The following is a 72,089-nucleotide window of genomic DNA, read 5'->3' on the forward strand; positions in this document are numbered from 1 at the left end:
CACACCACTAGCCCAGACCCCTAAACTAGCCCTAATACCCAAACCACTAGCCCAGACCCCTAAACTAGTCCTAATACCCACACCACTAGCCCAGACCTCTAAACTAGTCCTAATACCCACACCACTAGCCCAGACCCCTAAACTAGCCCTAATACCCACACCACTAGCCCAGACACCTAAACTAGGCCTAATACCCAAACCACTAGCCCAGACCCCTAAACTCGTCCTAATATCCTAACCCAAACCACTAAACTAACTAATATAAGTAATTTGGACCCATCCTACAACATTATACTGGTTCCCCCAAGACCCACTGTGCATAATGGAGATGCACAGACTATACAGCATGGTATTCCAAGCAGTGTTGGGATCCCGAACGTTGGGATCCTGACCACATTTCCTAAAGATGATGCATGCTGTATAGTCTGTGTGTATCCGTTATGCACAGTGGGGCCTGGGGGAACCAGTATAACATTGTAGGATGGGTCCAAATTATTTATTTGTAGAGAGAGAGAGACAGAGACAGAGAGAGAGAGAGAGAGAGAGAGAGAGAGAGAGAGATAATTATATATATATATATATATAAAACACATGGATCCCGATGACACGCAATAAAGCTTTAAACATCGATAATCTATCCTGTGTTGTTGTAATCGTGTCCTGTGTATATATGTATATTTTATAATCTATATGAAATGTGGTCAGGACCCCATCATTGGGAACCCTGGGATACCAAAGTGCAGGGACTCTTGAGAAGTAAGCTGTGGGGGGTGTTTGGGGAGAGGTTAGGTCTAGGCTGCGGCGCAGGGTTAGGCTGCAGGGTGGGAGGGGTTAGGGTTAGGCACCCCTGGAGAGGGTTAGGGTTAGGCTGCGGGAAGGGGGGTTTAGGGATTAGGGATAGATTACTTAATTAGTAAGTGTCAGAATTTTAATCTCCGGGATGCCGCTGTCGATTGTGGCTGTGGAAATTCTAAAATGGCGTGTCTGACTTTTTTACCTGAGGGCTCAGTATTTTGGCAGGGGGGGGACACTGACTATTTGCCTAGGGTGCTGAGAAACCTTGCACTGGCCCTGGCTATCCCCCTCACATAGATCTCCCTTCACACAGATCTCTCCCTCTCACTAATCTCACCTCACACATCTTTCACCCTCACATAAATCTCCCCTAACAAAGATCTCCCCCTATCACAGATGTCACCTCACACAGCTTTCCCCATCACATATATCTTCCCTCCTCATACAGATATTGCCTTACACAGTTATCTCCCCATACCCCAATCTCCCCCTCATACAGATCTCCACCCTCGCACAGCATGCCACCCTCAGACATATCTTATCCTCACATAAATCTCCTCTCACAAAGCTCTCCATCAGAGCTGTGCAGGCATCCCACAGTGGTAGTTCTTCTCTGTGTTCTTACAATATAACGTGCTACAAAATATGTTGACACTATATAAAGGATAAAAATAATAGTAATATTAAAACACTGGTACTTTGCAAATAGGAAAAATTGTGGTTGCATCCTGTAGTCCATTCACACTCTATACGGAATCTTGGACTTCAGTAATACTTGACGTCTTGCCAGATGAACATCCCACCCTAGGAGTTTAGGAAGACAGTTATTTTTTGCCATTACCAGTAAAATGAATTATTCTTCCAACAGTTTACAGGGAATATTTGCTTTTGTTGAAAGCTACAAGAATATTTTGTACTTAGAATTGCAACGCTTACAGCTGGTGCAAAACACAGCTGCCAGGCTGTTAACCAACCAGCCCCGTTCCAGCCACATAACACCCATCCTCTACTCCCTTCACTGGCTGCCTGTAAGATGGCGAATCCTCTTCAAGATTGGCTTACTGAGTTTCAAAGCATTACATGACCAAGGCCCAAGGTACCTGAAACAGCTTCTGATCCCATACTGCCCCACTCGATTACTGCGATCTGTAGATGAAGGACTTTTAGCAGTACCTAGAATCTACCGTAATTCATCTGGGGGTCGAGCTTTTAGTCATGCGGCTCCGACTCTATGGAACTCACTTCCCAGCACAGTGCGAGAGGCCCCAACTATAGAATCCTTCAAAAGTAGACTCAAGACTTTCCTGTTTACTCAAGCATTTCCATAGTGTCTCTTTTAGTATCTTCATGCTTCTGTATTTTATGAAAAATGTACTTCATTATTTTTCTGTACTATATTATGCTGTGTATCTGTTAAGCGCCTTGAGTCCTATTGGAGAAAGAGCGCTATATAAATAAAATTATTATTATTATTATTATTATTAAAAACAGCTACAGCATAAAGCCAAACCCTGAGTAAACTATTTCTAGTCTCTCTACTTCTTCATTTACTGTCAAATGCAAATAGTGCACAGGAAGAGGAAAAATAACCTTGTGTTTAATGAACTGGCTTATGAAGTGTGAATCCCGTGTAGAAAATATAATGTATCTGACACCTCTGCTAGTGGAATATAACCTGCACTAAAGTGTATTTGCCATATTTTATGCACATTAAGTAATTACAAATCTTGACATTCATCATACTGTACATCATCCACTTTCTTTTCAGTTTTTAACTCTTGGCATCATTTAAATGCATTAGCTTAAAGACCTCTGATGCTTTTAATAGTGAATGCTCCGTTGTAGATAATCATAGTCCACTTTTACTTTTTACTTCCTATTAAAATAATCATACCTTTGAAAGCAAGCAAAAGTGTTGCTGCCAAAACTGACTGTGCTTTATAAAACAGGTTCTGCTTCTTGATTTTCCAAAGAAACATCCGCCTAGATGAACCGTTGTCAGTGAATATGTCTTTGTGTGCAGGTTACCAATTACGGCCCATTTCATGACCTACAGTATGATCAAGGCTGTTATTATTTATCTGTAAAACTGCCATGCCTTTATGTATGAATAGAACAAGCTACAGTAAATTAAATTAAACCAATATATATATTTTTTATCAGTAATTTACATATCTGGTTTCAGTTACATAAATTATAGACTATATTTAGCCTTTGCAGATTTCTAAATATTTGTTGGAGCATGTCAAATATTTGACAACCCTCAGTGGCATCCATCTCATTCAGAGTTTTAGTGGAAGATCTCAAAAGATTCCCATTTGATTGGTAAGACTAAATTTGCCTTTCTTGAAGTGATTTGGTTGTGATTTCTCAATGGGGGTAATTCCAAGTTGATCGCAGCAGGATTTTTGTTAGCAATTGGGCAAAACCATGTGCACTGCAGGGGAGGCAGATATAACATGTGCAGAGAGAGTTAGATTTGGGTGTGGTGAGTTCAATCTGCAATCTAAATTGCAGTGTAAAAATAAAGCAGCCAGTATTTACCCTGCACAGAAATAAAATAACCCACCCAAATCTAACTCTCTCTGCACATGTTATATCTGCCTCCCCTGCAGTGCACATGGTTTTGCCCAATTGCTATCAAAAATCCTGCTGCGATCAACTTGGAATTACCCCCAATGTACTTAATTCAGTGCCGGCCATGCAGCTATTATGCTTGGCATAATGCTGCATGTGATATTCGTGGGTCTACTACTACTACTACTACTACTACTACTACTACTACTACTACTACTATAGTATTAACAGTTTTCCTTTATAAAGATAATTGGTATTCATGCTGTATTTTATATATATATATATATATATATATATATATATATATATGTGTGTATATATATATATATATATATATATATATGTTAAAACACGAAAAGCGGCACTCGGAGACTTAAATGGTAAAAAATTGTATTCACTACAACTCCAACGTTTCGGGGATCCTATGTTCCCTTGACAAAGGGGACATAGGATCCCCGAAACGTTTGAGTTGTAGTGAATACAATGTTTGACCATTTAAGTCTCCGAGTGCCGCTTTTCATGTTTTAACCTGCATTTGTCTACCAGTGAGGGCACCGGAGCCACAGAGACCTTGTAAGGGAGTGCCGGTCCGCATATATATTTATATATATATATATATATATATATATATATATACAGATGGAGGGTTCCTGCAGGCAAAACAGCGTGTCCCCTAGCTGCAAAAAGAGGCACTCCAAGGATTTAGTTCAACAAGTGACACTCTGTATTCAATAAATGTGCAAAAATTTATAAACAGGCATAGTGCACTATGCCTGTTTAAAAAGCTTTGCACATTTATTGAATACAGAGTGTCACTTGTTGAACTAAATCCTTGGAGTGCCACCTGGTTCCTTTTTGCAGCTAGGGGACACGCTGTTTTGCCTGCAGGAACCTTCCATCTGTATATCAGTTTTTGAGGATGGCACCCAGGTGGATGGCTTCGGGACTGTGAGTGCCATAAGAATATATGGATATATATATATATATTACTGTGCAACAGTTTTAGGCACGTGTGGCAAGAATGCTTTCTAATATAGAAGTGTTTATACTTTATTTTTAACAAGTAACAAACGGCAAAGCGAATGAACAGAAGAGAAATCTAAATCAAATCTATATTTGGTGTGATCACCCTATGCCTTCAAAACAGCTTCAAATCTTCTAGGTACACTTGCACACAGTTTTTGAAGGAACTCGACAGGGAAGTTGTTCCAAATATCTTGGAGAACTAACCACAGATCTTCTGTGGATGTAGGCTTTCTCAAATCCTTCTGTGTCTTCATGTAATCCTAGTCAGACTCAATGATGTTGAGATGTGCACTGCTGAGGAAGAAAAGGGATCTAGAAGTCACTCTTTCAGGTGACTTAAAGGCAGGTAAGCAATATAACAAAGCAATGAGGAAGGCAAGTCAGACGCTTGGTTGCATAGAGAGAGGAATCAGCAGCAGGAAGAAAGAAGTAATAATGCCACTGTATAGTTCATTGTTACAGCCTCATCTAAAATACTGTGTTCAATTATGGAGGCCATATCTTCATTAGTATATAAATACATTAGAGAGTGTACAATGAAGGGCAACTAAAATGGTGCATGGCCTACATCACATAACTTACCCCTAAAGTCTAAAAATCTTAAAAAGTATAGTTTGGAGCAGAGAAGGGAATGGGGGGACATGATAGACATTTTCAAAGGAAGAGAAGTATTAGAAGAACACGAGGACATGCACTGAAAATGGAGGGAGGTAGATTCAAGGGAAACTTGAGAAAAAATTACTTCACAGAAAAGGGTAGTGGACAAGTCGAATAGCCTCACATTAGAGGCGGTAAAGGCTAAGACAGAGCAATTTAAACATGCATGGGAGTAATGCCAGTATGAACTGTTTTGTTTTTCCTTGCTATATGTTTCCCTACCACTAGGGTCACCAGACCTTGTTTTGTGTTCTGTCTTATGGTTCAGGTGTCTGTTAATGGCTTCTAATTCTAGCATGGACTACAACTGCATCCTGCCCTATTTAATCTGTCAAGATCCAGCATCCTTTGCTGGATCATTAATGTTTCTTGCCAGTCACTAGGATTCCTGTATCTTGTTCTCCTATTTCCAGTTTATGTTCGGTGTTCCCTGGTTCATGTTGTTCCACAGTCCAGCCTGCAAACCTTGCTTTCCTGATCGGCAAGCAAACCGCAAGAGATTTTTTTCATTTGCTCAGTTTATTATTCCGGATATTCTTTTTGTCTACATTCATTTAAAGCATTGGACTCTGGCATTTCTACTTTGCGTTCTATCCTGTCAAATACCTGTACAATAATTTATCTGCATATCAAGTCTCCTGAACCTTTGCCTTGTTTAGTGTTATTCTGTACCCAAGTTGTCTTCAACACCCTGCCACCCGTATTTTTCAATAAAGCACTTTTTTGCATTCACTTCAAACTACAGTCACCTGTGATTTTTGCTACACTCCAGTGAAGTTCCTAACAGAATGATACAGCCAAACAAACAAGAGGATGCAAAAGAGTTTTTGGATTCTTTTATTAAACTCCTGTCTGCAGAACTACCTGGACTAATTACTCATGCTGCTTTTCCCTGTGAACATATTTATCTGCACTCCCTGCAACAGCCATTACTCTCCTGCATGCTCAGATTACACAGGTTCTCATGATTTTGCCTGAACTCCTTATGAAAGTCTCTGCTCTCATCCAGGTGGATATTTCTTCCCATTCTTCGGCAGCTTCTGAACAGTCAACAGAGAACTACATTCCTGCAATTGAAAGGAATTTTGCTGGTCATTATTAGTCACTGAGAGCTTCGGTTTCACAAATTTCTGCGAGTTCTAATACTGTTACACCAACTGCTGTAAAGGTTCAAGTGGTCCACCTGCTACTCTTTCTGAAACAGAACGAGCCTTTCGGTTTTCTAATCAATAATGTTTATATTGTGCCAGTTCTGAACATTTTTTAGGTTCCTGTCCTCATCGTAGTCCTAGAACTGGAGGGCATAGAATTTGTCTTGGAGAAAAATATTTCTGCCAGTACCACAGGGGAATTGGATATCCAGACCCCAGCAGGGGTATCCAATGTTTCAGGCCCCGCCAAGTCCGATGTTTCAGGCCATGCCAAGTCTGAGGTTCAGACCATGCCTAGTACGATGTTCCAGACCAGGATCCACTATTTCAGCTGATGTCCAGATCCCAGCAAGGGCATCCGATGTTCAATCCAAGTCTTGTCTAGTGTCCAGAACTGCAGGGGAATCTGTTATTTCAGCCAATTTACAAACCCCAGGAGGGATCTCAAGTCCAGTAACCCCAGGAGGGTTATCCAGTCCAGTAACCCCAGGAGGGGTGTCCAGTCTAGTAACCCCAGGAGAGGTGTCCAGTAACCCCAGGAGGGGTGTCCAGTCTAGTAACCCCAGGAGAGGTGTCCAGTAACCCCAGGAGGGGTGTCCAGTAACCCCAAGAGGTGTATCCAGTCCAGTAACCCCAAGAGGGGTATCCAGTCCAGTAACCCCAGGAGAGGTGTCCAGTAACCCCAGGAGGGGTGTCCAGTCCAGTAACCCCAGAAGAGGTGTCCAGCCTTGCCAGTCCCATGGAGGGACCATCTGCTTTCACAGAGCTGCCCAGCCAGAGTCTCTTCACAGAGCTGCCCAGCCAGTGTCTCTTCACAGAGCTGCCCAGCCAGAATCTCTTCACAGATCTGCCCAGCCAGAGTCTCTTTACAGAGCTGCCCAGCCAGAGTCTCTTCACAGAGCTGCCCAGCCAGAGTCTCTTCACAGAGCTGCCCAGCCAGTCTCTTCACAGAGCTGCCCAGCCAGAGTCTCTTCACAGAGTTGCCCAGTCAGTCTCTCTTCACAGAGCTGCCCAGCCAGTGACTCGTCACAGAGCTGCCCAGCCAGAATCTCTTCACAGATCTGCCCAGCCAGAGTCTCTTTACAGATCTGCCCAGCCAGAGTCTCTTCACAGAGCTGCCCAGCCAGAGTCTCTTCACAGAGCTGCCCAGCCAGAGTCTCTTCACAGAGTTGCCCAGCCAGTTTCTCTTCACAGAGTTGCCCAGCCAGTCTCTCTTCACAGAGCTGCCCAGCCAGAGTCTCTTCACAGAGCTGCCCAGCTAGAGTCTCTTCACAGAGCTGCCCAGCCAGAGTTTCTTCATAGGGCTGCCCAGCCAGAGATGTCACCAGACGGAGCAATCACAAACCCAGGAGAGGTCACTATGGGCACAGACCCAGGAGAAGTTGCTGGTGCCTCAGCTCTGCAGAAGTCTCCATGTAGCATGCCTCAGGAGGGGTCTTGGAGTGAACTGGGAAGCATCTTGTTCCAGGGGGGCTTTTCTAGTGCTCCCTTAATTCCTGTGAGTGTTGCAACCGGTCTGCCATCTTGTGCTACTGCCCTGGCCTCTGGGCCTGAGGATATTTATGCCCTTGCCTTTGGGCATGAGGTTACGTCTGCCCTTGCCTTCGGGCATGAGGTTCCATCTACCCTTGCCTTTGGACATGAGGTTCCATCTGCCCTTGCCTTTGAGCATGAGGTCCGAGAGGTGCCCGCCTTGCCAGAGGTCTGAGAGGTGCCCGCCCTGCAGGAGGTCTGAGAGGGGCCCGCCTTGCAGGAGGTCCGAGAGGGGCCCGCCTTGCCGGAGGTCTGAGAAGGGCCCGCTTTGCCAGAGGTCTGAGAAGGGTCCGCTTTGCCAGAGGTCCGAGAAGGGCCCGCTTGCTGGAAGTCCGAGTGTTGCCAGATTTGCCAGAGATCCAGGAGGGGTCCACTTTGCCCGAGAAGTCACAGATGTTTGCCCTGCCTGAGGTGCCATCCATTTGGGAGGAACAGCCTATTTATTTTGATGGAGATCTCTCCCAGCTTGAGCGTTTTCTCAAACAAAATCTTGAATCAACTGTCTGTACCCATTCCGATATTATTGCCAACATTTTGGTTAGGTTCAGAGGGGAGGCTCTGATGTGAGCATGTTCCTTAGCAGACTCAGAAGATCCAGTTTTGACGAATTTGTCCATTTTCTTCAAGGTGGTAGTTGAAAGATTCAGCCGAACATCCGTTCTTGCTCTCCTGGATGACTCCTTCAAGGTGCAATTTTATGTAGATGCAGAGTTTGCCACTTTCTCATATAATGTCATAAATGTAATAGCAACAGTAATTAATTTTGTTGATGTTGATCTAATTGAATACTGTGATCATAAAAGGGGTTTTCTGTAACAGCCTTTTTTTAAAGAGAAATGCTACTTGATAAGCCTCTATCCATATCCTATACTACACTATTATTTAACACTAGGTGCTTCATCGCGCCCTACAGGCGCTCTTCACACCGTCGCAAGGGGCTACGCCCCCTTAACCCTTGCATGCCTTTCTGGGGTTTAATATTTGTATTATATGGAGTATTACCTGCATTCCTTTGTTAGTGGTTAAATATTGCACAATGAAAGGGTGTGCGATGGTGAAGGAGGCGCAGCCCCTTGCGACGGCGTGAACAGCACCTGCAGGGCACGATGTACAGAATGTAGCGGGTGCGGGGGGGACTGCGGATGGTGTCTGTAGATGCTGCGGGTGGAGGGGAGGCAGAAGTGGGGGTGGGGCCCGGATGGGGAAGGTTCGGGAGGTGCTGCGCGTGGGGGAGGGGCAGAGGAGTGGGGGATGCAGATGGGGGAGGGGTCCGGAGGCACTGCAGGTGGGGGAGGGGCAGGGGTGCCACGGGCGGGAGAGGGGCAGGTGTGGGGATGTTGTGGATGGGTGAAGGGTTCCGGAGGTGCTGTGGGATGGGAAGGGACGGGAGTGCCGGGGGTTGGGTAGGGGACCGCAGGCACCATGGGTAGGGTAGGGGCAGGTACGGGTGTTGCGGCGGATGGGAAAGGAGGTGCTGCAGGTGGTGGAGGGGCAGGTGCGGGGGTGCCATTGGTGGGGGAGGGGTGGGTGAGGGGGGGACCGCTGATGGAGGAGGGTGTCTGCAGATGCTGTGGGTGGAGGGGGGCAAGTGTGGGGGGAGACATATAAGGGGGGTGAATGGTGGAAGGGGCCTGGAGGTGCTGTGGGTGGTAAAGGGGTGGAGGAGTGGGAGCCACGGGTGGTGTAGGGGGTCTGGAGGCACAGCATGTGGGGGAGGGGTGGAGTGCCGCAAGTGGTGGAGGGGAAGGTGCGGAGGTGTGGTGCATTGGGGAGAGGTCTGGAGGCACTGCGGGTACTGTACATGCCATAAAAGGTAGTTGGAGGGTATGCAGTAACAGGGCCAGGACAGGGGTGACAGGGTCAGTACAGGGTTGACGGGGCCAGGACAGGGGTGACAGGGTCAGAACAGGGGTGACGGGGCCAGGACAGGGGTGACGGGGCCAGGACAGGGGTGACGGGGCCAGGACAGAAATGATAGGGACAGGATAGGGGTGACAGGGCCAGGGTAGGGGCGGCAGGACCAGGACAGGGGTGATGGGGCCAGTATAGGGTTGACAGGGCAAGCACAGGGGTGATAGGGCCAGGATAGGGGTAACAGGGCCAGCATAAGGGTGACAGGGCAAGGATAAGGGTGAAAGGGCCAGGATAAGGGTGAAGGGTGAAAGGGCCAGGATAAGGGTGGCAGGGCAAGGCCAGGGGTGACAGGGACATGACAGAACACAGGGCACGGGAGAGATTGGTATTAGGGACAAAACAGTGGTGACAGACAGATGTGTCTTACCGGAGTCACTGCTGCTGGCTGCTGCTGTTCCACTCCAACCTGTTGGGATCTGCTGCTGCTGGAAACTTGGCATGGCCGAGTCTCTCAGGCTGGAGTCCTGCTTTCTCTGCCCTTCCGCATCCCTCCCCCCCTCCTCAGTAACACACCGCAGACCTCGCGCAGCTGCCGGGCACTGTGGTAAGGTGAGACTGGAAATGACTGGTTAGCCCCCAGGAGATGCTGCGGCTGGAGGGAGGAGGGGGTCATAGCATGCACGTGGCGCGGACCTCACGGCTTCCGGGCACTGTGGTAAGGGGAGACTGGGAGTGACTGGTTAGCTCCCAGGAGACGCTGCGGCTGGAGGGAGGAGTGGGTCATAGCATGCACGTGGCGCGGACCTCGCGGCTGCCGGGCACTGTGGTAAGGGGAGACTGGGAGTGACTGGTTAGCTCCCAGGAGACGCTGCGGCTGGAGGGAGGAGTGGGTCAGAGCCTGCAAGCAGCTCGGATTTCTGCAGCGCTACCCACCAGCTAAAGTGTGTGAATGAGCTGGGTGCACTCCACTGCGGGTGGCAGCGCTGCAGCTAGCGGTGGGGTTGCCGGGGCTGGAGATAACAGCGGCAGGTGCCCCACTAAACTGCAGCTAAGAAGCGTGGAGTGTGCCAGAAAGTGACGCTCCTCCGCACCAGAGAGACCCTGCTGAGTATGCCGATGTGGGGGGTCAAGCACACAGTGAGCCGGTACCCGTCTATCTGTACGGCATACCCCCTCACACACCCCCATACCTCCCAACTGTCCCGATTTTGCGGGACAGTCCCATTTTTTGTGGTCTGTCCCGCTGTCCCACCCGCGGGTCGCAGTGTCCGGCGGTGGGGGGGGCAGTTGGAAAGCTCCTGTACTCGCTGTTCTGCTTAGCAGAGCAGCGGTGAATAGTGGAGACAGAGGGAGAGGAGGCATCAGGGGGTACGGATTAATGGGGGGGTTCCAGCAGCAGAGCCGGATTAGGGGAGGGGGGGGGGCAGGGGATACGTACCGTTGGCCCCACAGTTTTAGTGGGCCCCCCGGCTGGAGTAGATCTGTCCCAGCTCAGAAGCTCCCCCCCCCCGTCCTGCCAGCAACAGCGGCAGCATTGTGCTACAGTCAGCACATGCTGCTGCGTGTTGGCAGGTCTGTGGTGTTGCAGGGAGGCAGCAGTCTCCCAGCTTTCTTCAGCCTGTGCGGGTGTGTAGGGGGGAGCGACCACCTCCTCTGGATTTAGCCCTAGCTGAGGGGCCAAAATTCCATTTAAAAAATAAAATAAAAAAATCGGAATTTGCATAAGGGGGCGTGGCCGCGCGGGCCGCGATTAGGCCACGCCCCCAACCCACAGCAGGCACAGCAATGAGATAGGGCTCCCCTGTCTCAAGTGCCCTGGGCCCCCCGGACTCATAATCAGCCCCTGGGAGCATGCCAGCAGCTCACAGAGCGCTGGGCATGCTCCCTCACTGACGAAAACGGGGACCCTCCCGTGAAGCCACGCCCCCTTTTCGCTGAGTGTGTTTCCCTCCTTCTGCCTGGAGAAAGCTCCTGCAGAAAGCTGGGAGTTCTGCACCCCTGCCTGTGCCATGCCCAATGCCCATGCTATCTGCTTCTGCTCCTAGTCTCCTGTAGATTTAGCCAGATCTCTGTGACTCATTTGACTAACTCCGCCCAGTGTTGTGACTCCGCCCAGCGTTAGCAAATGAATCACAAGGTCACAGAATAGGGCTATTATATAGGAGATTATTATTTCAAATTGTATTTTTTTGTTTTTCTTCCTATTTTCATCTGTATAAATGCCTGTAAAGCAACATATTATTTGATATTAAAAATATGTATGTAATTATGCTAACAAAATAAAATCTACAGTATAAACACTGAAAACAACTATATTGAATAGGATATTACGTAGATATACTATATGCCATAGTATACTAAATATCATAGATATATAGTATACTATGGTAGAAGTTCTCAAACGTGGTCCTCAAGCCACCCCAATGGTTCAGGTTTTAGGAATATCCATGGCTCAGCACAGATGGTTAAATCAAATTGACTGATGTACTAATTACGTCACCTGTGGCCAAGCATGGTAATACTTAAAACCTGGACGGTTGGGATGCCTTGAGTCCTGCGTTTGAGAACCTCTATGAGAACCTACTATGGTAAAAAAAATATGGATATTAATAAAATCATTGTGGAGTTAAAATATATATGTTTTACTGTTGAGACACTTTTCAGTACCATTAAGTCAAGTTAACTAATTAAGAAATGTATCAAGCAACAATATTACCCCTAGCTTGTGGTTACCAGGGAAAGAAAGTGCCACCTTATTTCTATAACAAATATTCCTTCTTATTTATTGATATAATAGTGCCCCATTATTATGTATAGATAATATTGCCCCCATATTTATTATAATTCTTAAAATTCCCCTATATTTATTGTAATAATATTTTACCATACTGATTGTAATAATTAATAGTGTCCCCTTCTAATATTGTTAGAACTATTAAAGGCACATCATTATTCTAATACAGGTTGAGTATCCCATATCCAAATATCCGAAATACGGAATATTCCGAAATACGGACTTTTTTGAGTTAGATTGAGATAGTGAAATCTTTGTTTTTTGATGGCTCAATGTACACAAACTGTTTAATACACAAAGTTATTAAAAATATTGTATTAAATGACCCTCAGGCTGTGTGTATAAGGTGTATATGAAACATAAAATTAATTGTGTGAATGTAGACACACTTTGTTTAATGCACAAAGTTATAAAAAATATTGGCAAAAATGACCTTCAGGCTGTGTGTATAAGGTGTATATGTAACATAAATGCATTCTGTGCTTAGATTTAGGTCCCATCACCATGATATCTCATTATGGTATGCAATTATTCCAAAATACGGAAAAATCCCATATCCAAAATACCTCCGGTCCCAAGCATTTTGGATAAGGGAGACTCAACCTGTAATTCATCTTTATTAATATTTATTGTAATAATTTATATACTCTCATATTTATTAAAGTTATTAATAGTGACCATGTATTTGTTGTAATAATGATACTGCACGCATATTCAATCAGAATTAAGAGACCACCAGATGTTAAAGACTGTTCCTGATTGATAGGCTATCTATTAAACATTACTAGAGGTTAATTAATTTTTTATCAGGTGCTCCTTGTGGTCCATCATTTACACAGATTGCGTTGCGTTCCCACCCCCTCCTGCACTCGCTCTCCAGTCTCATTCTTGTGACTTCATATACAGAGTTTGTATGTGTACTTGTGTCTCTGTGTCACCAAGTCTGGCTCTCTGTCCTGTCCCACCTCTCTTTGTGAATATTGTATGTCTTCCATTGGTCCCACATTCTTTCTGTCTCTTTTCTTTTTCTCCCATCTGCTCCTACTGTATAACCCACTTTTTTTTGCATCAGTATCACATCATCTCTGCCCTTATTTTCACATCACACTTTTTTTTTTTTTACATCCTCTTCTTCTTCATATAAAGTACTGGGCAGAACAAGTGCTAATGGCTGCTGATCAGAAGCACAGACTATCCAACGTCCACACAGTAATTAAATTTTGATTCAACTGCATCTGTGTGGCTGTGCTGCCCCTATACATCTGCAGGCAATAGCAGCTTTCATCATTAGCAAGTAGCAACATAAATGTACAGCACCTCAGTCCTGAGCATGATTACTGGCCCTTTTTGGAGTCTTACATCTAATAGGTCGCATTTCAGTCTACTCGCCCATGAGACTTATGGGTAAGTACACTTTGATCAGCCTATTTTTGTGGTTTTCCACTGGTTACTCAGTATCCTGAGACGACAATAATAGAACAGCATATGTGTTGTGTGTTATCATTAGGAGGAGGGGAGAATTGTTAATCCTGAAGATTGCTGTATAAAAAACGGTCATAGATTTTCAGTATGTAAATATTTCAATCATCTGCGCCCTCTTCAATGACAGTGATACAACTGAACTGTGGACACAATCATAATAGGCTCAGTGGCAGAAATACTAATAGGACTACTGTTAGGGAAACTATACAAAACAATAACATCATTTAATTCGGGGTTTTTTCGCTGGAATTAGATTTAATTTAACCTGCAAATATTAGTCTCCTTATGCCTGCTGTTTGAGGATTATAAGGCATGTCTGTTAGAGTCCGTGAAGTTCTTTGTGGTGCGCTAAATCTAGAAGTAAGATTTCACTAAATTATAGACATGGGTATTGGTATTCCATAATGCAATAAGTGGTTTTCTTCAAAACGACAAATGATCTGTGTACTGTACAGTACATTATTTAGTACTTAAATTTGTAAATATGTGAAAGCATATTAAACATTGAATATATTAGATACAACCAGCTGTGCGGAAAACCTATTCTGATCCCCTCCTTTTCTCATTGTGTCCTCAGCAGCATTGTCCACAATCTACAGTACACAATCTACAGTTCACTGCCTGCCTAATATACAGTGCCTAATATACAGTGCATAGCCTACATTGCACAGCCTACAGAACAGTTTACAGTATATAATCTTCATTACAATGCTTACAGTTTACAATCATCAGTACGTAATCTTGTTGGAATATAGTGCACTCAGTACCTTGTCTCCAGTGTATACATTAAACTGGGTGCGCATCCTCTAGTGTTTACCCTCTAGTGCTGGAGCATCAGGGAAGCGGAGACTGATGACACAGTTCCTCCTGCAGTGGAGAGAGAGAGACAGTTCCTCATGTAGCGTGTGTCGCACTGCCTGAGCGGGACGGAGAGCAGTGGGCGGTGTGTATTCCTTCCAACGGGAGTCAGTCTGCATGGATGTGCAGCCTTCCATCCCATACTGTCAGAGTCACTACCTTACCACAGCCGCATGACGTATAGCGATAAGTACAGTGCTTTCACTGTACCAGACTGTTATATACAAGAGTTACTGCTGCTGCAGAACATCTTCCGCATTAACAAGTGTTGTCTTTGTATGTTAATAAACCAGCGTTCTGGTTAACTATCAATTGTGTGGATTAACATCACTATCAAACACCACAACACTCTGCCAACAAATCTATGGTACACATCCTATAGTACACAACCTACAGTGCACAGTCTATAGGACACACTCACAGCCTACAGTACACAACCTATAGTATATTATTTACAGTACAAAGACTACAATACACAATTTACTCTACACAAAATATAGTCTATAGTTCAGAATCTACAGTTTACATCCCAGTGTACACAATGTACAACCTTGAGAAATAAGTGACTTGTGTGGCTTTTTTTGGAAACTTTCTATACTGATCCTTGAATACCAAATGCAATAATTGATGCACACAATAGAATGCCTTAACAATCTTATGTTTTTCAAAAATAAAAATGTGAATCTAAGTAAAAACATACAAAGGGAAGAGGGGGGTGAGGGGGTAGGAGAAGATGCCCTTTAAAGTGTAATAAGAAGACCTGATGGTTAAAATACAACTACGGAATACGTAAAAGCTCATCTGTGACATTCCGTACCCAGCATACACTTCATAAGTATCAGATTATTTCAAATTTAACCGGCTAAACCTAGTATCCGTGTCTCCAGTTTTTCTACCTTATGTGGTCCAAGGGATAGACTCCATGGAGACGGAGAAACAAGTCTGTTAAAGTATCAAACACTAACTGCTGCTAGACTACTGTACTGTACATTCAAATATATTTTTAATGTCTCAAAATTGAGGATTATTTATATTGTATGAGTGTGCATTTGATATTTAGCATCCCTACATCATGCTTTGCTGAAACTAAATACTACTACTGGTAATCCCGCTTATGGGTACAGGTTGAGTATCCCTTATCCAAAATGCTTGGGACCAGAGGTATTTTGGCTATCTGATTTTTCCGTATTTTGGAATAATTGCACACCATATCATGGCGATGGGACCTAAATCTAAGCACAGAATGCATTTATGTTTCATATACACCTTATACACACAGCCTGAAGGTAATTTTAGCCAATATTTTTTATAACTTTGTGCATTAAACAAAGTGTGTGTACATTCACACAATTCATTTATGATTTATATACACCTCATACACACAGCCTGAAGGTCATTTAATACAATATTTTTTATAATTTTGTGTATTAAACAAAGTTTGTGTACATTGATCCATCACAAAACAAAGGTTTCACTATCTTATTCTCACTCAAAAAATTCTGTAATTCAGACTATTTGGATATGGGATACTCAACCTGTAATATATAAAATTACCTGACATGCAGAGATGATAATAACAGTCCTATGGCTACTAATAACAGATGCACAGACAAAATTCTTAAAGCTATGTGTGCAAATGCTAGTAGCTTAGGAGACAAAATTCCAGAGCAAATTGCGATAATGACAAGGGATAACCTGGATATTGTCGCAATTACTGAGTCATGGTGCAATGAGAATCATGACTGGGACATAGCTATACCAGGATACAATTTATTTAGGAAGGATAGAATGGGAAGAATAGGAGGAGGGGTAGCAATGTATGTGAAAAAAAGCATAAATGCTACTTTAATACAAAATGTTGAGGACAAAACTGAGGCCCTTTGGGTCACCACGGAAACTGGGGAGAAGGACATTATTCGCATTGGGGTGATCTATAGACCACCAGGCCAGGGGCAGGATTTGGACAGGAACCTACTGTTGGACATCTCTAAAATGGCTTTAAAGGGAGAAGTTATAATCATGGGAGACTTTAATTTACCTGATGTAAATTGGGAGGGGTCCTTTGCAAGTTCAGCTACAAGTGACAAATTTCTAAATTCCTTACAGGGAGCATCTCTCAAGCAATTGGTGAGGGAGCCCACTCACAAAGACTCAATATTAGTTTTGATTCTTACAAATGGTGACAGGATATCAGACATATATGTGGGTGAGCACCTGGGATCCAGTGATCATCAAGCAGTATGGTTTAGTATAAAGACAGGATCCAACTCCTGTCACACAAAAACAAAGGTGTTGGATTTTAGAAATGCTGACTTTGCAAAAATGGGGAGATGTTTAAGTGATTCATTGGCGGACTGGAGGAACTTGGAAGGAGTGCAGGAGAGATGGGAAACACTGAAAAGTGCAATACTAAGGGCAACAGACCTTTGTATCAAAAGGGTTAGGAAAAGCACCAGGAAAAGGAAGCCAATGTGGTTCACAAAAGAAGTATCAACTAGTGTGAAAGCAAAAAAGATGGCTTTTAGGAAATACAAACAGACTCAAAATAATAATGACAAAGAGGTGTATCTTGACAGACGGAAGGATGCTAAGAAAGTGATGAGACGTGCAAAGGCAGAAGCTGAGGAGACAATGGCCCAGTCGGTAGATAAAGGGGGCAAAACTTTTTTTTTAAGTATATGAATGAAAGGAGAAAATCAAATGGAGGAATAATAAGACTTAAGACAGAGAGTGAGAATTTGGTGGAGGGAGACAAGGCAATAGCAGATCACCTAAATAATTATTTTTGCTCAGTATTTACTACAGAAGAAGGGAAGGGGCCCCAGTTATGTTGCAAGGACATTCATAAAAATAAGGTAGATGAAAAGTACATTTACAGAGGAGAAGGTCCTAACTGAACTTTCAAAATTAAAAGTGGATAAATCAATGGGGCCAGATGGGATACACCCAAGGATACTAAAAGAGCTAAAAGATGTGCTGGTGGCACCATTAACAGAATTATTTAACCAGTCACTAAATACAGGTGCCATTCCAGAGGACTGGAAAAGAGCAAATGTAGTTCCATTGTACAAAAGTGGAAGCAAGGAAGAAGCAAGTAACTACAGTCCAGTAAGCCTTACATCACTAGTAGGAAAAGTAATGGAAAAACTATTAAAAGAAAGAGTTGTGGAATATCTTAAATCAAACAACTTACAGGATCCAAAACAGCATGGATTTACTGGTGGGAGATCATGCCAAACAAATCTTATTGGCTTTTTTGACTCTGTGATGAAAATAATAGATCAAGGGGGAGCTGTAGATGTAGCATATCTAGACTTTAGTAAGGCATTTGACAATGTCCCACATTGCAGACTGCTAAATAAACTTGAAAGTGTGGGGGTGGATTATAGAATAGTTAAATGGATAAGAACCTGGTTGCAGGATAGGAAACAGACAGTTGTAGTAAATGGAGTGCAATCTATGGAGGGAAATGTTACCAGTGGAGTACCCCAGGGATCTGTACTCGGACCAGTTCTCTTTAATATCTTTGTTGGTGACATTGCAAATGGTATTGAAGGGAAAGTATGCATTTTTGCAGATGATACAAAGATATGCAACAGGGTAGACATACCAGGAGGGGTAAAACAAATGATTGATGACCTAGCTAGGCTAGAAAAATGGTCAAGAACATGTCAACTACAGTTTAATGCTAAAAAATGCAAAATCATGCACTTGGGTCTCAAAAACCCAAAGGCTAAATATAGTATCAAGGGTACTATAATGGAAACTACTGAGGAGGAAAGGGATTTAGGAGTCACTATTTCAAGTGACTTAAGGGCAGAAAAGCAATGCAACAAAGCAATGAGAAAGGCAAGTCAGATGCTTGGTTGCATAGGGAGAGGAATCAGTAGCAGGAAAAGAGAAATAATAATGCCACTGTATAGGTCATTGATGCGGCCTCATCTGGAATACTGTGTCCAGTTCTGGAGACCATATCTCCAGAAGGATATAAATACATAAGAGAGTGTACAAAGAAGGGCAACTGAAATGGTGCATGGCCTACATCACAAAACTTACCCGGAAAGGCTAAAAGATCTTAACATGTATAGTATGGAGGAGAGAAGGGAAAGGGGAGACATGATAGAAACTTTCAAATATACCAAAGGTTTTAACAAAGTTCAGGAGGGAAACATTTTTCAAAGGAAGAGAAGTATTAGAACTCGAGGACATACACTGAAACTGGAGGGAGACAGGTTCAGGGGAAACTTAAGGAAAAATTATTTCACAGAAAGGGTAGTGGATAAGTGGAATAGCCTCCCATCAGAGGTGGTAGAGGCTAAGACTGTAGAGCAATTTAAACATGCTTGGGATAGGCATATGAATATCCTTACAAAGAATTAAGGTTCAAAAAGGGTTGCGATTACCTAAAGGATAAAAAAAATGGGCAGACTAGATGGGCCAAGTGGTTCTTATCTGCCGTCAAATTCTATGTTTCTAAGTTCATATATACTGAAACATCAGCCAAGAGAACTCCCTAATGTACGTCAATAAGGAAATGGGGAAAAGGTTGCTTTTCAAAGTATATACAGGCCACAGACTAGCTGGTTATTTTTCCTATTTATAGAAACTTGTTTACTTTTTTTATTGTGTTTATATTGTTTTTAGCCCAGCACTGCAGCAGGATTACTCCACACCAGAAGATCTCAATGTAGTCTTTGAAAGTAATCCAGTTTCTGCTCTGTTGGAAATTTTCACAAAACTATATTTTAGAAGGAAAATGAAACACCATAAACATACTGCAATGTCTTTTACATACACATTTTTTGTAAAATAAAAACCTGTCAGTATCATTGTTTATTAAGCAAATAATGGTACTTTCTGTGATTTGATATAGTACACTTTACTAGGAGGACACTTATATTTACATTTGACTTTAAGGAATTCTAATTAACTCAGATTTTTTTCAGTATTAGAAAACATCAATATATCTCATGAATCATCATAATAAAATTGTAATTGCAATTGATCAACTCTCAAATCTAGTAAATAATGATTTTATTACAAATTCAGTTGAATTGTTGAGATTTTTAGTTGAGCTTCATAACAAACTTAATGGTTATAGAATGTTAATTTGATATTAGGGATTTGAACATCTCTGTGTAAATCAGCAGAGATCATAATTTTAAAGGAAATTTTAGCAAATGCTCTATTAAATCATAATTACTGCAAGATTTATTTTTATTTCATAGCAAAATGTGCATAAACCTCTACTTGAATATAAGATTTATAAACATTACATCATTATATTTCACCAATTCTGTTATTGTTTTCCCATAATATTAAAGGTTTTTTACATTGTAAGAAAACTATAAATGTTTTTCAGTAAAAAGATTATGTATTTTTACAAAAGTATGTATAAAAGTTCCCAAATATAGAATTTGAGACAGTATACTTTGGTTTCTGGTATTAGTTTCAGAAAGATTCCGTGCAATGTCTGAAACAGATTATTGGAAAGAAATCTAAAATGAATAGGAAAAAAATTCTATATGTTCGTACACTCACTTAAAACTTTATGGGTTCTGATAATAGAATTTTACTTTATATAAAATACAATTTGGTTTAGATATAGTGGGATTTTTTACGATCGTATTATTACTGCTCTCCTGACTTATGGCCAGCAGTGTATGTTCTAACATAAGAAATATTTGCTAAATTCTTATGTAAACTTCAGCAAATGTCCTTTATCACCTGATACAAAACAAAACACTTATGAAGCAACAATCCCAGACACATTATATAATGTCTCTAAAGAGTAGAGAACTGTCTGAATGCAAAGCAAAATATTCTCAGCACATTGAAAGTACAACCAGACACAGTCCTTGTATAGTAATATAAATTGGCGTCTAAATGCTGGCAGGTACACAATACATCTGTAGACCATTTTGGGGGAACACTTGGTCTTAAAAGTGAATTTTTTTTCCAGAAATTCTTAATATATTTTATTTGTATATTTTGGTTTTATGGTGAAAACAAAAGATGTTTCTGTAATTAGGAGCGGCAGAACCCTTGTGGCGCCATATAAATAAAGGATAATAATAATAATAATAATAATAATAATAATAAAGTGCTATTTCATTTAGAATACAGGATTCAAGCCTTTTCTGTTTTTATTTAACCAAAGGTTATGTTTACTAAGAAAGCTAACATTTTTACAGATTATACACTTTGCAACACCCTGAAGCCAAAAAATACATGGCTTAAATGACTACTTTCCATCATGTCCCTAATTTTTTGACCTATTGCTATTTTTATAAGAACTGGATCTTTTTAGCAATAGTATGCGGCACAGAAAAAGGAGACCGTGGCACAAATTTGCAAACAGTGGTTTCATGAAGGAAAATTGCAGAAATATAAACTGAAAACTGTGAACCTTTCAAAATATCTCTGGAATTATTTGAATTGGACAGTTTCCAGCAGGAAGGAACGTAACAAGCTCTTCTCAGTATTGCTTTTATTGGAGAATACAGAGCATTTCTGTATTGTAGCAGATCTAACATAACAGGCTGGTCTTTTGTTACTGTTATCATGCAACCGACTTGACAATTATTATGTTGTCACTGTATTGTGTTTTGTATTCAAAAACACTCAACATCACATTGTATTTTGTTTATCAGGATTTCATGTGTGTTTTCTAAATGGCTGTAGGTACTTTAATAAATGTTTATTTGGGCACACAGAAATTAAATATAATTGTAGCTGGAACAGGCTTGTTATTTATTAATATTATTATTATTTTTTATTGTCATTGATTAGAAAGGTGCCACAGTGTTTTTCTGCACCAGACAGTGGGAATACACAGTAGACAGACAAAATAAGTGCAGATACTAAAACAATTCAATGGGAAAAGGCCAGGACTAGGTCAGAAGAGCAAGTGCAGCTCAAAGTGAAGTCTGGGACAGTGGGGGCAGATGTATTAAGCCTGGAAAAGGGATAAAGAAGTGATAAGTGCAAGTTGATAACGTACCAGCCAGTCATCTTCTAACTGTCATTTTTCAAATCCATAATGATTGGCTGATGCGTTATCACTTTGCACTTATCACTGCTTTATCACTTCTTTATCTCTTCTCCAGGCTTAATACATCTGCCCCAGAGTACCAAAGTGCATATCATAGAAGCAGGGCAGGATCTAGTTTAGGTTAAAGATCTGAAGGTTGGTTTAGTCTGATCAATGGTGATATGGAATAGACAGTGGTGATAGGGTATAGAGATTCTTCACATGGGAATTTCACTGCAGTGATGACCATGAAGTGTTTGAGGAACCATTGTAAATCTGCCTCCAGTTCAAATTTTGGGAATTGGAAACTTCTCACGCTTTCCATTTGTGCTACTGCACAGTGAGACAAATGTCAGATGACATTCAAGGTAAAATGATGACACACCAGTACACACTTATCATACTTATCAATAATTGAAGATATACGTGAAACTACACCGAGAAGTAATTTAGAAGAATGGAAAATTTGTGAAGGAGGTTTTCAGCTATTTATAAAAAAAATGCCATTGAGGCCAGTGAGATATACTCAGTTCCCTGGTGACAGCAATAAAAGTAGTCTTACCATCAGTAGTCTGTCAGCATATGTGTGAGACAGCATGTCCACTCCTTCATGCTCAATGGAGCTGAAAGCCTGACTTTGACTTCCAGTTTCAGATTCATTAAAAAAAAAACATTGTTTTGTTTTTAAAATAAACAAAATAGAAATGAAAAATAACACTGATCACCCCTATATTGCCAATCATATTAGAGCGGGTTTGTAGTAACTTTGTGGTGCTGATTCTGAATATGACATCAGTTTTGCTAGATTGGATCTCATTTTTTAGATACATGGATGAGAAACAAGAAAAACACAATATACAACGCAAATCATTCAACTGACAATAGCCAATCAATTATATAAAGAGGGGGGATATACTAGAATGATTGTGGAGTGAACACCTAGAATATTCTCACCTTCTAGAATACTCCAGTGGATTCCCATATGCATGCGTTATGGCTATGTTTCCTATTAATTGAGGCATCCATTATCTCAAGAACTAGAGCCAATTTAAATGACAAAAGACTTCTGGGTAAGTACATGTTCCCGGTAGACCTTGAGCTTTGAATAAGTAGGTTTGCAGAGCAGCCACCTACAGCAAATTTGATTGTCTTTTTGGAAGGCCTTATTTGCCTATTGTCCCAGTGGGAATGGATTGAAATTCTCCTTAACTATCCTCATTGTTTTAATGAAACTATAGTTCAAAAACTTGGTACGTAAATATATCTACAGGTGTACATTTCCGTATTTTGCAATAAACCTAATTATACAGTTTGATACAAGTGCAGAATAAACTTGCTGCCGGGAACTAGATCTGTTTGCTAAAGTTTATGATGTATGCAGTTTTTTTTTCAATGTGAGAAAAAGAAGGCTTACAGCGGTAATCGTGCATTTTCAATTGCACTTGAATATCCAGGAAACCCAGAATGAACAGCTTAGTATTCGGAGACATTCCCACACACCACAGAGGTCTATTTAACTTTAGAGAGATGCAAACTGAAAATGCCAGGAAAGAACAGTGTCTGCAGGAGACTGAATTCATGTGCTGAATTTTAAAATGATGCACGCTGAAGAACTATTTAGCGTGGACAAATATTTTATCTCCTGTCTTCCAACAGGAATGGTTAGTACAAGGTGTTCTTGGAATCTTCTCTAGTCTAGAAAAACAAAACATACTCAATGATTGATAATTTTCTCTATGGTGTGAATTGGATACAAACATAAATCTCACCACCAGACTATCCAACTCTCAACTATTAAAAGTCAACACTTTACTTAAACCATCTGCCAACATAAAAACATCCCCATCTCTTTCATTCTGTCTTTGCAAGGCCAAACATGCTATCTTTGGACTTGTTTCAATCTAGCTTTAATTCATTAAATCAGTGAAACAAAATCACCATTTTTAGTACATCCTTGACAGCTGGCAGGTTTTATATGTTTGCACTGCTCCTGCCAATAAAACGTTTTCATTCAGCTTTGTCACGGATCCTTGGTGTACTCGAAGAGTCAGATGTGTTTGGTTGTACTCATAACAATCACACATAACGTCTTGAGGCATGCATGGATTGTGCTAATGCACTTCTCTAATAAAAATCACATGATTGTTGCTTTACAGTACACAATAAAGACAGTACAAAGTTGAAAAAAAGGAAATAAAAACACAAGCTAGTTCTGCAAACAGACACCATAGTTATTATTACCCTTTATGCAACTAGAGATTATTTTAAACATAAGCTTCCTCTCTAGAATAAGATATTTTGTACATAGCAAAGGATGCAAGTACAAATATACATTTTCATAAACATACTAAAGGGGTATTTATCAAAGTTTGGGGAGAGTTAAAACTGGGAGAGATAAAGTACCAACCAATCTACTTACAGATGTGTCCTCACTCATCTTACATGCAAAGCATATGAATGTGCATACACATTGCATATAAGAATAGCAGCGTCTAACAGCAACCGGTCGCTCCGTGACTCAACCGCTTTAGGCAAATGGACCACAGGAGCGTGCGTACACAGGCTCTTGATCGCAGACACACTTGCTGCTGCTTAATTTGGATACAATAGTCAGTGTTAAGTGAGTGAACCGTGCCGAGCAGCCAACAGTCAGAAGCACTGGGTTTCCCAAGACCCTTATATTAAGAAATAGTGAATACTGTATGCAATGGCTACTGACCAGTAAGGCGATTGTCAGTTTCATGAATAAATAGTTGTTTTAAATTATTACACAGAACTATAGCACATATAAAAACAAAATAAAAAACGATATACACATATAGGGGTACATTTACTAAGCAGTGATAAGAGCGGAGAAGTGAGCCAGTGGAGAAGTTGCCCATGGCAACCAATCAGCACTGAAGTAACATCTATCATTTTATAGTATGCAAATTATACAGAGCTGCTGATTAGTTGATGAGGAAATTTCTTCACTGGCTTACTTCTACGCTCTTATCACTGCTTAGTAAATGTTCCCCATAGTCACATAAATCCCTTAAAATAAAATGGCAGGTGTTACCTCCTTGGTAGGAATAGATAGAATTTGCACTTGTAGCTTGGTAAGAGTGACAAGGCAATAAGTAGTTCACACATTTGAGAAAGCAATATACATGACGTATGTAACAAATGTAAAAGTTCCATATGCTGGAAAAACCATGCCTGGTTGTTGAGTGCCACTGATGGTATGTACAGTATAAGTAGTGTATCTCTGGATTAATACACTGCCTGGGCTCCAAAGGAATACCAGGGAGATCAGTAGTAGTGCTAATGTGTTACAAGCCGCATAGGGCCCTTTTGCAAGTCACTTGCTTCAGATATTGCACTGCATCACATGTAAGATGATCGTGGACACATCTGTATACTGTAAGTGTCATTTTGCAGACACAAGGCCTAATTCAGCATGGATCGCGTTTCAGAGAATTCGCAAATTGAGCGATTATCGAACTACTTCACATGCGTAGCATTTGCATTGCACACACGCAAGAGGTAATAACGACAGAAAATGCATACAGATCGTAATTGCAATGTAGCTGCTGTTTGACTGACACTAAGCTGGCATTTCAGGACGGAAACCTGCCATTTCTGGGTGTGTCAGAAAAAGTGGGTATTTTTGGGGAGGGTCTCTGACATCAGCGCAGACCACTTCCAGGCTTCTCAGTCCCACGTTAGTTGCAGCCTCAGACCTACTTACATTTGTTCAGACGGAAAAAAATCTTTGATGCTCCGGAAATTGTGCATGCATCGGCGTATGGATAGCGATCTGCGATGCATTCGCAAACTTGCACTGATCATTTTTCTTACTGTCGGGGTGGCGCCTTTCTACTCACAGACAACTGCAATCTCTCAGAATAACGATCCATGCTGAATTAGGCCGACAGCCTGTAAAATGTATGGTAGAAGCTCATTAGCTAGTACTTTAGCTCTCACAATTTCACCTTCGAGCTTTGATAAATACCCCCCTAAGCTTGAATGGGCATTTTATACACAAGTTGAATGATCATCCAGGAGGCGATGTATCAAACCTTGCAGAAATAAAGTGGGAGAGATAAAGTACCAAGCAATCGGCTTCATTTTAAAAATGGCAGAAGGGTCATGTGCCTGCGCATTTTCTCGAAAATCACTTATATGATCCATCCTGAATAACCCCCTATGTTAGTATTAGACCACAAAAAGATAATGTCAATGGTCTCTATGACAAGGGGATTGAGTCCTAGATGTATACAAAGTAAACCATCGCTTCCCTTCAGTTTTGACCCCACAAATTTAAAGTGGTACTAATAATAAGAGCAACACATGATGGTACAATTACAGAATTAACATAAAAATTAGAGCTGTGCGGGTCTAGTTTTCGCAAAACCAAACCTGTCCAAAATTCCCGATTCCAAGTGAATCCGAGCTCTGGCTCAGAGTTTCCTGCTAGGCTTTGAATCCAAAATGAGTCAAAATGTCATGTTCATGGCATTGGAACTCGCATGTTCTAGATTTGATCAAAGTCACTCCCATGGTGGTGCGGGCAGCATTTCACTATTAACCCTTTCTTGGTGTACACTGGTTCTGTAACTGCGCACAGCACAGAGCCCCTAATGTAGGGCAGCATTAACTGTATACTGTGTCCAGTAGAGATGAGCGGGTTCGGTTCCTCGGAATCCGAACCCGCCCGAACTTCAGTTTTTTTTACACGGGTCCGAGCGACTCGGATCTTCCCGCCTTGCTCGGTTAACCCGAGCGCGCCCGAACGTCATCATCAAGCTGTCGGATTCTCGCGAGGCTCGGATTCTATCGCGAGACTCGGATTCTATATAAGGAGCCGCGCGTCGCCGCCATTTTCACACGTGCATTGAGATTCATAGGGAGAGGACGTGGCTGGCGTCCTCTCCGTTTATAGAGATTCGAGAAGAGAGTGAGACAGAGAGAGACACAGTAGTAATTTTGGGAGCATTAGGAGGAGTACTACTACTACTAGTACTTGCTGAAGTGATAGAGATAGTGTGACTGTATTATCTGACTTGTGGGGGAGACACTGACAGTGGGGAGCAGTTAGAGTCTGAGAGCAGGACTCAGGACTCAGGAGTACATATAACGTACAGTGCACACTTTTGCTGCCAGAGTGCCACACTGCCATTGTTTGTGACCACACTGACCACCAGTATAATATATATTGTGATTGTCTGCTTAGGACTCAGGAGTACTACTTGCAAGTTGCTGATAGTGTGACCAGTGACCTGACCACCAGTTTAATAATCACCACCAGTTTATGAGTTTAATATATATATATATATATATATATATATATATATATAATTGTATATAATATATATATAATATTGTATACCACCTAGCACCTACCCGTGTTTTTTTTTTTTTTTCTTCTTCTTTATACATACTACTATAGTAGCTTACTGTAGCAGTCTGCGGTGCTGCTGAGCTGACAGTGTCCAGCAGGTCCGTCATCAGTCATTACATAATAAATATATATACCTGTCCGGCTGCAGTACTACTGATATTATATAATTATATATATATATATATATATTGATTTCATCTCATTATCATCCAGTCTATATTATCAGCAGACACAGTACGTTAGTCCACGGCTGTAGCTACCTCTGTGTCGGCACTCGGCAGTCCATCCATAATTGTATACCACCTACCCGTGGTTTTTTCTTTTTCTTTCTTCTTTATACATACTACTATAGTAGCTTACTGTAGAAGTCTGCGGTGCTGCTGAGCTGACAGTGTCCAGCAGGTCCGTCATCAGTCATTACATAATAAATATATATACCTGTCCGGCTGCAGTACTAGTGATATTATATATACATATATATTGATTTCATCTCATTATCATCCAGTCTATATTATCAGCAGACACAGTACGTTAGTCCACGGCTGTAGCTACCTCTGTGTCGGCACTCGGCAGTCCATCCATAATTGTATACCACCTACCCGTGGTTTTTTTTTTTCTTTCTTCTTTATACATACTACTATAGTAGCTTACTGTAGCAGTCTGCGGTGCTGCTGAGCTGACAGTGTCCAGCAGGTCCGTCATCAGTCATTACATAATAAATATATATACCTGTCCGGCTGCAGTACTAGTGATATTATATATACATATATATTGATTTCATCTCATTATCATCCAGTCTATATTAGCAGCAGACACAGTACGGTAGTCCACGGCTGTAGCTACCTCTGTGTCGGCACTCGGCAGTCCATCCATAATTGTATACCACCTACCCGTGGTTTTTTTTTTCTTTCTTCTTTATACATACTACTATAGTAGCTTACTGTAGCAGTCTGCGGTGCTGCTGAGCTGACAGTGTCCAGCAGGTCCGTCATCAGTCATTACATAATAAATATATATACCTGTCCGGCTGCAGTACTAGTGATATTATATATACATATATATTGATTTCATCTCATTATCATCCAGTCTATATTAGCAGCAGACACAGTACGGTAGTCCACGGCTGTAGCTACCTCTGTGTCGGCACTCGGCAGTCCATCCATAAGTATACTAGTATCCATCCATCTCCATTGTTTACCTGAGGTGCCTTTTAGTTGTGCCTATTAAAATATGGAGAACAAAAATGTTGAGGTTCCAAAATTAGGGAAAGATCAAGATCCACTTCCACCTCGTGCTGAAGCTGCTGCCACTAGTCATGGCCGAGACGATGAAATGCCAGCAACGTCGTCTGCCAAGGCCGATGCCCAATGTCATAGTACAGAGCATGTAAAATCCAAAACACCAAATATCAGTAAAAAAAGGACTCCAAAACCTAAAATAAAATTGTCGGAGGAGAAGCGTAAACTTGCCAATATGCCATTTACCACACTGAGTGGCAAGGAACGGCTGAGGCCCTGGCCTATGTTCATGGCTAGTGGTTCAGCTTCACATGAGGATGGAAGCACTCAGCCTCTCGCTAGAAAAATGAAAAGACTCAAGATGGCAAAAGCAGTAGCACCGCAAAGAACTGTGCGTTCTTCGAAATCCCAAATCCACAAGGAGAGTCCGACTCCAATTGTGTCGGTTGCGATGCCTGACCTTCCCAACACTGGACGTGAAGAGCATGCGCCTTCCACCATTTGCACGCCCCCTGCAAGTGCTGGAAGGAGCACCCGCAGTCCAGTTCCTGATAGTCAGATTGAAGATGTCAGTGTTGAAGTACACCAGGATGAGGAGGATATGGGTGTTGCTGGCGCTGGGGAGGAAATTGACAAGGAGGATTCTGATGGTGAGGTGGTTTGTTTAAGTCAGGCACCCGGGGAGACACCTGTTGTCCATGGGAGGAATATGGCCATTGACATGCCTGGTGAAAATACCAAAAAAATCAGCTCTTCGGTGTGGAAGTATTTCAACAGAAATGCGGACAACAGGTGTCAAGCCGTGTGTTGCCTTTGTCAAGCTGTAATAAGTAGGGGTAAGGACGTTAACCACCTCGGAACATCCTCCCTTATACGTCACCTGCAGCGCATTCATAATAAGTCAGTGACAAGTTCAAAAACTTTGGGTGACAGCGGAAGCAGTCCACTGACCAGTAAATCCCTTCCTCTTGTAACCAAGCTCACGCAAACCACCCCACCAACTCCCTCAGTGTCAATTTCCTCCTTACCCAGGAATGCCAATAGTCCTGCAGGCCATGTCACTGGCAATTCTGACGAGTCCTCTCCTGCCTGGGATTCCTCCGATGCATCCTTGAGTGTAACGCCTACTGCTGCTGGCGCTGCTGTTGTTGCTGCTGGGAGTCGATCGTCATCCCAGAGGGGAAGTCGTAAGCCCACTTGTACTACTTCCAGTAAGCAATTGACTGTCCAACAGTCCTTTGCGAGGAAGATGAAATATCACAGCAGTCATCCTGCTGCAAAGCGGATAACTGAGGCCTGGACAACTATGTTGGTGTTAGACGTGCGTCCGGTATCCGCCGTTAGTTCACAGGGAACTAGACAATTTCTTGAGGTAGTGTGCCCCCGTTACCAAATACCATCTAGGTTCCACTTCTCTAGGCAGGCGATACCGAGAATGTACACGGACGTCAGAAAAAGACTCACCAGTGTCCTAAAAAATGCAGTTGTACCCAATGTCCACTTAACCACGGACATGTGGACAAGTGGAGCAGGGCAGGGTCAGGACTATATGACTGTGACAGCCCACTGGGTAGATGTATGGACTCCCGCCGCAAGAACAGCAGCGGCGGCACCAGTAGCAGCATCTCGCAAACGCCAACTCTTTCCTAGGCTACGCTTTGTATCACCGCTTTCCAGAATACGCACACAGCTGAAAACCTCTTACGGCAACTGAGGAAGATCATCGCGGAATGGCTTACCCCAATTGGACTCTCCTGTGGATTTGTGGCATCGGACAACGCCAGCAATATTGTGTGTGCATTAAATCTGGGCAAATTCCAGCACGTCCCATGTTTTGCACATACCTTGAATTTGGTGGTGCAGAATTTTTTAAAAAACGACAGGGGTGTGCAAGAGATGCTGTCGGTGGCCAGAAGAATTGCGGGACACTTTCGGCGTACAGGCACCACGTACAGAAGACTGGAGCACCACCAAAAACAACTGAACCTGCCCTGCCATCATCTGAAGCAAGAAGTGGTAACGAGGTGGAATTCAACCCTCTATATGCTTCAGAGGTTGGAGGAGCAGCAAAAGGCCATTCAAGCCTGTACAATTCAGCACGATATAGGAGGTGGAATGCACCTGTCTCAAGCGCAGTGGAGAATGATTTCAACATTGTGCAAGGTTCTGATGCCCTTTGAACTTGCCACACGTGAAGTCAGTTCAGACACTGCCAGCCTGAGTCAGGTCATTCCCCTCATCAGGCTTTTGCAGAAGAAGCTGGAGACATTGAAGGTGGAGCTAACACAGAGCGATTCCGCTAGGCATGTGGGACTTGTGGATGGAGCCCTTAATTCGCTTAACAAGGATTCACGGGTGGTCAATCTGTTGAAATCAGAGCACTACATTTTGGCCACCATGCTCGATCCTAGATTTAAAGCCTACCTTGGATCTCTCTTTCCGGCAGACACAAGTCTGCTGGGGTTCAAAGACCTGCTGGTGAGAAAATTGTCAAGTCAAGCGGAACGCGACCTGTCAACATCTCCTCCTTCACATTCTCCCGCAACTGGGGGTGCGAGGAAAAGGCTCAGAATTCCGAGCCCACCCGCTGGCGGTGATGCAGGGCAGTCTGGAGCGACTGCTGATGCTGACATCTGGTCCGGACTGAAGGACCTGACAACGATTACGGACATGTCATCTACTGTCACTGCATATGATTCTCTCACCATTGAAAGAATGGTGGAGGATTATATGAGTGACCGCATCCAAGTAGGCACGTCACACAGTCCGTACTTATACTGGCAGGAAAAAGAGGCAATTTGGAGGCCCTTGCACAAACTGGCTTTATTCTACCTAAGTTGCCCTACCACAAGTGTGTACTCCGAAAGAGTGTTTAGTGCCGCCGCTCACCTTGTCAGCAATCGGCGTACGAGGTTACATCCAGAAAATGTGGAGAAGATGATGTTCATTAAAATGAATTATAATCAATTCCTCCGTGGAGACATTGACCAGCAGCAATTGCCTCCACAAAGTACACAGGGAGCTGAGATGGTGGATTCCAGTGGGGACGAATTGATAATCTGTGAGGAGGGGGATGTACACGGTGATATATCGGAGGATGATGATGAGGTGGACATCTTGTCTCTGTAGAGCCAGTTTGTGCAAGGAGAGATTAATTGCTTCTTTTTTGGTGGGGGTCCAAACCAACCCGTCATTTCAGTCACAGTCGTGTGGCAGACCCTGTCACTGAAATGATGGGTTGGTTAAAGTGTGCATGTCCTGTTTATACAACATAAGGGTGGGTGGGAGGGCCCAAGGACAATTCCATCTTGTACCTCTTTTTTCTTTAATTTTTCTTTGCGTCATGTGCTGTTTGGGGAGTATTTTTTGGAAGGGCCATCCTGCGTGACACTGCAGTGCCACTCCTAGATGGGCCCGGTGTTTGTGTCGGCCACTAGGGTCGCTTATCTTACTCACACAGCTACCTCATTGCGCCTCTTTTTTTCTTTGCGTCATGTGCTGTTTGGGGAGGGTTTTTTGGAAGGGCCATCCTGCGTGACACTGCAGTGCCACTCCTAGATGGGCCCGGTGTTTGTGTCGGCCACTAGGGTCGCTTATCTTACTCACACAGCTACCTCATTGCGCCTCTTTTTTTCTTTGCGTCATGTGCTGTTTGGGGAGGGTTTTTTGGAAGGGCCATCCTGCGTGACACTGCAGTGCCACTCCTAGATGGGCCCGGTGTTTGTGTCGGCCACTAGGGTCGCTTATCTTACTCACACAGCTACCTCATTGCGCCTCTTTTTTTCTTTGCGTCATGTGCTGTTTGGGGAGGGTTTTTTGGAAGGGACATCCTGCGTGACACTGCAGTGCCACTCCTAGATGGGCCCGGTGTTTGTGTCGGCCACTAGGGTCGCTTATCTTACTCACACAGCTACCTCATTGCGCCTCTTTTTTTCTTTGCGTCATGTGCTGTTTAGGGAGGGTTTTTTGGAAGGGACATCCTGCGTGACACTGCAGTGCTACTCCTAGATGGGCCAGGTGTTTGTGTCGGCCACTAGGGTCGCTTATCTTACTCACACAGCTACCTCATTGCGCCTCTTTTTTTCTTTGCGTCATGTGCTGTTTGGGGAGTATTTTTTGGAAGGGCCATCCTGCGTGACACTGCAGTGCCACTCCTAGATGGGCCCGGTGTTTGTGTCGGCCACTAGAGTCGCTTATCTTACTCACACAGCTACCTCATTGCGCCTCTTTTTTTCTTTGCGTCATGTGCTGTTTGGGGAGGGTTTTTTGGAAGGGACATCCTGCGTGACACTGCAGTGCCACTCCTAGATGGGCCCGGTGTTTGTGTCGGCCACTAGGGTCGCTTATCTTACTCACACAGCTACCTCATTGCGCCTCTTTTTTTCTTTGCGTCATGTGCTGTTTGGGGAGGGTTTTTTGGAAGGGACATCCTGCGTGACACTGCAGTGCCACTCCTAGATGGGCCCGGTGTTTGTGTCGGCCACTAGGGTCGCTTATCTTACTCACACAGCTACCTCATTGCGCCTCTTTTTTTCTTTGCGTCATGTGCTGTTTGGGGAGGGTTTTTTGGAAGGGACATCCTGCGTGACACTGCAGTGCCACTCCTAGATGGGCCAGGTGTTTGTGTCGGCCACTAGGGTCGCTTATCTTACTCACACAGCTACCTCATTGCGCCTCTTTTTTTCTTTGCGTCATGTGCTGTTTGGGGAGGGTTTTTTGGAAGGGCCATCCTGCGTGACACTGCAGTGCCACTCCTAGATGGGCCAGGTGTTTGTGTCGGCCACTAGGGTCGCTTATCTTACTCACACAGCTACCTCATTGCGCCTCTTTTTTTCTTTGCGTCATGTGCTGTTTGGGGAGGGTTTTTTGGAAGGGCCATCCTGCGTGACACTGCAGTGCCACTCCTAGATGGGCCAGGTGTTTGTGTCGGCCACTAGGGTCGCTTAGCTTAGTCATCCAGCGACCTCGGTGCAAATTTTAGGACTAAAAATAATATTGTGAGGTGTGAGGTATTCAGAATAGACTGAAAATGAGTGGAAATAATGGTTTTTGAGGTTAATAATACTTTGGGATCAAAATGACCCCCAAATTCTTTGATTTAAGCTGTTTTTTAGTGTTTTTTGAAAAAAACACCCGAATCCAAAACACACCCGAATCCGACAAAAAAAATTCGGTGAGGTTTTGCCAAAACGCGGTCGAACCCAAAACACGGCCGCGGTACCGAACCCAAAACCAAAACACAAAACCCGAAAAATTTCAAGTGCACATCTCTAGTGTCCAGTTCTGGAGACCATATCTCCAGAAGGATATAAATACATTAGAGAGTGTACAAAGAAGGGCAACTAAAATAGTGCATGGCCTACATCACAAAACTTACCCGGAAGAAGGGAAAGGGGGGACATGATAGAAACTTTCAAATACACCAAGGGTTTTAACAAAGTTCAGGAGGGAAACTTTCTTCAAAGGAAGAGAAGTATTAGAACTCGAGGACATACACTGAAACTGAAAGGAGGCAGGTTCAAGGGAAATTTAAGGAAAAATTACTTCATAGAAAGGGTAGTGGATAAGTGGAATAGCCTACCATCAGAGGTGGTAGAGGCTAAGACTGTTGAGTAATTTAAACATGCTTGGGATAGGCATATGAATATCCTTACAAAGAATTAAGTTTTAAAATGGTTGGAGATTATCTAAGGATAAAAAAAGGGGTTCTTATCTGCCGTCAAATTCTATGTTTCTTTGTAACTCCTTATTGGTGCACACTGGTCACCGCGTTTATAATATAAGCATTGTGTGAGTCGCAATATTAAGTTATTTGTTAAAAAAAGAAAAAAACATTTTTTCTAAAACCTGTAGTGTCAGGGCCATGCAGTGGCACTATGTTACAATAATGCTCAGTAGGTACGATGCCATTAATAATACAAAGCTGTGATTCAGGGCCATGCAGTGGCACTATGTTACAATAATGCTCAGTAGGTACAATGCCATTAATAATACAAGGGCTGTGATGCAGTATGGATCACGATTATTTGAGATGATACCAGCACTTCATTATCTACTAAAGCTGGCCATACACTTATGCGACTTCTTGGAGGGGAGAACTGCCTGGCAGCTTCCTGGCGACAGGATCACATATGATACATCGTATGCAGACCTTTTGCAAGTGTATCGTATATGACCCCAGCCAAGGCTGCCGGTACGATATATCTATACTGCAGTACTTCCATTCTAGGGGCTCTGATCCGATGCTCACGGGACCGCGCATCGGATAGGAGGTAAAACACATGCGATTTGCCAGTTTTCATCCAATTTATTGTCCTGTAACGTCGGAGTCGGATGAAATCGGTGAAAATCGCACTAGTGTATGGGCACCTGAAAGCAAGTGCTAAAGGCATAAAGGGTTTAAGTCAGAGCATGTGAAATCAATACAATATTTCACAAAAAGAAATCACTTCTAATTAAGGGACTTTACTGTCAAAAGAGCAAGGAAAGGCTCAGGCCTTGGCCTTTATTTGCAAGTGGTGGTTCTAGAAATGCTGTCAGTATGGCATCTTCTTCTGTAATCTCACATGATGATGCAACACCTTCTTACTCATAGGCTAGAATAGGTGTCAAATGTAAAACAGGCAAATCAGTGTAGAAAAAAACACTAAGGCTGAAGATCAAACTGTGTGTTCAGAAATGTCACAAATCCCACGAATGCTGTGTATGAGTTTGACATTTCTGATATTGTACTCCTTCCACCATTTCTGCACTATCTTCAAATTTGGGGATGATCAGTACAAGCAAAGATGGTGATGATGACATAAAATAAATTGAGGATGTTAATGTAGAAGTGCAACAGGATTAGGGGAATATTTGTGTACAATCTGATGCTAATGAGGATGTTAATGATGAGGTTGTTGCTGATGAGGATGTTGTTTGTGTAAGTCAGCCACCAGAGGCAGCAGTTTTTGCCAGTGATAAAAAGAAAGCCATTGTCATGCACGGGCATAAGACCAAAAAAGCCACATCTTGGGTGTGGAATTTTTTTTACCCAAATCCTGGGAAGGGTCTTTTTTTGCATAAATAAATTAATTTATTGATTGTTTCTCGAATACATTACTAATTTGCAACAGGTTTTTAAACAGAAATAACTGTTGTGTGTTTAGTTGCCGCTGCTCTGTTGCTTAGTTAAGCCAGCCAGCCTTTGGTGATCAATATTGTGAGCTTTGTGGTGATCAAAATTGACAGGATATGACTGGAAATGAAAGTTATTGGGGTTATTCATACTTTAGGTCCAGTAAAAAAACAGTCCAAAATTACGCAATTTTAGCTGTTTTTAGTTAAAAAAAAAAAAAAAAACAGAACCAAAACACATGAGGTTGATTTTGCAAAACCAGATCCATAAACAAAATACGAAAATTAGATCCAAAACCAAAATATCGGGGACAGCTCACAGGTCTAATATAAATATGTCTGTCAATTAAAGATGTCTCCTCGAATCAGTTGATGTTGGAATGTGGCCAGGACAAACCTCAGAGCCCATGAAATTAGTTGACCATTTCAAAGGCTACAACTGGTGATGTAATTACCTTAACTTATCCGTACAGGAGGATAGTTATCAGCATGTGTCATTCCTTCCAATTAACGTATAGCTCACCATTATTTATATGCTGGCTAGAAAAGGATGCAATTTGCCTAGACTCTTATCAAGTCCTTTAAAACATGTTTCTTCATACTGTAATTCATGTTTTGAGAGATGTGTTGCAACCAAAATTGCTTAAATTGTGTGAATTATAAATAACCACTGTTTAAAGACAGTGGCGGGGGTTGATCAAGGTAATTGCTCCCCCTTGTAACACTTCCCTCCTATATACTACCAGTGGATGATATAATGCAGCCTGCGGTACATTAGGTAGGAACAGAGCAGAGATTACTGCTGCTCAGCAGTGGTAGCCTCCCCGGACCCTCTACAGCCCAGCACACAATAACATGTGCTGGGCTTGGGAGAAGGCTGCTGCCACTGAGCAGCAGCAGTTTTTGCTCTCTTTCTGTCTGATACACCCCACACCAACACTCTTCTGCGCTGCTACAGTATATAGCGGTCAGTGGTAGAGGGCAGGAGAGAAGTGTTACAGGGCGAAAGGGGGTGAATGCCCTGATCACACCACCTTCACCTCCGCAACCCATATGAATCCCTGTTCTGAGAAGCTATAGTAATCATGTATCTTTTGGAATAAGCCCTATTAATGCAAATGTGTGGGAGGTTATAACCTGTTAATTGAATGGGGAACCACGTTTCTTTGAGGTATCAGAGGAAAACATGGAAGTTAAGAAACATTATTTTCTGAACAAGTTTTGAGTCACAGCCATGGGGATTTCCCCCCATATTAGCAAAAACACAGATATTCTGAGGGACCTCACAAGAGAGCATAAACCTTTGGATATTATAAATGGGAACTCAATTAAAGTTGAATAGATGTACATTAATCCTTTCGATTTTCACTATATAGTCAAAAGCGGAAGGAAAGTTAGCGCAAATCGGAAGATATCATGCCATTTGCGATACCGATTCGATCCCGATGCGCACTCCCGTGGGGTCGGTATCGCAAGGAAAGATAGACTGTGCAGGCAAGTCAATCTTGATTATCTAGTGTTCTATCTAGTACAAAGTATACAGTAGTCAAAATTGGCACTTAGTCAAAATCGTACATAATCAAAATCGAAAGTACAGATAGTCAAAATCGGTGCTCTGGGGGAGTTCAAGGGAAATCGTGTAGTCAAAATTGGGTATAGCAAGGATCTCACCATGTGTATGCACCTTAATTCTTCCTTGCCTCAGCATATAAATGATAAGACCTACCTACGTGTTATATTGTTGTCATTTTTATCTCTTATATTCTATGACGGGGAAGGCACTCGATATACTGGCTGTCAGGATCCTGGTGCTCAGCATACCCGACAGCCGGTATACCGATAACTATGCTCCCTCTTGGGAGGGAGAATAAATAGCGTGCCCGCAGCATGGTGAGCGCAGCATGACGAGTGCAGCAAGCCCGCAAGGACCTCTTTTCTGCTCGCCACACAGCCGGCATCCTGGCGGTCGGGATCCTGGCGCAGGTATGCTGGGCACCGGGATCCCAAGCGCCGGCCACTTGTAGTACACCCCTATGATGGTATTGCTCTTTTGTAGGCTATGACATTTTTTTGTATTTACAGTATTATATCCAATGTTATAAATAAATATATACTTTGAAATCAAGGTATGCAAATGTAGTAGTTACACCAGTGCGCTAAGGTCAGTAGCAGGAAACGAGAAAAAAGCAAAGGAAAAAGCTCTTACATACACAACTCGTTTAACTGAGCATATTTCTAAAGGAATACAGAAATAGACAAATATATCACATTAACCTTTAGAGAAACTTATGATCAGCTATAAATTTCAGCCAAGAATCACTTGGACTTTAAGAATCTGTACTCATTTTTCCGAACAGTATTCTCTGTACAGTTGATTGGCAGCCTGGACTGTAGCCTGGAGTATGATTGCCAATTTGTCTGGGGAAAAGTACTGAGCAGGGTTTTTTTTTTTTTTACATATTTCTAGTAGAGATGTGCTGCGGGCACTTTTTGTGTTTGGTGTTTTGGTTTTGGTTCTAATTCCACTTTCGTGTTTTGGTTTTGGCTTGGTTTTGCCAAAACCACCCTTTCGTGTTTTGATTTTGGTTTTGGATCTGGATGATTTTTGAAAAAAATATAAAAACAGCTAAAATCACAGAATTTGGGGGTAATTTTGCTCCTACGGTATTATTAACCTCAAGAACATTCATTTCCACTCATTTCCAGTCTATTCTGATTACTATTGTGATTGGTCTCTCCCCCTTTTATTAGGGATCCTGGTCTGTTCTGCGCTGCTGATGATATTCCCTAGTTTCTGCACCTAAGGGGTCATTCAGACTTGATTGCATGCTATGTTTTTTTGCAGTGCTGCGATCAGGTCAGAACTGTGCATGCTTATGCTACGCAATGCGCAGGCGCGTTGCCCCCCGGTGACGGGGATCGCCGGACAGCGACAGGATGAACGAAGAAAGCGGTCACACCGGCGATCGCAAGAAGATGGACAGGGAGAGGCCATTCGCGGGTGTCACCTGACCGTTTCCAGGGACTGTCCGGAAAAATGCAGGCGTGTCCAGCCATTGGAAGGGAGGGTTACGGACGTCAGTTCCGGTCTGGATGATCGCACTGGAAGAGTAAGTCCTGATCCATGTCCAGGCTCCTGTCAAGTTTCTGTGAATATACCATGCCAGATGTGGTTCTGTGTACATCCAGCCTGTGTGTCCGTGGTTATCAACAGCAAATTACCAGTTTGTCACTGATATTATTAATTTCATAAATAAAACTTTACAAATTGCAATTGATATTGATCATTGTATTACAGTCTATGGACCAATACATTTTATGGACCACAAAAAAGGATAACTACAGATGTAGCCATGCTCATCTTACTGCGATGCAGCATGCTGCAACATGGCTTGCTGCATGGCATGCTAGGCTATGACTATTCACAGCCAGCGATCGCTCCATTAATTCCATGTGATACAACATGCCGCATCGCAGTGAGATGAGCATGGCTACATCTGTACTTTTTCTTTTTTTTGTCACTGTTTGGGTCATGTTATTTTTCTAATCAGTTTCCTGTTATCATTTGTTTGTTAATTGCATGATTTCAACATTTTACACCATGGGCTATGTAGAATGATTTTTGGTGATCGTAGTCTGTCTTAATAAACTTCTTTAAAAGAACAAAATGCGTTGACCGGGAGAGAGTTTCAAACTGCAATGACTGTGGACTCATTTTACCCAACAGAACATTCCACTCTCAACATAGTGCTCAATGCAGCCACAGTCACTTTATCCCTGAAGGATGGTCTATTATCATGGTCTGTAATGGCAGAGTTCAGCACTGAGAGAAGCAGTTCCCACAGATCTGCAGAGCATAGGGCCTAATTCAAACCTGATCGCTAGCAAGCTAGTTTTGCACTGCTGCGATCAGGTAGTCACCGCCTACAGGTGGAGTGTATTTTAGCAGTGCAAGTGTGCGAACACATGTGTAGCAGAGCTGTACAAACAGATTTTGTGCAGTCTCTGTGAAGCCCAGGACTTACTCAGCCGCTGCGAACACTTCAGCCTGTCTGGGACTGGAATTGACATCAGGAACCCTCCCTGCAAACGCATGGACATGTCACATGCCTGCGTTTTTCCACACACTCCCAGAAAACGGTCAGTTGACACCCACAAATGCCTTCTTCCTGTCAATCTCCTAGCGATCGCCCATGCGAATGGATCCTTCGCACAAACCCATCGCTGAGCGGCGATCCGCTTTGTACCCGTGCAGTGCACCAGCGCATTGCGGTGCATATGCAAGCGCAGTTTGGACCTGATCGCCCGCTGTGCACAGCAGTGGTCAGGTCTAAATTACCCCCATAGTCTTCTGCTGGTTCAACATTATACACAGTAAGTGCAGCTTGCCCCATGACAAGTTTTGGTAACCGCTTCTTCTACTCATGTGTTTTTTAATGTTGCAGCCCAGACGCTGGCAGCTTCATCGCATCAGAGCTAAGAAGCCACATACCATCTGATATCTCTGTGGCTTAACAGCTACATATTTACTTTACTGTATACAGAGTCCATTACCCCAGCTCAATTAGCCCGATGCAGTCTGACCATCAGCAGACATCATCACTTGTTACTCACCCTGCAGAAGTTGCCAGTGGATACCGCCACAATTCTGACAGTGGAACAAGCTCATTAGCACACTTACAGCAATATACATAGTGGGGTGGGAACTGACAAATGGTTTCCCTGCTACCTTGAGATATTATTTCTATCCTGCAACATAACTCCGGATTGACCTATTATACATTAATTTTGTAGATTTTACATCTCCAGTTTCAACTATCTGGATTCTAGTCTAATACTACATTGATTTTAAGACCCAATGGAAGGGCTATATCTATCACAGCAAAGCTTCCAACAATTTCAGGATACTAGGACCATCTTTTTCATTGGGCTTAATGGGCAGTTGCCCAAGGGCCGAGGGATTCTAAGGGCCCTGGACTGATAGCTGAGGGTCTCCTCTTGCCAGGGGTGCCAGATTTTTTAAAATCATCCATGGGGAACTGGAGCTACAGTATCTAACTTCAAAGCAGTGCTCCCCATCTGAGACTGTCAATTGCTCTTCCCAGTCAGATATATCTGGTTCTTTCTGACTTCAAGGTTTCCTGAGGGTATCGTCCAAAAGCTGTGACTCTCCCCTTTTAGTGGATGTTGGCAGCTTGTCTCCAACTTGCCCAAAACCAGAGACATCAGCCTTCCAGCAACAAGTCCCTGCTCTAGCTCCCCATGCCTAGGGTTCGGTTTTACATATTTGTTGGTGGATTGCTCCGGCTGCTGAACCTGGATCCCCAAGATACTGGTACCCCCTGAAAGGTGGGAATCTCTAGATTTGTATCCCAGTTACAAGAAAGCTTAGAAATCCATCCCCAGGAACTGGAGATTTCTGTGGTCGGGTTGGATTTGTTATCCCGGCTGACGGGATACCGGCTGTCAGGATCCTGACATCCCCTGTGGTCAAGCAAGCTGCCCACCCACTGGAAAATTATAAATATTAAGCCCACTCCACAATCCACCCCTCCCCAGCATATTAAACACCCACTACAACCCTGGAAATCTTGTACCGGGGCCCTTTCATTCAGCCCAATACCCCCTTTTATAATTTAGTGTTCCCTCTCTCGCCCCTTCTCACTACCCTCCCCCCTCCACAATCCATGCAGTAAAGGAGTACTTAGTAAAACTTACTTCTCCAGGTCCTGCATGATGAGCAGAAGATAGAACACCCACTACCGCCCGTGGTACATTACAGCTGCCACCGATAGCACCTACCACCCCCACGTTGGAAGATGGGTAGGCTCCCCAGTGTATTGCTTTGCCGAGGGGCCTATACTGCTGGTAAGACAGCCCTGCGTGACACTAATCAACTGGTAACAATTTTTTAATTTACCATAAATGGTGATCAGTTGTGCTAAACAGACCTATATTATTTATACTCCAATGGATGGCTTGCATTGTGGAGTTTTATAGATACAGTACTTACTCATTTGATATGTATGTATAGTTTTATTATTTTGTTTGTTAAATAAGATAAGCTATTTAATTTACCCAATATCATAGCAATTTTTTCTAATATAATTGATATTAGTATATTTATAACTGTCAGTGTGGTCTAAACTCCTTTTTCTAGCTCATTGTCAATTAAGCTGGACAAGCAACCAGCTTTTTTAGACCTGCAGCAGATTTCAGCCCAAAACATTACATAGTCGTTTTTAATACAAAGTCAGGAATTGGGGGCACTGTTTTAGCGACTCCCTACATGGTTTTGTGCTTGTAGCAGCACATGTCTTAAGAAAATGACTGCACTGGTGAAAGATTCAAGGGCGGTAGTTGTTAAAGTGTACACAGAGCAGACCAAAATCTAGGTCTGTGGTCATCAATGGCCACTAGATGCTAGTGCAGTATGAATAAAGGGCAGACTTGTTCAGTCCCTCAGATGTGCAACAGTGCATCAAATTATAGATTATCAATTTCAGATGACCTCTCAATGCACTATACCCCGCATGTTATATCATATAGGGAGAGCTGTACTAAGCAGTGATAAAAGTGGAGAAGTGAGCCAATGGAGAAGTTGCCCATGGCAACCAATCAGCATTGATGTAACATTTATAATTTGCATACTATAAAAGTATACAGAGCAGCTGATTGGCTCACTTCCCCACTTTTATCACGACTTAGTACATGCCCCCCATAGTCTGCAGAAGCAGGTGGCCTGTACATATGCACTGCTATCTGCTGTAAACAGTATGAAACACCTCCAGTTTGCTCAGGAACACAGAAATTGAACAGTAAAGGATTAGAAAGGTTTTTAGACTTTTATCCCACTAACATTCACATTTTTAACTAAATTGCAAAAAAAATAATTGTCACTTTTGAAAAAAAAAGTGTCAAATATAGGGCCTAATTCAGACCTGATTGCTGTGCTGCAAATTACACTGTCCTGTGATCAAGGGGCAGAGCCGGTGCTCGCCACTCAGCAGCTCCTGCAAAGCAGGGAGGCGCCGGGCTGCACAGGCACTCTCACCGCTCTGCTGTTGCTGCTGGCAGACGCAGGCAGCGTGAAGTGCGGACGCCGGCAGCGCAGCTCAAGTGTAGGTCTCCAGCTCAGTCTCTTCGGCTCCCTCCTCTCTCCTCCCCCTCGTCCCCGCTGCACTTTAGCAGCGGCGCTAGCAGTCTCCCGCTGATCTGTGTGCTGTAAGTACCGCACTCCCCCTCTTTCCCCTCCTGCTGTGGACATAATGGTAAAGGGAATTAAGTGTTGCACTACTACTATGAGCAATCTGTGTAGTACGACTACTGTGGCATTATGTGTGACACGACTACTGTCGGCATTATGTGTGGCACTACTGTTGGCATTATGTGTAAGGTGCACTATTACTGTGGGTGTTCTGTGTGGCTAAACTACTGTGGGCATTATGTGTGGCACGACTACTGTTGGCAATATATGTAAGAGGTGCTATTACTGTCGGTGTTACGTGTGGAATGACTACTGTGGGCGTTTTGTGTGCCATGACTACTGTTGGCATTCTGTGTGGCATGACTACTGTGGGTGTTCTGTGTGGCACTACTACTGTGGGCATTATGTGTGGCATGACTACTGTGGGCATTATGTGTGGCACAACTACTGTGCATTATGTGTAAGGGGCACTATTACTGTGGGTGTTCTGGGGGCAATACTACTGTGGGTGTTCTGTGTGGCATAACTACTGTGGGCACTCTGTGTGGCATGACTACTGTGGGTGTTCTGTGTGGCATGACTACTGTTGGCGTTATGTTTGACACGACTACTGTGGGCGTTGTGTGTGTCACGACTACTGTGGGCGTTGTGTGTGACACGACTACTGTGGGCATTATGTGTAAGGCAGGAACGTGTGGTGAGCTAAATTGCTCAGGAGGCACTGACTAGCACCAGAGCCAGATTTACACGCAATATATGAGCCAAAGGGTACATGGGGGCATTATACACAGATGCAGCAGTATAAACTCCTCAATATTTTGTGAGTTTTCATTAGAGATGTGCTGAAAAGATAGGCAGTTGAGGCACTGCCTCACCTGCCATATACTTTTTACTCCACAGTTTTTGCTATAAAAACGATTAGAATAATGCAAAGAAGATATTTCTAACAAATTATTTGTATTTTTTATATACTTTATAGTCAAAACTCTGGCACAAACGTTAGTATGATAGGAAAGACTCTGCCTCACCCCACCGCATGTCACTGGTGTAAGGGGTGCTATTACTTTGGGCATTCTGTGTGGCACTACTACTTTGGGTGTTCTGTGTGGCACGACTACTGTGGGCGTTCTGTGTGGCACAACTACTGTGTGCATTATGTGTAAGGGGTGCTATTACTGTGGATGTTCTGTGTTGCACAACTCCTGTGGGTATTCTGTGTGGCACTACTGCTGTGGGCATTGTGTGTGGCAAGACTACTGTGGGCATTATGTGTAAGGGGCGCCATTACTTGGGTGTTCTGTGTGGCATGACTACTGTGGGCATTCTGTGTGGCACGGCTACTGTTGGCATTATGTGTGACACGAGTACTGTGGGCGTTATGTGTGACACAATTACTGTGGGCGTTATGTGTGGCACGACTACTGTAGGCATTATGTTTAACCAGGCGCTATTACTGTGGGCATTCTGTTTGGCACGACTGCTGTGGGCATTATGTGGGGCACGACTACTGTGGGCATTGTGTGTGGCACGACTACTGTGGGCATGGGCGTCCTGTGTGGCACTACTACTGTGGGCGTTCTGAGTGGCACGACTATTGTGGGCGTTCTGTGTATAAGGGACACTACAGTGGGTATTGTATATAAGGAGCACTACTGTGTGCCGTAATGTGAATTAGGTACACTACTATTTGGTGCAGTATGAGTCGGGCACTACATCTGGTATAATGTGAATAAGATCCCTCATGTGCTTCTCCTTTCTTACTTTAATAATCTTCAACTGCATCAACTCCAGCAGTCTTCTGCCACCTGATCCTTATTCCAGTGTCATCTGCTGATGTAACTATGTTTATTTACCCTGTACTTGTCCTATACTGTCATCAACTGTAAGTTGCTGTTTTCCTGTTTGATTATTTATGTACTCTGTAATTGGGCGCTGCGGAACCCTTGTGGTGCCATATAAATAAAGGATAATAATAATAATACTCTGCAGCTAGGCTTATCTTCCTCTCCCGCCGCTCCCCATCTGCCACTCCCCTTGGACAAAATCACATTCCCCTACAGAATCCTCTTCAAACTCCTCACCCTCACAAACAAGGCCATCTCTAATTCCACTGCTTCCTACATCTCCAACCTCCTCTCCCTTCATACTCCCTCCTGCCCCCTACGGTCGACCAATGACCATCGCCTCTCCACCGCCCTGGTCACTGCTTCCCATGCTCGAGTTCAAGACTATGCCCGTGCTGCACCTCTTCAGTGGAACGCACTCCCCCGCTCCATTAGACTCTCCCCGACCTTGCAAAGCTTTAAACGGGCACTAAAAACCCACCTATTCATCAAAGCATACCCTTCCGATGCATAACCAAGTCCTGAGGCTGCTCCTCCATCCCCCTGCCTCATGCCTTGAACATCTCTGCTTTGCTTACATACTGTCATCAGGCTACCTCCCGCTTGCTTGCACCTTATGTCATCTGTCTGTCGACCCTTCCCACTAGATTGCTGGCTCTTCAGAGCAGAGCCCTCTATCCTCTTGTTATCTAAGACCTCTTTTCGACACATTTCACTCACAGCTCTCCCCTACTCAGCGACCATCTTTACCCGCTTTTTCTCCTGCTGGTAAAGGCTCATCTCCATCTATGGCCACCAGCCCCTAGTAGTACGATGATCACTCCCTCAATACTTACATCTTAGCTGTATTATGTCTTGAGAATTGTGGTGCTCCTTGTTACCTGTAATCTATTTCTGTTATTTATGTATTTACTGTAATGCTAAGTATTGTCTCCCTGTACTGTCCTTTGTACGGCGCTGCAAAACACTTGTGGCGCCTTATAAATAAAATGTAATAATAATACTGTGTGGTGTAATTTGAATGGGGGGGTACTATTGCGTGGCCATGCCGCTTCCATGTAAGACCATGCTCCTTTTGCATACACTGTCCCTATATTATGTATGAGAGGGAGGGCATAAATTTATTGTTTGCAGGGGGGCGCCGAAGACCCTAGCATCGTCCCTGCCAGGGTGAGTGATAATTCTCCCCATTACTAGTATGCGGTTGCATTTGAACGCCATGCAAAAAATCTCCTCAGTCAGTGGACAGCTGCAAAACCGTTCGCATCACACTCACCCATCTAATGTTTTTCCCATTCCGTGCAGTGTGTGCAGTCTGTGCGTAGTTCAATACTTACTCCTGCAGTGCAAAGAAATGAGGCTGATCAGGGCCGGAGCTGACATCACACACTCTCCCTGAAAACGATTGGGAACGCCTGCGTTTTTCCAGATATTCCCAGAAAACAGCCAGTTACCACCCACAAACGTCCTCTTCCTGCCAATCACCTTGCAAACGGCCGTGCGATCAAAATTTTCACACAATACTGTTGCCTTTTGGCGACGCGCCTGTGCATTGCGGTGCATACGCATACGCAGTAATTCGATAATCGCCCGCTGTGCGAAAACGCACAGCAGTGATCAGGTCTGAATCGGGCCCATTGGGTTGTACTAAGATGTTATGATAGCATTTAGGTAGCACCAAGAACCATGTTTTTTTAATGCATAATTATGAATATAAAGAGCTTTAAAAACAGATGGCTAAGAAATGAAGGCATGGCAGACAGATGATGCACATCATCACAGAGACTACATAGCAGCCTCGACAGGGACTAAACAGACAAATGGGGGAGGGGTAAAGACATTAATACCGGGTGACGAGAAACTAGTGGGGAGGGAAGAATAAAGCAGCAAAGCCTGGGCCAATAGTTAGTTTAAAACTTTGCCTTGGAGACCTTGGGGGTAATTCCAAGTTGATCGCAGCAGGATTTTTGATAGCAATTGGGCAAAACCATGTGCACTGCAGGGGAGGCAGATATAACATGTGCAGAGAGAGTTAGATTTGGGTGGGTTATTTTGTTTCTGTGCAGGGTAAATACTGGCTGCTTTATTTTTACACCACAAATTAGATTGCAGATTGAACACCACACCCAAATCTAATTCTCTCTGCCCATGTTACATCTGCCTCCCCTGCAGTGCACATGGTTTTGCCCAATTGCTAACAAAAATCCTGCTGCGATCAACTTGGAATTACCCCCCTTATTATTTCTTATGCTGGTTACGCACTAGACCACAAGTTCTCAAACTTGGTCCTCAGGACCCCACACAGTGCATGTTTTGCAGATCTCCTCACAGAATCACAAGTGAAATAATTAGCTCTCCCTGTGGATCCTTTAAAATGGGTCAGTAAGTAATAGATACAAATGTGCACTTGCTCGGTTACCTGGTTAAACGTTGACTGTTTGGGGTCCTGAGGAATGAGTTTGAGAACCTATGCACTAGATGATCAGGGGATTTTGGTTAACTGCATGACCGATGAGACAAGATGTGGGTCGGCCGTACACACTGAACTCATATAGCACATATTGTCATGGCAGCATTCAGCAACTTGACGTCCCATCGTCCCATTGGCCATGCAGCACAGCAAATTTGAAAACCCAGATGTTGGCAAGCGGGAGCGCATGGTAGTGCATACACAATCAGGGGTGTATCTACCCCTTGGCCAGCGCCTCTGGTGAGCACCATTTTGGCCAAGTGTGGGGCGCCGCCATGCAGGAGACCTGGTCAGCAGGAGGTAACAGAAAGGCAGGCAGGCAGTAGAAGGGGGAAACTATGTGACCTGCTGGCAAATTTATCTCCTCCCCACTACTTCCATTCGACAGGCACTGCACACATGAAGAAATGTGAGTTGCTGCTGTGGGTGCAGCCTGCACTATGCTGCTAGGTGTTCATGTTTGAAACATGAGGTGTGCCTTTACCCCTACTCACTCTGCCCCTTTCCTTACAATCTGCTGCCCTCTGCCTGGCCTAACCTTTTCCTCGGCAGCATTGTGTGAGGTCCCTCCTCCCTGCTCCCCTGAGTCCCCACCCCCTCCCTCTACTCAGCTAGTCCTCCCATGCAGCAATGTGTAAGGGCACACTCCTGCCCTTCCCCTTCCAGAGTCCCACCTCTCTCCTGCTCTGCAGGCGTCGCCTGGTCCTTCTCCTGCCCTGCAGCAATGTGTGAGGAACCCTCTCTCCACCAACTCTCTCACTCTCTACTATTCTGCCAAGCTGATCCTTCTCCCCATGCAACATGCAGCCTGCGAGTGAGGGAACATATAGCCTAGTGCAAAAACTCTGAGCAGAGGTAAATAACTGGGATAGGCATGTTATCTGAGGAAGGGGGCGTAATGTATCTCAGGGGTCTATACTTGTATTATATGGGGAGTGAGGAGAGTCGGGGGTTTAGTAATGTATCTGGGGTCTATACTAATATTATTTGGTAAGGGGAGTCAATTGGGGGTATAGTATTGCATTTAGGGATGTTACTGTATGTTGTGACTTTTTGTGGGATGGGTGTATATTACATTACTGACTCCTTTATACACTACCCTACATTACTGACCCCCTCTATACCTTACAAATTTTTCCAGTCTTTGGTAGCAAATTTTTACCAGATTTTCATTCCAACCAGGCAAATCTGGCAGATTATCTGCCAGATAATTGTATAGTGTATGTCCATTTTAAGTTATCTGGAAGTTTAAAACAATCACCCTTAGTCGCCAGCACCACCTTTCAGATCCTTTCATGGTTCTTTCAAAAGGGATCAGTACATAAAGCTGGCTGCCGGGATCCCGACCGTCAGTATGCCGACAGCGGGATCTCAGCCATGGGTATGCCGGCATCGGGGCAAGCACTTGCAAGCCCCTTGTGGGCTCGCGGCGCTCGACGCGCTGCGGGCACAGTGGCTTGCTGCACTCATTACAGGATTTATTCTCCCTCTATGGGTTTTCACGGCACCCATAGAGTGAGAATAAATCCTGTGGCGCTGGGATTCTGGCGTCGGTATGTCGCTGCTAGTCAAGATTCCGGCGTCAGCATTGGGACATCCGGGTGACCGATTCCCTTTCAAAAAGCCTTGCACTTAACACTCTGGGATTTATTCACAGCTTGTGAACAGCTTCTGCCCAACGATAAAGCAAATCCAGGGCCGGTTCCGGGGCTTCTTGCGCCCCGGGCGGCATTAGGGGCGTGGCTTCATACAGGGGGCGTGGTCAGTTATGCCCCCTGTACTGTAGTAGGATGTGCGGTGCGCGATGACGTCGTCGCGCACCGCACAGCAAAGGTCCTCTCCACGAAGGAAAACTAGACGCTAAGCGTCTAGTTCCCTTCGTGGAGAGGACCTTTGCTGTGCGGTGCGCGATGACGTCAACGCGCACCGCACATCATTACAGTAAAGGTCCTCTCCACGAAGGGAAACTAGATGCTACGCGTCTAGTTTCCCTTCACAACGGGCAGCCGACGAAGGAAAACTAGACGCGTAGCATCTAGTTTCCCTTCACAGCGGGCAGCGGGCAGCGGCACGGGGGGCACAGCAGCAGCGGATCTTGCCATGGTGCGGCGCCCTCCGGGTGGCGCCCCGGGCAAAAGTCCTGCTTGCCCGTGGCAAGATCCGCTACTGAGCAAATCAACCTGTACTACAGTGTGAGCGTTATCAAAATATTTATTTGTGGCAGAGTTATTTCCTTCTTGGCTGCAGATTCTCATGGCAGCCTGTTGGTGAGTTCTTCTTTCTGCTCTCTTTTTTATTTCTCTTTTTCTTCTCTGCAGCTTCTCATGGCAGCCTGTTGGTGAGTTCTACTTTCTTTTCTCTTTCTTTTAGCCTGGATATGAGTACCAATCTGAGGAGAAAAAGAGAAGAAATTAACTTAATAGTGCAGTTCCAAAGGATTGACATAATGTGTACATCTCAATTAATCAGTTATACACCCAGGGCCTTCTTAACAACATTGTAGGTCCCTGGCAAAGTAATGCACTGGGGCCCCCTAGCTCTCCTCCAGCGGTATGTGTGGGGGGTACTATCAGCTCAGCTTTGATGTCCCGCGGGCGGTAGGGGGTTTTCTATATTCTGCTCAGCATGGAGGACCTGGAGCATTAATTTCTACTAATTACTCCTTTACTGCAAACAGGGCTGCCATCAGAAATTGTGGGGCCCTGGACGGACGATATAGGCAGACCCACCCCCCCCATCTGAATTGGTCTTCAACCATACCTGGCCCGCCCTGTCATGCGGCAGGCTTATCGGCCTTGGAAGCTGGCTGACGGGCCGCCCAGGCTCTTTTTGGCTTTGGCTTACCAGGTTTGGAAGTGCGGGCCTGCTTGTTGTACGCCTGACCTTTTGCTTTACCTGAAGGACAAAAGGGGCGAAAGGAAGTACCTTTAGCCTTCAACACAGTAGGAGCGGTACTTGGCAGATAGGCAGTAGCCAAGCCAGCCACTATCTTATTTAAGTCCTCCCCAAACAGAATATCTCCCTTGAAAGGGAGTACCTCCAGGGTTTTTCTAGAGTCCAGATCCACAGACCAGGATCTCAGCCACAATATACGGCGAGCCAGGACTGACATAGTAGAGGCCTTGGCTGCTAGGATACCGACATCAGAAGCCGCCTCTTTAATATAGCGAGAAGCTGTGACAATATATGGAAAGCATTGTCTAGCATGGTCAGAAGAGATTTCAGCTTCTAACTCCAAGGCCCATGCTTCAATAGCCTCTGCAGCACATGTTGCTGCAATAGTGGGCCTTTGTGCAGCACCCGTGAGGGTGTAAACCGCTTTAAGACAACCCTCCACATGTTTATCAGTAGGCTCTTTTAGAGACGTGACGGTAGTGACAGGTAGAGCTGAGGAAACCACCATCCTAGCCACATGTGAGTCTACTGGAGGAAGCGTTTCCCAATTCTTAGACAGCTCTGGTGTAAGGGGATAGCGAGCCAGCATCTTCTTTTGAGGCACAAACTTCGTACCCGGGTTTTCCCAGGGTTCCTGACGTATATCCACTAGGTGATCAGAGTGAGGTAAAACTTGTTTAACCACCTTCTGACGCTTGAACCTATCTGGTTTCTTAGGAGGGACGGATGGCTCGGGATCATCCGTAACCTGTAGAATTAATTTAATAGTCTCCAAAAGATCAGGAACATCCACATGTGAACTACCCTCCCCATCAGCAGTATCTGAGTCAGAACCTGTGGGGTCAGTGTAAGTGCCGTCTTCATCAGACGAGGTGTCAGTGACAGCAGTGGATTGTGAGGAGACAAGCGCTCACTTAGAGGACCCCTTGGACTTAGGCGAGCGATGGTCAGACTTTTTAGTAGTCAGGGACTGGTTCAACTTCTTCAATTGAGCAGATAAATCATCCGCCCACGGCGGGTTAGCTGCAGGGACCACATACGGTTGTACCGGCTTGGGGGTCCCATAGAGGGTGTTAGTTTATTAACTAGCGTATGTAGAAGCGTGGAAAAAGCGGCCCACGGTGGGTCATTATGTACCTCCGTTGCCACAGTCCCACTAGGGGGCAAGGAGCCCCCAGAACCAGAGCCCACAGCTGCTATATTCTCCTCATAGGGATCTGTGGCTTCAGCAACACCGGCAGTGTGTTCAGCCCCAGAACCGTTACTGCAAGTTATATCATGTCTGCTTCTGAGGGTATCAGGTAACACAGTACAATTGGCAGCAGCACAATACCTCTTACTCAAACCCCTGCGCAGTGTAGTCAGCACTAGCAGAGATAAAGGAGAGATATGGTGACTAAATCACAGAGAAAAATACGTATTAAAGTATATCTTTGTGAAAATCCTATATCAATATAAAACCTGACGCACCAAGCCCCCTCAGGTTATAGAATATAGGGATAGCAAGTTGAGTGAAAGACACGAAATGGACACCACTCAGCTATCTAATGAACACACAGATAGTCACAGTTTGTACAATGCAGAGGTTATTTACTAACAATAATACAGGTTGAGTATCCCTTATCCAAAATGCTTGGGACCAGAGGAATATTGGATATGGGATTTTTCCGTATTTTGGAATAATTGCATACCATAATGAGATATTATGGTGATGGGACCTAAATCTAAGCACAGAATGCATTTATGTTACATATACACCTTATACACACAGCCTGAAGGTCATTTTAGCCAATATTTTTAATAATTTTGTGCATTAAACAAAGTGTGTGTACATACACATAATTCATTTATGTTTCATATACACCTTATACACACAGCCTGAAGGTCATTTAATACAATATTTTTAATAACTTTGAGTATTAAATAGAGATGAGCGGGTTCGGTTCCTCGGAATCCGAACCCGCCCGAACTTCATGTTTTTTTACACGGGTCCGAGCGACTCGGATCTTCCCGCCTTGCTCGGTTAACCCGAGCGCGCCCGAACGTCATCATCCCGCTGTCGGATTCTCGCGAGGCTCGGATTCTATCGCGAGACTCGGATTCTATATAAGGAGCCGCGCGTCGCCGCCATTTTCACACGTGCATTGAGATTGATAGGGAGAGGACGTGGCTGGCGTCCTCTCCGTTTATAGAGAGTGAGACTAGAGTAGAGAGAGACACAGTAGTAATTTTGGGGAGCATTAGGAGGAGTACTTTAGGAGGAGTACTACTACTTGCTGAAGTGATAGATAGATAGTGTGACTGTATAATGTATATCTGACTTGTGGGGGAGACACTGACAGTGGGGAGCAGTTAGAGTCTGAGAGCAGGACTCAGGAGTACATATAACGTACAGTGCACACTTTTGCTGCCAGAGTGCCACACTGCCATTGTGACCACACTGACCACCAGTATAATATATATTGTGATTGTCTGCTTAGGAGTACTACTTGCAAGTTGCTGATAGTGTGACCAGTGACCTGACCACCAGTTTATAATAATCACCACCAGTTTAATATATATAATATATATATATAATTGTATATAATATATATATAATATTGTATACCACCTACCCGTGGTTTTTTTTTTTCTTTCTTCTTGATACATACTACTATAGTAGCTTACTTTAGCAGTCTGCGGTGCTGCTGAGCTGACAGTGTCCAGCAGGTCCGTCATCAGTCATTACATAATAAATATATATTATATACCTGTCCGGCTGCAGTACTAGTGATATTATATATATATATATATTGATTTCATCTCATTATCATCCAGTCTATATTAGCAGCAGACACAGTACGGTAGTCCATGGCTGTAGCTACCTCTGTGTCGGCAGTCGCTGGTCCATCCATAATTGTATACCACCTACCCGTGGTTTTTTTTTTTTCTTTCTTCTTGATACATACTACTATAGTAGCTTACTGTAGCAGTCTGCGGTGCTGCTGAGCTGACAGTGTCCAGCAGGTCCGTCATCAGTCATTAGTACATAATAAATATATATTATATACCTGTCCGGCTGCAGTACTAGTGTGATATTATATATATATATATTGATTTCATCTCATTATCATCCAGTCTATATTAGCAGCAGACACAGTACGGTAGTCCACGGCTGTAGCTACCTCTGTGTCGGCAGTCGCTGGTCCATCCATAATTGTATACCACCTACCCGTGTTTTTTTTTTTTCTTTCTTCTTGATACATACTACTATAGTAGCTTACTGTAGCAGTCTGCGGTGCTGCTGAGCTGACAGTGTCCAGCAGGTCCGTCATCAGTCATTAGTACATAATAAATATATATTATATACCTGTCCGGCTGCAGTACTAGTGTGATATTATATATATATATATATATATTGATTTCATCTCATTATCATCCAGTCTATATTAGCAGCAGACACAGTACGGTAGTCCACGGCTGTAGCTACCTCTGTGTCGGCAGTCGCTGGTCCATCCATAATTGTATACCACCTACCCGTGGTTTTTTTTTTTCTTTCTTCTTGATACATACTACTATAGTAGCTTACTGTAGCAGTCTGCGGTGCTGCTGAGCTGACAGTGTCCAGCAGGTCCGTCATCAGTCATTAGTACATAATAAATATATATTATATACCTGTCCGGCTGCAGTACTAGTGTGATATTATATATATATATATTGATTTCATCTCATTATCATCCAGTCTATATTAGCAGCAGACACAGTACGGTAGTCCACGGCTGTAGCTACCTCTGTGTCTTTTAGTTGTGCCTATTAAAATATGGAGAACAAAAATGTTGAGGTTCCAAAATTAGGGAAAGATCAAGATCCACTTCCACCTCGTGCTGAAGCTGCTGCCACTAGTCATGGCTGAGACGATGAAATGCCAGCAACGTCGTCTGCCAAGGCCGATGCCCAATGTCATAGTACAGAGCATGTAAAATCCAAAACACCAAATATCAGTAAAAAAAGGACTCCAAAATCTAAAATAAAATTGTCGGAGGAGAAGCGTAAACTTGCCAATATGCCATTTACCACACGGAGTGGCAAGGAACGGCTGAGGCCCAGGCCTATGTTCATGGCTAGTGGTTCAGCTTCACATGAGGATGGAAGCACTCAGCCTCTCGCTAGAAAACTGAAAAGACTCAAGCTGGCAAAAGCACCGCAAAGAACTGTGCGTTCTTCGAAATCACAAATCCACAAGGAGAGTCCAATTGTGTCGGTTGCGATGCCTGACCTTCCCAACACTGGACGTGAAGAGCATGCGCCTTCCACCATTTGCACGCCCCCTGCAAGTGCTGGAAGGAGCACCCGCAGTCCAGTTCCTGATAGTCAGATTGAAGATGTCAGTGTTGAAGTACACCAGGATGAGGAGGATATGGGTGTTGCTGGCGCTGGGGAGGAAATTGACAAGGAGGATTCTGATGGTGAGGTGGTTTGTTTAAGTCAGGCACCCGGGGAGACACCTGTTGTCCGTGGGAGGAATAGGGCCGTTGACATGCCTGGTGAAAATACCAAAAAAATCAGCTCTTCGGTGTGGAAGTATTTCACCAGAAATGCGGACAACATTTGTCAAGCCGTGTGTTGCCTTTGTCAAGCTGTAATAAGTAGGGGTAAGGACGTTAACCACCTCGGAACATCCTCCCTTATACGTCACCTGCAGCGCATTCATAATAAGTCAGTGACAAGTTCAAAAACTTTGGGCGACAGCGGAAGCAGTCCACTGACCAGTAAATCCCTTCCTCTTGTAACCAAGCTCACGCAAACCACCCCACCAACTCCCTCAGTGTCAATTTCCTCCTTCCCCAGGAATGCCAATAGTCCTGCAGGCCATGTCACTGGCAATTCTGATGAGTCCTCTCCTGCCTGGGATTCCTCCGATGCATCCTTGCGTGTAACGCCTACTGCTGCTGGCGCTGCTGTTGTTGCTGCTGGGAGTCGATGGTCATCCCAGAGGGGAAGTCGTACTCGTAAGACCACTTTTACTACTTCCACCAAGCAATTGACTGTCCAACAGTCCTTTGCGAGGAAGATGAAATATCACAGCAGTCATCCTGCTGCAAAGCGGATAACTGAGGCCTTGGCATCCTGGGTGGTGAGAAACGTGGTTCCGGTATCCATCATTACTGCAGAGCCAACTAGAGACTTGTTGGAGGTACTGTGTCCCCGGTACCAAATACCATCTAGGTTCCATTTCTCTAGGCAGGCGATACCGAAAATGTACACAGACCTCAGAAAAAGAGTCACCAGTGTCCTAAAAAATGCAGCTGTACCCAATGTCCACTTAACCACGGACATGTGGACAAGTGGAGCAGGGCAGGGTCAGGACTATATGACTGAGACAGCCCACTGGGTAGATGTATGGACTCCAGCCGCAAGAACAGCAGCGGCGGCACCAGTAGCAGCATCTCGCAAACGCCAACTCTTTCCTAGGCAGGCTACGCTTTGTATCACCGGTTTCCAGAATACGCACACAGCTGAAAACCTCTTACGGCAACTGAGGAAGATCATCGCGGAATGGCTTACCCCAATTGGACTCTCCTGTGGATTTGTGGCATCGGACAACGCCAGCAATATTGTGTGTGCATTAAATATGGGCAAATTCCAGCACGTCCCATGTTTTGCACATACCTTGAATTTGGTGGTGCAGAATTTTTAAAAAAACGAGAGGGGCGTGCAAGAGATGCTGTCGGTGGCCAGAAGAATTGCGGGACTCTTTCGGCGTACAGGCACCACGTACAGAAAACTGGAGCACCACAAAAAACGCCTGAACCTGCCCTGCCATCATCTGAAGCAAGAAGTGGTAACGAGGTGGAATTCAACCCTCTATATGCTTCAGAGGTTGGAGGAGCAGCAAAAGGCCATTCAAGCCTATACAATTGAGCACGATATAGGAGGTGGAATGTACCTGTCTCAAGCGCAGTGGAGAATGATTTCAACGTTGTGCAAGGTTCTGCAACCTTTTGAACTTGCCACACGTGAAGTCAGTTCAGACACTGCCAGCCTGAGTCAGGTCATTCCCCTCATCAGGCTTTTGCAGAAGAAGCTGGAGGCATTGAAGGAGGAGCTAAAAGGGAGCGATTCCGCTAGGCATGTGGGACTTGTGGATGCAGCCCTTAATTCGCTTAACAAGGATTCACGGGTGGTCAATCTGTTGAAATCAGAGCACTACATTTTGGCCACCGTGCTCGATCCTAGATTTAAAACCTACCTTGGATCTCTCTTTCCGGCAGACACAAGTCTGCTGGGGTTCAAAGACCTGCTGGTGACAAAATTGTCAAGTCAAGCGGAACGCGACCTGTCAACATCTCCTCCTTCACATTCTCCCGCAACTGGGGGTGCGAGGAAAAGGCTCAGAATTCCGAGCCCACCCGCTGGCGGTGATGCAGGGCAGTCTGGAGCGACTGCTGATGCTGACATCTGGTCCGGACTGAAGGACCTGACAACGATTACGGACATGTCGTCTACTGTCACTGCATATGATTCTCTCACCATTGAAAGGGGTCCTCTAAGTGAGCGCTTGTCTCCTCACAATCCACTGCTGTCACTGACACCTCGTCTGATGAAGACGGCACTTACACTGACCCCACAGGTTCTGACTCAGATACTGCTGATGGGGAGGGTAGTTCACATGTGGATGTTCCTGATCTTTTGGAGACTATTAAATTAATTCTACAGGTTACGGATGATCCCGAGCCACCGGAAATTTTTCGGGTTTTGTGTTTTGATTTTGGGTTCGGTTCCGCGGCCGTGTTTTGGGTTCGAACGCGTTTTGGCAAAACCTCACCGAATTTTTTTTGTCGGATTCGGGTGTGTTTTGGATTCGGGTGTTTTTTTCAAAAAACCCTAAAAAACAGCTTAAATCATAGAATTTGGGGTTCATTTTGATCCCAAAGTATTATTAACCTCAATAACCATAATTTCCACTCATTTTCAGTCTATTCTGAACACCTCACACCTCACAATATTATTTTTAGTCCTAAAATTTGCACCGAGGTATCTGGATGGCTAAGCTAAGCGACCCAAGTGGCCGACACAAACACCTGGCCCATCTAGGAGTGGCACTGCAGTGTCACGCAGGATGGCCCTTCCAAAAAACACTCCCCAAACAGCACATGACGCAAAGAAAAAAAGAGGCGCAATGAGGTAGCTGTGTGAGTAAGCTAAGCGACCCTAGTGGCCGACACAAACACCTGGCCCATCTAGGAGTGGCACTGCAGTGTCACGCAGGATGGCCCTTCCAAAAAACACTCCCCAAACAGCACATGACGCAAAGAAAAAAAGAGGCGCAATGAGGTAGCTGTGTGAGTAAGCTAAGCGACCTTAGTGGCCGACACAAACACCTGGCCCATCTAGGAGTGTCACTGCAGTGTCACGCAGGATGGCCCTTCCAAAAAACACTCCCCAAACAGCACATGACGCAAAGAAAAAAAGAGGCGCAATGAGGTAGCTGTGTGAGTAAGCTAAGCGACCCTAGTGGCCGACACAAACACCTGGCCCATCTAGGAGTGGCACTGCAGTGTCACGCAGGATGGCCCTTCCAAAAAACACTCCCCAACCAGCACATGACGCAAAGAAAAAAAGAGGCGCAATGAGGTAGCTGTGTGAGTAAGCTAAGCGACCCTAGTGGCCGACACAAACACCTGGCCCATCTAGGAGTGGCACTGCAGTGTCACGCAGGATGGCCCTTCCAAAAAACACTCCCCAAACAGCACACGACGCATAGAAAAAAAGAGGCGCAATGAGGTAGCTGTGTGAGTAAGATAAGCGACCCTAGTGGCCGACACAAACACCTGGCCCATCTAGGAGTGGCACTGCAGTGTCACGCAGGATGGCCCTTCCAAAAAACACTCCCCAAACAGCAGCACATGACGCAAAGAAGAAAAAAAAGAGGCGCAATGAGGTAGCTGTGTGAGTAAGCTAAGCGACCCTAGTGGCCGACACAAACACCTGGCCCATCTAGGCGTGGCACTGCAGTGTCACGCAGGATGGCCCTTCCAAAAAACACCCCCCAAACAGCACATGACGCAAAGAAAAATGAAAGAAAAAAGAGGTGCAAGATGGAATTGTCCTTGGGCCCTCCCACCCACCCTTATGTTGTATAAACAGGACATGCACACTTTAACCAACCCATCATTTCAGTGACAGGGTCTGCCACACGACTGTGACTGAAATGACGGGTTGGTTTGGACCCACACCAAAAAAGAAGCAATTAATCTCTCCTTGCACAAACTGGCTCTACAGAGGCAAGATGTCCACCTCATCATCATCCTCCGATATATCACCGTGTACATCCCCCTCCTCACAGATTATCAATTCGTCCCCACTGGAATCCACCATCTCAGCTCCCTGTGTACTTTGTGGAGGCAATTGCTGCTGGTCAATGTCTCACTCTCCACGGAGGAATTGATTATAATTCATTTTAATGAACATCATCTTCTCCACATTTTCTGGATGTAACCTCGTACGCCGATTGCTGACAAGGTGAGCGGCGGCACTAAACACTCTTTCAGAGTACACACTTGTGGGAGGGCAACTTAGGTAGAATAAAGCCAGTTTGTGCAAGGGCCTCCAAATTGCCTCTTTTTCCTGCCAGTATAAGTACGGACTGTCTGACGTGCCTACTTGGATGCGGTCACTCATATAATCCTCCACCATTCTTTCAATGGGGAGAGAATCATATGCAGTGACAGTAGACGACATGTCCGTAATCGTTGTCAGGTCCTTCAGTCCGGACCAGATGTCAGCATCAGCAGTCGCTCCAGACTGCCCTGCATCACCGCCAGCGGGTGGGCTCGGAATTCTGAGCCTTTTCCTCGCACCCACAGTTGCGGGAGAATGTGAAGGAGGAGATGTTGACAGGTCGCGTTCCGCTTGACTTGACAATTTTGTCACCAGCAGTTCTTTGAACCCCAGCAGACTTGTGTCTGCCAGAAATAGAGATCCAAGGTAGGTTTTAAATCTAGTATCGAGCACGGTGGCCAAAATGTAGTGCTCTGATTTCAACAGATTGACCACCCGTGAATCCTTGTTAAGCGAATTAAGGGCTCCTTCCACAAGTCCCACATGCCTAGCGGAATCGCTCTGTGTTAGCTCCTCCTTCAATGTCTCCAGCTTCTTCTGCAAAAGCCTGATGAGGGGAATGACCTGACTCAGGCTGGCAGTGTCTGAACTGACTTCACGTGTGGCAAGTTCAAAAGGTTGCAGAACCTTGCACAACGTTGAAATCATTCTCCACTGCGCTTGAGACAGGTGCATTCCACCTCCTATATCGTGCTCAGTTGTATAGGCTTGAATGGCCTTTTGCTGCTCCTCCAACCTCTGAAGCATATAGAGGGTTGAATTCCACCTCGTTACCACTTCTTGCTTCAGATGATGGCAGGGCAGGTTCAGGCGTTTTTGGTGGTGCTCCAGTCTTCTGTACGTGGTGCCTGTACGCCGAAAGTGTCCCGCAATTCTTCTGGCCACCGACAGCATCTCTTGCACGCCCCTCTCGTTTTTTAAATAATTCTGCACCACTAAATTCAAGGTATGTGCAAAACATGGGACGTGCTGGAATTTGCCCATATTTAATGCACACACAATATTGCTGGCGTTGTCCGATGCCACAAATCCACAGGAGAGTCCAATTGGGGTAAGCCATTCTGCGATGATCTTCCTCAGTTGCCGTAAGAGGTTTTTAGCTGTGTGCGTATTCTGGAAAGCGGTGATACAAAGCGTAGCCTGCCTAGGAAAGAGTTGGCGTTTGCGAGATGCTGCTACTGGTGCCGCCGCTGCTGTTCTTGCGGCGGGAGTCCATACATCTACCCAGTGGGCTGTCACAGTCATATAGTCCTGAGCCTGCCCTGCTCCACTTGTCCACATGTCCGTGGTTAAGTGGACATTGGGAACAACTGCATTTTTTAGGACACTGGTGAGTCTTTTTCTGAGGTCTGTGTACATTTTCGGTATCGCCTGCCTAGAGAAATGGAACCTAGATGGTATTTGGTACTGGGGACACAGTACCTCCAACAAGTCTCTAGTTGCCTCTGCAGTAATGATGGATACCGGAACCACGTTTCTCACCGCCCAGGATGCCAAGGCCTCAGTTATCCGCTTTGCAGCATGATGACTGCTGTGATATTTCATCTTCCTCGCAAAGGACTGTTGGACAGTCAATTGCTTGGTGGAAGTAGTAAAAGTGGTCTTACGAGTACGACTTCCCCTCTGGGATGACCATCGACTCCCAGCAGCAACAACAGCAGCGCCAGCAGCAGTAGGCGTTACACGCAAGGATGCATCGGAGGAATCCCAGGCAGGAGAGGACTCGTCAGAATTGCCAGTGACATGGCCTGCAGGACTATTGGCATTCCTGGGGAAGGAGGAAATTGACACTGAGGGAGTTGGTGGGGTGGTTTGCGTGAGCTTGGTTACAAGAGGAAGGGATTTACTGGTCAGTGGACTGCTTCCGCTGTCGCCCAAAGTTTTTGAACTTGTCACTGACTTATGATGAATGCGCTGCAGGTGACGTATAAGGGAGGATGTTCCGAGGTGGTTAACGTCCTTACCCCTACTTATTACAGCTTGACAAAGGCAACACACGGCTTGACAAATGTTGTCCGCATTTCTGTTGAAATACTTCCACACCGAAGAGCTGATTTTTTTGGTATTTTCACCAGGCATGTCAATGGCCCTATTCCTCCCACGGACAACAGGTGTCTCCCCGGGTGCCTGACTTAAACAAACCACCTCACCATCAGAATCCTCCTGGTCAATTTCCTCCCCAGCGCCAGCAACACCTATATCCTCCTCATCCTGGTGTACTTCAACACTGACATCTTCAATCTGACTATCAGGAACTGGACTGCGGGTGCTCCTTCCAGCACTTGCTGGGGGCGTGCAAATGGTGGAAGGCGCATGCTCTTCACGTCCAGTGTTGGGAAGGTCAGGCATCGCAAACGACACAATTGGACTCTCCTTGTGGATTTGTGATTTCGAAGAACGCACAGTTCTTTGCTGTGCTTTTGCCAGCTTGAGTCTTTTCATTTTTCTAGCGAGAGGCTGAGTGCTTCCATCCTCATGTGAAGCTGAACCACTAGCCATGAACATAGGCCAGGGCCTCAGCCATTCCTTGCCACTCCGTGTGGTAAATGGCATATTGGCAAGTTTACGCTTCTCCTCTGACAATTTTATTTTAGATTTTTGAGTCCTTTTTTTACTGATATTTGGTGTTTTGGATTTTACATGCTCTGTACTATGACATTGGGCATCGGCCTTGGCAGACGACGTTGCTGGCATTTCATCGTCTCGGCCATGACTAGTGGCAGCAGCTTCAGCACGAGGTGGAAGTCGATCTTGATCTTTCCCTATTTCTCTATCGTCCTAGTGGATGCTGGGGTTCCTGAAAGGACCATGGGGAATAGCGGCTCCGCAGGAGACAGGGCACAAAAGTAAAGCTTTCCGATCAGGTGGTGTGCACTGGCTCCTCCCCCTATGACCCTCCTCCAAGCCAGTTAGATTTTTGTGCCCGGCCGAGAAGGGTGCAATCTAGGTGGCTCTCCTAAAGAGCTGCTTAGAAAAGTTTAGCTTAGGTTTTTTATTTTACAGTGAGTCCTGCTGGCAACAGGATCACTGCAACGAGGGACTTAGGGGAGAAGAAGTGAACTCACCTGCGTGCAGGATGGATTGGCTTCTTGGCTACTGGACATCAGCTCCAGAGGGACGATCACAGGTACAGCCTGGATGGTCACCGGAGCCTTGCCGCCGGCCCCCTTGCAGATGCTGAAATAAGAAGAGGTCCAGAATCGGCGGCAGAAGACTCCTCAGTCTTCAAAAGGTAGCGCACAGCACTGCAGCTGTGCGCCATTTTCCTCTCAGCACACTTCACACGGCAGTCACTGAGGGTGCAGGGCGCTGGGAGGGGGGCGCCCTGGGAGGCAAATGAAAACCTATTTTGGCTAAAAATACCTCACATATAGCCTCCGGAGGCTATATGGAGATATTTAACCCCTGCCAGAATCCGTTAAGAGCGGGAGACGAGGCCGCCGAAAAAGGGGCGGGGCCTATCTCCTCAGCACACAGCGCCATTTTCCCTCACAGAAAGGCTGGAGGGAAGGCTCCCAGGCTCTCCCCTGCACTGCACTACAGAAACAGGGTTAAAACAGAGAGGGGGGGCACTAATTTGGCGTTAGAAATATATAAAAAAGATGCTATAAGGGAAAACACTTATATAAGGTTGTCCCTATATAATTATAGCGTTTTTGGTATGTGCTGGCAAACTCTCCCTCTGTCTCTCCAAAGGGCTAGTGGGTCCTGTCCTCTATCAGAGCATTCCCTGTGTGTGTGCTGTGTGTCGGTACGTGTGTGTCGACATGTAGGAGGACGATGTTGGTGAGGAGGCGGAGCAATTGCCTGTAATGGTGATGTCACTCTCTAGGGAGTCGACTCCGGAATGGATGGCTTATTTAGGGAATTACGTGATAATGTCAACACGCTGCAAGGTCGGTTGACGACATGAGACGGCCGACAAACAATTAGTACCGGTCCAGACGTCTCAAAAACACCGTCAGGGGTTTTAAAACGCCCGTTTACTTTAGTCGGTCGACACAGACACAGACAGGGACACTGAATCCAGTGTCGACGGTGAATAAACAAACGTATTCCTTATTAGGGCCACACGTTAAAGGCAATGAAGGAGGTGTTACATATTTCTGATACTACAAGTACCACAAAAGAGGGTATTATGTGGGATGTGAAAAAACTACCATAGTTTTTCCTGAATCAGATAAATTAAATAAAGTGTGTGATGATGCGTGGGTTCCCCCCGATAGAAAATTATGGGCGGTATACCCTTTCCCGCCAGAAGTTAGGGCGCGTTGGGAAACACCCCTTAGGGTGGATAAGGCGCTCACACGCTTATCAAAACAAGTGGCGGTACCGTCTATAGATAGGGCCGTCCTCAAGGACCAGCTGACAGGAGGCTGGAAAATATCATAAAAAGTATATACACACATACTGGTGTTATACTGCGACCAGCGATCGCCTCAGCCTGGATGTGCAGAGCTGGGGTGGCTTGGTCGGATTCCCTGACTAAAAATATTGATACCCTTGACAGGGACAGTATTTTATTGACTATAGAGCATTTAAAGGATGCATTTCTATATATGCGAGATGCACAGAGGGATATTTGCACTCTGGCATCAAGAGTAAATGCGATGTCCATAACTGCCAGAAGATGTTATGGACACGACAGGGGTCAGGTGATGCAGATTCCAAACGGCACAAAGGTGTATTGCCGTATAAAGGAAGAGGAGTTATTTGGGGTCGGTCCATCGGACCTGGTGGCCACGGCAACTGCTGGAAAATCCACCGTTTTTACCCTAAGTCACATCTCTGCAGAAAAAGACACCGTCTTTTCGGCCTCAGTCCTTTCGTCCCTATAAGATCATATCTGCCCAGGGATAGAGGAAAGGGAAGAAGACTGCAGCAGGCAGCCCATTCCCAGGAACAGAAGCGTTCCACCGCTTCTGACAAGTTCTCAGCATGGCGCTGAGACCGTACAGGACCCCTGGATCCTACAAGTAGTATCCCAGGGGTACAGATTGGAATGTCGAGACGTTTCCCCTTCGCAGGCTCCTGAAGTCTGCTTTACCAAGGTCTCCCTCCGACAAGGAGGCAGTATGGGAAAAAATTCACAAGCTGTATTCCCAGCAGGTGATAATTAAATTACCCCTCCTACTACAAGAAAAGGGGTATTATTCCACACTATATTGTGGTACTGAAGCCAGAAGGCTAGGTGAGACTTATTCTAAATCTAAAAATTTTTTGAACACTTACAAAGGTTCAAATCAAGATGGAGTCACTCAGAGCAGTGATAACGAACAGGAAGAAGGGGACTATATAGTGTCCCGGGACATCAGGGATGCTTACCTCTATGTCCCAAATTTGCCCTTCTCACTAAGGGTACCTCAGGTTCGTGGTGCAGAACTGTCACTATCAGTTTCAGACGCTGCCGTTTGGATTGTCCACGGCACCCCGGGTCTTTACTAAGGTAATGGCCGAAATGATGATTCTTCTTCGAAGAAAAGGCGTCTTAATTATCCCTTACTTGGACGATCTCCTGATAAGGGCATAGTCCAGGGAACAGTTGGAGGTAGGAGTAGCACTATCTCGGATACTGCTACAACAGCACGGGTGGATTCTAAATATTCCAAAATCGCAGCTGATCCCGACGACACGTCTGCTGTGCCTAGGGATGATTCTGGACACAGTCCAGAAAAAGGTGTTTCTCCCGAAAGAGAAAGCCAGGGAGTTATCCGAGCTAGTCAGGAACCTCCTAAAAACAGTGCATCATTGCACAAGGGTCCTGGTAGAAAATGGTGGCTTCCTACGAAGCAATTCCATTCGGCAGATTTCACGCAAGAACTTTTCAGTGGGATCTGCTGGACAAATGGTCCGGATCGCATCTTCAGATGCATCAGCGGATAACCCTATATCCAAGGACAAGGGTGTCTCTCCTGTGGTGGTTATAGAGTGCTCATCTTCTAGAGGGCCGCAGATTCGGCATTCAGGATTGGATGCTGGTGACCACGGAGCCCAGCCCGAGAGGCTGGGGAGCAGTCACACAAGGAAAAAATTTCCAGGGAGTGTGATCAAGTCTGGAGACTTTTCTCCACATAAATATACTGGAGCTAAGGGTAAATTTATAATGCTCTAAGCTTAGCAAGACCTCTGCTTCAAGGTCAGCCGGTATTGATCCAGTGGGAAAAACATCACGGCAGTCGCCCACGTAAACAGACAGGGCGACACAAGAAGCAGGAGGGCAATGGCAAAAACTGCAAGGACTTTTCGCTGGGCGGAAAATCATGTGATAGCACTGTCAGCAGTGTTTCATCCCGGGAATGGAAACTGGGAAGCAGACTTCCTCAGCAGGCACGACCTCCACCCGGGAGAGTGGAAACTTCATCGGGAAGTTTTTTCCACATGATTGTAAACCGTTGGGAAATACCAAAGGTGGACATGATGGCGTCCCGTCTGAACAAAAAACGGGACAGGTATTGCGCCAGGTCAAGAGACCCTCAGGCAATAGCTGTGGACGTTCTGGTAACACCGTGGGTGTACCAGTCGGTGTATGTGTTCCCTCCTCTGCTTCTCATACCTAAGGTGCTGAGAATTATAAGACGTAGAGGAGTAAGAACTATACTCATGGCTCCGGATTGGCCAAGAAGGACTTGGTACCCGGAACTTCAAGAGATGTTTACAGAGGTCTTATGGCCTCTGCCGCTAAGAAGGGACTTGCTTCAGCAAGTACCATGTCTGTTCCAAGACTTACCGCAGCTGCGTTTGTTGGCATGGCGGTGGAACGCCGGATCCTAAGGGAAAAAGGCATTCCGGAAGAGGTCATTCCTACCCTGGTCAAAGCCAGAAAGGAGGTGACCGCACAACATTATCACCACATGTGGCGAAAATATGTTGCGTGGTGTGAGGCCAGGAAGGCCCCACAAAGAAATTTCAACTCGGTCGATTCCTGCATTTCCTGCAAACAGGAGTGTCTATGGGCCTCAAATTGGGGTCCATTAAGGTTCAAATTTCGGCCCTGTCAATTTTCTTCCACAAAGAATTGGCTTCAGTTCCTGAAGTCCAGAACTTTGTCAAGGGAGTATTGCATATACAACCCTCTTTTGTGCCTCCAGTGGCACTGTGGGATCTCAACGTAGTTCTGGGATTCTTCAAATCACATTATTTTAAAACCAGTCAAATCTGTGGATTTGAAGCATCTCACATGAAAAGTGACCATGTTCTTGGCCCTGGCCTGGACCAGGCGAGTGTCAAATTGGTGGTTTTTTTCTCAAAAAAGCCCATATTTGTTTGTCCATTCGGACAGGGCAGAGCTGCGGACTCGTCCCCAGTTCTCTCCCTAAGGTGGTGTCAGTGTTTCACCTGAACCAGCTTATTGTGGTGCCTTGCACCTACTAGGGACTTGGAGGACTCCAAGTTGCTAGATGTTGTCAGGGCCCTGAAAATATAGGTTCCAGGACGGCTGGAGTCAGGAAAACTGACTTGCTGTTATCCTGTATGCACCCAACAAACTGGGTGCTCTTGCTTTTAAGCAGACTATTGCTAGTTGGATGTGTAATACAATTCAGCTTGCACATTCTGTGGCAGGCCTGCCACAGCCAAAATATGTAAATGCCCATTCCACAAGGAAGGTGGGCTCATCTTGGGCGGCTGCCCGAGGGGTCTCGGCTTTACAACTTTGCCGAGCGGTTATTTAGTCAGGGGCAAACACGTTTGTAAAATCCTACAAATTTGATACCCTGGCTAAGGAGGACCCGGAGTTCTCTCATTCGGTGCTGCAGAGTCATCCGCACTCTCCCGCCCGTTTGGGAGCTTTGGTATAATCCCCATGGTCCTTTCAGGAACCCCAGCATCCACTAGGACGATAGAGAAAATAAGAATTTACTTACCGATAATTCTATTTCTCGGAGTCCGTAGTGGATGCTGGGCGCCCATCCCAAGTGCGGATTATCTGCAATACTTGTACATAGTTACAAAAATCGGGTTATTATTGTTGTGAGCCATCTTTTCAGAGGCTCCGCTGTTATCATACTGTTAACTGGGTTTAGATCACAAGTTGTACGGTGTGATTGGTGTGGCTGGTATGAGTCTTACCCGGGATTCAAAATTCCTCCCTTATTGTGTACGCTCGTCCGGGCACAGTACCTAACTGGCTTGGAGGAGGGTCATAGGGGGAGGAGCCAGTGCACACCACCTGATCGGAAAGCTTTACTTTTGTGCCCTGTCTCCTGCGGAGCCGCTATTCCCCATGGTCCTTTCAGGAACCCCAGCATCCACTACGGACTCCGAGAAATAGAATTATCGGTAAGTAAATTCTTATTTTTTGGAACCTCAACATTTTTGTTCTCCATATTTTAATAGGCACAACTAAAAGGCACATCAGGTAAACAATGGAGATGGATGGATACTAGTATACTTATGGATGGACGAGCGACTGCCGACACAGAGGTAGCTACAGCCGTGGACTACCGTACTGCGTCTGCTGCTAATATAGACTGGATGATAATGATATAAAAAATATATATATATATATCACTACTGCAGCCGGACAGGTATATATTATATAATGACGGACCTGCTGGACACTGTCAGCAGCACTGCAGACTCCTAAAGTAAGCTACTAGTAGTATCAAGAAGATAGAAAAAAAAAAAAAACACCACAGGTAGGTGGTATACAATTATGGATGGACGAGCGACTGCCGACACAGAGGTAGCTACAGCCGTGGACTACCGTACTGCGTCTGCTGCTAATATAGACTGGATGATAATGATATAAAAAATATATATATATATATCACTACTGCAGCCGGACAGGTATATATTATATAATGACGGACCTGCTGGACACTGTCAGCAGCACTGCAGACTCCTAAAGTAAGCTACTAGTAGTATCAAGAAGATAGAAAAAAAAAAAAACACCACAGGTAGGTGGTATACAATTATGGATGGACGAGCGACTGCCGACACAGAGGTAGCTACAGCCGTGGACTACCGTACTGCGTCTGCTGCTAATATAGACTGGATGATAATGATATAAAAAATATATATATATATCACTACTGCAGCCGGACAGGTATATATTATATAATGACGGACCTGCTGGACACTGTCAGCAGCACTGCAGACTCCTAAAGTAAGCTACTAGTAGTATCAAGAAGATAGAAAAAAAAAAAACACCACAGGTAGGTGGTATACAATTATGGATGGACGAGCGACTGCCGACACAGAGGTAGCTACAGCCGTGGACTACCGTACTGCGTCTGCTGCTAATATAGACTGGATGATAATGATATAAAAAATATATATATATATATCACTACTCCAGCCGGACAGGTATATATTATATAATGACGGACCTGCTGGACACTGTCAGCAGCACTGCAGACTCCTAAAGTAAGCTACTAGTAGTATCAAGAAGATAGAAAAAAAAAACACCACAGGTAGGTGGTATACAATTATGGATGGACGAGCGACTGCCGACACAGAGGTAGCTACAGCCGTGGACTACCGTACTGCGTCTGCTGCTAATATAGACTGGATGATAATGATATAAAATATATATATATATATATCACTACTGCAGCCGGACAGGTATATATTATATAATGACGGACCTGCTGGACACTGTCAGCAGCACTGCAGACTCCTAAAGTAAGCTACTAGTAGTATCAAGAAGATAGAAAAAAAAAACACCACAGGTAGGTGGTATACAATTATGGATGGACGAGCGACTGCCGACACAGAGGTAGCTACAGCCGTGGACTACCGTACTGCGTCTGCTGCTAATATAGACTGGATGATAATTATATAAAAAATATATATATATATATATCACTACTGCAGCCGGACAGGTATATATTATATAATGACGGACCTGCTGGACACTGTCAGCAGCACTGCAGACTCCTAAAGTAAGCTACTAGTAGTATCAAGAAGATAGAAAAAAAAAAAACACCACAGGTAGGTGGTATACAATTATGGGTGGACGAGCGACTGCCGACACAGAGGTAGCTACAGCCGTGGACTACCGTACTGCGTCTGCTGCTAATATAGACTGGATGATAATGATATAAAAAATATATATATATATATCACTACTCCAGCCGGACAGGTATATATTATATAATGACGGACCTGCTGGACACTGTCAGCAGCACTGCAGACTCCTAAAGTAAGCTACTAGTAGTATCAAGAAGATAGAAAAAAAAAACACCACAGGTAGGTGGTATACAATTATGGATGGACGAGCGACTGCCGACACAGAGGTAGCTACAGCCGTGGACTACCGTACTGCGTCTGCTGCTAATATAGACTGGATGATAATGATATAAAATATATATATATATATATCACTACTGCAGCCGGACAGGTATATATTATATAATGACGGACCTGCTGGACACTGTCAGCAGCACTGCAGACTCCTAAAGTAAGCTACTAGTAGTATCAAGAAGATAGAAAAAAAAAACACCACAGGTAGGTGGTATACAATTATGGATGGACGAGCGACTGCCGACACAGAGGTAGCTACAGCCGTGGACTACCGTACTGCGTCTGCTGCTAATATAGACTGGATGATAATTATATAAAAAATATATATATATATATATCACTACTGCAGCCGGACAGGTATATATTATATAATGACGGACCTGCTGGACACTGTCAGCAGCACTGCAGACTCCTAAAGTAAGCTACTAGTAGTATCAAGAAGATAGAAAGAAAAAAAAACACCACAGGTAGGTGGTATACAATTATGGATGGACGAGCGACTGCCGACACAGAGGTAGCTACAGCCGTGGACTACCGTACTGCGTCTGCTGCTAATATAGACTGGATGATAATGATATAAAAAATATATATATATATCACTACTGCAGCCGGACAGGTATATATTTTATAATGACGGACCTGCTGGACACTGTCAGCAGCACTGCAGACTCCTAAAGTAAGCTACTAGTAGTATCAAGAAGATAGAAAAAAAAAAAAAACACCACAGGTAGGTGGTATACAATTATGGATGGACGAGCGACTGCCGACACAGAGGTAGCTACAGCCGTGGACTACCGTACTGCGTCTGCTGCTAATATAGACTGGATGATAATGATATAAAAAATATATATATATCACTACTGCAGCCGGACAGGTATATATTATATAATGACGGACATGCTGGACACTGTCAGCAGCACTGCAGACTCCTAAAGTAAGCTACTAGTAGTATCAAGAAGATAGAAAAAAAAAACACCACAGGTAGGTGGTATACAATTATGGATGGACGAGCGACTGCCGACACAGAGGTAGCTACAGCCGTGGACTACCGTACTGCGTCTGCTGCTAATATAGACTGGATGATAATGATATAAAATATATATATATATATATATCACTACTGCAGCCGGACAGGTATATATTATATAATGACGGACCTGCTGGACACTGTCAGCAGCACTGCAGACTCCTAAAGTAAGCTACTAGTAGTATCAAGAAGATAGAAAAAAAAAACACCACAGGTAGGTGGTATACAATTATGGATGGACGAGCGACTGCCGACACAGAGGTAGCTACAGCCGTGGACTACCGTACTGCGTCTGCTGCTAATATAGACTGGATGATAATTATATAAAAAATATATATATATATCACTACTGCAGCCGGACAGGTATATATTATATAATGACGGACCTGCTGGACACTGTCAGCAGCACTGCAGACTCCTAAAGTAAGCTACTAGTAGTATCAAGAAGATAGAAAGAAAAAAAAACACCACAGGTAGGTGGTATACAATTATGGATGGACGAGCGACTGCCGACACAGAGGTAGCTACAGCCGTGGACTACCGTACTGCGTCTGCTGCTAATATAGACTGGATGATAATGATATAAAAAATATATATATATATCACTACTGCAGCCGGACAGGTATATATTTTATAATGACGGACCTGCTGGACACTGTCAGCAGCACTGCAGACTCCTAAAGTAAGCTACTAGTAGTATCAAGAAGATAGAAAAAAAAAAAAAAACACCACAGGTAGGTGGTATACAATTATGGATGGACGAGCGACTGCCGACACAGAGGTAGCTACAGCCGTGGACTACCGTACTGCGTCTGCTGCTAATATAGACTGGATGATAATGATATAAAAAATATATATATATCACTACTGCAGCCGGACAGGTATATATTATATAATGACGGACATGCTGGACACTGTCAGCAGCACTGCAGACTCCTAAAGTAAGCTACTAGTAGTATCAAGAAGATAGAAAGAAAAAAAAACACCACAGGTAGGTGGTATACAATTATGGATGGACGAGCGACTGCCGACACAGAGGTAGCTACAGCCGTGGACTACCGTACTGCGTCTGCTGCTAATATAGACTGGATGATAATAATATAAAAAATATATATATATCAGTACTGCAGCCGGACAGGTATATATTATATAATTAATGACGGACCTGCTGGACACTGTCAGCAGAATGCGTTTATAGAATAAAAACACCACACGACGAGTGTTTAACTTTTTCAGGCAGACAATCACAATATACTGGTGGTCAGACAGTGGTCACTGGTCAGTCACACTGGCAGTGGCACTCTGGCAGCAAAAGTGTGCACTGTTAAATAATATGTACTCCTGCTACTGCTCCCCAGTCTCCCCCACAATTAAGCTGTGTGAGCACTGAGCACTCAGCACAGTCAGATATACATAGATGATGCAGCACACTGAGGCTGAGCACAGATATGGTATACTGTTACTGTGTCACTGTGTATCGTTTTTTTTCAGGCAGAGAACGGATTATATTAAATAATAATATAATAAAAAAACTGCACTGGTGGTCACTGGTCAGTCACTAGTAAACTCTGCACTCTCTGAGTACTCCTAAGCTCCAGTAAATCAAGTGTCTCACTCTCACTCTCTCTCTTCTAATCTAAATGGAGAGGACGCCAGCCACGTCCTCTCCCTATGAATCTCAATGCACGTGTGAAAATGGCGGCGACGCACGGCTCCTTATATAGAATCCGAGTCTCGCGATAGAATACGAGCCTCGCGAGAATCCGACAGCGGGATGATGACGTTCGGGCGCGCTCGGGTTAGCCGAGCAAGGCGGGAAGATCCGAGTCTGCCTCGGATCCGTGTAAAAAGGCTGAAGTTCGGGGGGGTTCGGATTCCTAGGAACCGAACCCGCTCATCACTACTAGAAACCCCTGACTAAATGCACTCTTTCTTAACTAGCACTGTCTAAAAAGGCAGGTAGAATACTTAGGTGTCATGTAAAGTCACAGCACTGACAACCAGGTGGCTTTACACAGGAGAATTTGCCCAAGCAGTCCCAGGAACAGTGAAGCTGAGAGATAATGGCGCCCAGACACTGACAGGGAGTGAGGGAGAGACAGATCTACAGCTCCAGCGCGGGAACATTTGCGGGATATGGTGCCCTGGGGCTGGGGGAGGGGCTTCAGGTCTAAGCCTTATCCCCCTGCTGGCAAAACCACCGGGTACTGTGGGCTACTGAAAACGGTTTAGAGAGAAAACCTGACCTGCACCCATGCCCTGGTGATCTTGTGGGATCGCCTGTACTGCCACAGTGTCTACCG

This window comes from Pseudophryne corroboree, chromosome 1, assembly GCF_028390025.1.
Source record: "Pseudophryne corroboree isolate aPseCor3 chromosome 1, aPseCor3.hap2, whole genome shotgun sequence".
NCBI classification, from domain to species: domain Eukaryota; kingdom Metazoa; phylum Chordata; class Amphibia; order Anura; family Myobatrachidae; genus Pseudophryne; species Pseudophryne corroboree.